Raw genomic sequence first — 70,467 nt, forward strand, 5'->3', positions numbered from 1 at the left:
CTCTGACATTGTGATACCAAAAACACAAGGACCCATTCATTTCCAAATGCCCCTGAGTGGTGCCAGTGCAGCCTGAGAGTGGGAACCCCAGATCCAGGTGCACTAGGCTGCTGGGGTGAATTTTTTGGCAGGCACAGAGGTAGAAAGGCAAACTGAGAAATGATCAAAGCACAAGGGAAGACCAGAAGGTCTGGACCATCCTCGCGCTGAGGCCCTGGGAAAGGCAGCAGGGTCTGGGGCTTGGCTCCACAAGGTGAACTGAAGTGGTACCCCACCCCCACTCCAGGGCAGTGGCCTCCTCCCCTGTCTGCTGAGAGCAGGCTGCCACCTTCATTTGTGGTGGGGAGTGGCCATGGCTTGCAAAGCTTTCATCTTTATGACTTCAAAGAACAGCCTCAAAAAAATGCCCAAGGCATAATTTTCCAGGATCCAGGAAACTGAATGACTCACCTGTGCTGGCACCAGCCTAGGGGCCTGGCTTGCCTCTCCAGACTCGAACCGCACCTACCAGGCCTCACCTGGCCACCAGCTCGTGGCAGGCACTTTTTTTTTTTTTTTTTTTTTGAGACGGTCTTGCTCTGTCACCCAGGCTGGAGTCCAGTGGTGCAATCATGGCTCTTTGCAACTTCAGCCTCCTGTGCTCAAGTGATTCTCTGGCCTCAGCCTCCTTAGTAACTGGCACTACAAACCCAGCTATATTTTTGTTTTGTTTTGTTTGTAGAAACAGGGTTCCATTATGCTGCCCAGGCTGGTCTTGAACTCCTGGGCTCAAGCAATCCTCCTTCCTTGGCCTCCTGAGTAGCTGAGACTACAGGCGTGAGCCACTGCACCCAGCTAGCAAGCTTTTTGTTTTGAGATGGAGTCTCGCTCTGTCACCCAGGCTGGAGTGCAGTGGCACGATCTCAGCTCACTACAACCTCTGCCTCCCAGGTTCAAGCGATTCTCCTGCCTCAGCCTCCCAAGTAGCTGGGACTACAGGTGCATGCCGCCATGCCCGGCTAATTTTTGTATTTTTAGTAGAGACGGGGTTTCACCATGTTGGCCAGGCTGGTCTCGAACTCCTGACCTCAGGTGATCCTAGCAAGCATTTTTTAAAGAGCCTGTTATCAGAGCTTGTCCCTGACTTTGTTGGGAAGGCCATTTAGAGAGCTATAAATAGATGGTAATTTAATTTCAAGGGAATCTTCTCCCTGTAAAATTTTTTATAGTATTTTATTGAGAAATAATTTACACACAGTAAAATGCAGAAATCTCAAATGTGCAACTTGATAATTTTTACATATGTATACACTCACTTGCCTTATAAAGTTTTAAAGGACCTAAAAAGAAATGTTAATTAAAATACACACAGAGACCAGCTGGAATCACTAAAATCAAAAAGAATGACAACACCAAAAGTCAGCAGGCAGGCAGAGCAACTGGAACGCCCATACATTTCTGATAGGAGTGCACTTTGGAAAATAGTCTGGAGGTTTCTTATCAACTTAAACATACACCTATCCTATGACCTAGCCATTCCACTCCTAGGTATTTGCCCAAGAGAAAAGAAAATATATGTATATAAACGTGGTGCCCAAATGTTCATAGCAGCTTTATTTGTAATAGCCAAAAATTGGAAACGACCCAGATATCCAGCAAAAGATGAAGGGATAAATCAATTGTAGTGTATCCGTACAGTGCAATGCTTCTCAGCAACAAGAGGGGACAAACAAAATGCATGCAACCTGGATGAATCTCAAAGTCATCAGGCTCAATAAAAGAAGCCAGAGTACATGCTGCATGATTCCATTTACATAGAATTCTAGAAAATGCAAACGACAGAAAATGATCAGTGGCTGCTTGGGAATGGGGGACAGGGAGAGGCAGCAAGGATCAGAAGGGGGTACAAGGAAACTTTGGGAATGATGGGTATGTTCATTATTTTGATGATGGTGATGGTTTCACAGTTGTATGCATATGTTAAAACGTATCCAATTGTATACTTTTCTTTTTCTTTTTTTTTTTTTTTTTTTTGAGATGGAGTCTCGCTCTTGTCACCCAGGCTGGAGTGCACTGGCGCGATCTCGGCTCACTGCAACCTCCTCTTCCCAGGTTCAAGTGACTCTGGTGCCTCAGCCACCCGAGTAGCTGGGAATACAGATCTGCGCCACAGGCCCGGCTAATTTTTTTGTATTTTTAGTAGAGAGAGGGTTTCACCATGTTGGCCAGGCTGGTCTCGAACTCCTGATCTCAGGTTATCCGCCCACCTCAGCCTCCCAAAGTGCTGGGATTAGAGATGTGAGCCACTGTGCCCGGCTCCAATTGTATACTTTAAATATGTGCAGTTTATTTTATATCCAGTATACCTGGATAAGGCTGGAGTTTTTTTGTTTGTTGGTTTGTTTTTTGAGACAGAGTCTCACTCTGTCGCCCAGGCTGGAGTGCAGTGGCACAATCTCGGCTCACTGAAACCTCCACCTCCCGGGTTCAAGCGATTCTCCTGCCTCAGTCTCCCAAGTAGCTAGGACTACAGGCGCCCGCCACCACATCCAGCTAATTTTGTATTTTCAGTAGAGACAAGGTTTCGCCATGTTGGCCTGGCTGGTCTCGAACTCCTGACCTCAAGTGATCTGCCCGCCTTGGCCTCCCAAAGTCCTGGGATCACAGCCGTGAGCCACCGCTCCCGGCCAATAAGGCTATTTTTTAAAAAGAGATATGTGTTCTACTGTATAAAAAGTACACCTCCATTTTTGAGGTGCTGGAATCCTTCACCAACCTCCTCAAAAAAAACAAAATCCAAACACATACAACAAATACAGTTTCCAAAATTCCTCTTATCATCCCATCTTTGGGATAAAAATCCTACTTTAAGCCCAAGGCAGTGATATAACTGTGGCCACCACACTGCAGCAGTGACAGGAAGGCAAGTCTACACAGCTGAGCCCAGACCTGCCTTCCTGTGATGTGGCCCCGGCTCTCACTTACATCACAGGCTAAGAACACGTTAAAACCAAGCAATTATTCCCAGAGTTAAGCACAAATAATGCATACGTTTCCACCTTTTCTTCTCTCTGCCTCTTCCTGTTCCTCTCCTTTTGGGTGACTATTCATGGCAGGAACTCCAAACCAGCAACCGAAATACTGCACTGTGACAACTTCATCTCTTAATTACAGTAAACATTTACATAATGCTTAGGCCCAGCCAGTGAAGAAAGATTCGTTAATGCAGAAACATGCCCTTTAACCATCTCGTTTTATTACACAAACCCCCCGGGACCTGAGCAGCCCAAGATTTGCAAAAGATGATGGAGAAATTGGCTGAGATATTAAGCCCCTTTCCAGGTGCAATTAAAAGTGGGACCAAGACACTCCTGTTCTCACAGATATATAGTAATTTTTTTTTTCATTCTGAATTCGCATTGTAAGGATTCCAAGTGCCTGGTTGCCCATCAGATTTCTGACATTCACTGGAGATGGGGCTGTGTTTTTATTCTCATCTCTACCTCTCCATTTCTGAATTGACAACCCTGCAAGTTTTGCTGTGTAGTCTAATATTTCCACAGCTGCCCAAGCATGGGGCCTATGAAATAAGCCTGAGTGGCAAAGATTCCCATGAACAATCTGAACATTCTCCTTGCTTGAAGCCTTCAATTCCTTAACACAGACTCTCTCTGAAGGGACCAACTGTATTCAGAATCCCTGGAGCAACACCCAGCTAGCCTGAGGAGGGACAGCCCAGGCCGGGCTTAGAGCAGGTGAGGAGGTGCTGGCATGCCACAGTGGGCTCCCCACTTTCAGGAGGATCTAGACCAGTGTACAAGGAAGGTCACTGGAGGAGGAAGCAGAGCAACAGTGGACTCTGAGAAAAGTCAAACCTTAGCTGTCTCCTAGGCTCCCCAACTTCCTCCCCATCCCCAGCCTCTCCCTGGCTGTGTGGCCTTTCAAAAGTGACCCCTCCCCGCGTCTCTGTGCCTCAGTTGCCTCATCTGTAAAGGAGCAATAATGGTACCCACTTTGCCAGGATGTTGTGCGGCTCTAGTGAGATGGTTCTATATACAGCCTGCAGCCAGGGCTAGCGGGTCAGCACCACGCCGGGCTCGCTGGCTGCTCAGAGGTGCCATTAGTATTTTCTGACTATCACCGGTATTATTGCCGTACATCTTAAACCTTAGGCAGCAAAAAGGATCCCGCATGTCACCTTCCTAGCAATGAACTGATAGTCAAGTGCTCTTGCATCCCCCTTGAGAAACCCTTGAGGCTTAAAAGATGGGGCCTACAGCAAATCAGCTTGAGAAGGCCATCTCCAGGGTCCCCACCCAGGTTGGCAAGAAAGACTCCTGGGCTGAGGCTGTGGTGGAAGAGGTGGCTCTGAGCAGCGGGCAGCTAGGGGTGGGTATGGCCGTCCAGTGGGAGAGTGGCTAAATGGAAGAGGGATGGAAAGGGAGGAGAAAAGGCTGAAGACAAGGCCACCCAGGAACCTAGAGAGAAGTTCAGGATCCGTGAACTTGCCGTGAGCCCAGCTACCCAGCAGTCCGAGGCAGAAGGCTCAGTTGAGGCCAGGAGTTCAAGACCAGCCTGGACAACATAGTGAGCCCCTCAGTCTCTGCAAAGAATTTTTTTTAATTTAGCCAGCCTTGGTGGCTCATGCCTATAGTCCCAACTATTCAGGAGGCTGAGGTGGGGAGATTGCTTGAGCGCAGGAGGTCGGGGCTGCAGTAAGCTATGATCATGCCACTGCACTCCAGCCTGGGCAACAGAACAAAATCCTGCCTCTTAAAAAAAAAAAATTAAAGAAAATAAGACCACAAAAGAGCAAGAGTGGCTGAGCAGCAACACCCAAGGACAATCCTGGGGAGAGGCATGAGCCCTGGAGTGGGCTTTGACTCAGGCACAGACACGTGCAATAGGAGATGCCCTCCCCTATGATAACTTTCAGTTCGGTAATTTATTGCATAGACATTTATAAAGCACTTTGGCTGTGCCAGGCACTGTTTTAGTGCTTACAAATCCTCATAACTCGGCCAGGCGCAGTGGCTCACACCTGTAATCCTAGCACTTTGGGAGGCCGAGGCAGGCAGATCACTTGAGATCAGGAGTTTGAGACCAGCCTGGGCAACATGGTGAAACCCCATCTCTACTAAAAATACAAAAATTAACCAGGCGTGGTGGCGCACGCCTGTGATCCCAGCTACTCGGGAGGCTGAGGCACGAGAATCGCTTGAATCCAGGAGACAGAGGTTGCAGTGAGCCAAGATTTCACCACTGCACTTCAGCCTGGGCAACAAAGCGAGACTCTATCTCCAAAAAAAAAAGAAAAGAAAGAAAAAGAAAAAATCCTCATAACTTTTTGAGACAGATACCGTTATTATTCCCATTTTACAGATGCAGCAGCTGAGGCTCAAAGAGGTTCATGAACTTGTCCAAGATTGCAGAGCTAGGAGGTGGCAGAGTTGAAATTCGAACCCAGAGAGTGTGGCTCCAAAGCCACACACTCTAAACTGTAACAAATAACAAGGTAGAGGCCCAGCCAGCCTCAGCTGGGACTGGAAGGATTGGATAGGATGGGTTGGGGAGGAGAGAGAAGCAAAGGGCTCTGCAGGTGGGAGGAAGAATGTGAACAAAGACTTAAGGCAGAAATGAGGGCTACTGCCAGGAAGAAAAGGGCTAGGGTGGAAAAGAATTTGTGTCATTGGCTGGGGGATGGGAAAAGAGGATGTCATAGATATTTTTGACTACAAGTTACAGAAAACCTCCACTCAAACTGGCTTAAACCAGTGGCTTTAGAACTCTTTTGCCATGACCCACAGTAAGGAATACAGTTTCCACTTTGGCTCTGAACGCACTAGACAAAAGTTTCACAAAGCACTACTACATGTGACACACTCTGATATTTTCCATTCTGTTCTTCCCTATTCTAGCTCAATTTTTCCATTGGTGATTGTGAGCCATTTAATTGATTTCACAGCCCACTAATCAGTTCTGATCCACAATTGGAAAAGTATTGGCTTAAATACTAAGGAAATTGATGTCAGTAACATGGAGTGCAGAGGTGGGCTGGCTCCAGGTAGAGGGCATTGAGCAGCTCAATGATGTCAACGAGGACCTGGTTGTCCCCATTTGCCCACTCAGCTGGCTTCCTGTCAGCCTCACGCTAAGACTGGTTTCTCTTAGTATGGTTGTGAGGTGCTCACAGCCATCCCAGAGGACACATCTAGGCAGACACAAGTCCAGAGGAAGAAAAGGGTAGGCTGGCCAGGCACGGTGGCTCACGCCTGTAATCTCAGCACATTGGGAGGCCGAGGTGGGTGGATCGATTGAGCTTAGGAGTTTGAGGCCAGTCTGGGCAACATAGTGAGACCCCCATCTCTACATAAAAAAAAAAAAATTAACTGGGCATGGTGGCACGTACCTGTAGTCCCAGCTACTCAGGAGGCTGAGGTGGGAGGATTGCTTGAGCCCAGGAGGTTGCAGTGAGCCAAGATCATGCCACTGTACTCCAGCCTGGGTGACAGAGCAAGACCCTGTCTCAAAAGAAGAAAAGAAAAGAAAAGAAAAAAAAAAAGGTAGACTAGACTCTGAGTATCTCCCTTCAGAGTGAATCAATATTTCCCAAAAGCCTCCACCCAGTAGATCCCCCACCTCATTGGTCAGGTCTGAGCCACAAGTACATTTCCAACCCAGTCCCCAGCAAAAGAAATAGACTGAGCATGCAGAGGAGTGATAGGTGTCAAAGAGTCAGTCACCATGCCCTCCACAAGCCCACAAGGGCATGCTCTCATTATAGATGACCTCCAAGAAATGCAACTCATGGGGTTTTCAGCAGATGTGACTGACAGGGTTAAATGTGGCAACAGACAGGGATCCACAATGGCTGCTCTGAGATAATGCTGGACTGTGGGTGCGGAAGGCATGCTGGGTATCCACCAACATTGAGCAGGGCTGTGAACCACGAATGGGCAGAGATCAACTTCCCCCAGGGCCACCCTGACCGATACATGGAGGCTGGCTCTTGTAGGGCAGCCTGGGACAGTGTGCATGTTGGCACACAGTCCCAGTCCTACCTGCAGAGAACATCCAGTTGAGGCAAGAGAGCCAAGTGTCAGTTTGTGGGCAATTGAGAGCAGAGAGCTGTCCAGAGGGATCAGGCCTGGAAAAGTAGGGTGGGAAGAACTAGGTTAAGTTTGAAGGGGGGCTCAATCTCAAGAAGGAACATGGAAGATGTCTTAGCTTTCTGTTGCTATAACAGAATACCTGACACTGAGTAATTTATAATGAACAGAAATTTACTTCTCACAGTTCTGGAGGCTGGAAAGTCCAAAATCAAGGCACCGGCATCTGACGAGGGCTTTCTTTCTGTGTCTTCACAGAGTGGAAGAGCAGAAAAGAGAGGAACCTACTCCTGCAAGCCCTTTTTATAACAACATAATCCATTCGTGAGAATGGAGCCCTCATGACTTACACACGTCTCATTAGGACCCACATCCCAACACTATTGCATTGGCCATTACGTTTCAACATGACTTTTGGAGGGGACAAAAATATTCAAACCATAGCAGAATAAGTTTTTTGGAGTGTTCCCCCAGAGGAATACGTTAAGACAAGGATTCCAGTGCAAATAGTGCATACATGTTTCAGTTATCTATTGCTGGGCAATGAACCACCCCAACACTTGGTGGCTTAAAACAAACAACCATTATTTGCTCACAATTTTACAACTTGAGCATCAGCTAGGGCAGCTCAAGTGGGGCTGGAAGAATTGTTTTCTAAAGAGCTAGCAAGTTGGTGCAGGCTGTTGCCTGGCAGCTTGACAGCGGCTATGCAGGCCTCTCCATGCGGTTGCCTGGACTCCCCCAACAGCACAGTGACTGGGTTCCAAGGCAGATGAAGTGGAAGCCACCATGCCTCTAAAGGTCTAGGCCTAGAACCAGCACAGCATCATGTTGCCACGTGCTATTGCTCAAAACCATCCCAGGCCCAGCCCAGATTCAAAGGAATGGAGAAAGACACTTTGTTAGTTTGCTAGGGCTGCCTTAGTAAAGTGCCACACAGACTGAGTGGCTTATTTTTTTTTTTTTTTTGACAGTGTCTTGCTCTGTCGTACAGGCTGGAGTGTAGTGGTGTGATCTCGGCTCACTGCAACCTCCGACTCCTGGGCTCAAACGATTCTCCGCCTCAGCCTCCCGAGTAGCTGGGATTACAGGCGCCCGCCATCATGCCCGGCTAATTTTTGTATTTTTAGTAGAGACGGGGTTTCACCATGTTGGCCAGGCTGGTCTCGAACTCCTGACCTCAAGTGATCCACCCACCTTAGCCTCCCAAAGTGTTGGGATTACAGGCATAAGCCACCACGCCTGGCTAATACTGAGTGACTTTAAACAATAGAAATTCATTCTTTCACAGTTCTGAAGGCCAGAAGTCTGAATCCAAGAGGTCAACAGGGTTGGTTCCTCCATGGGGGTTCTGAGGAAGAATCTGTCCCAGGCTTCTTTCCTGGCTTCTGTGGTTGCCAGCAATCCTTGGCATTCCTCGGTTTCAGCAGCATCACCTCATCTCCACCTCTGCAGTCACGTGGTATGTCTGTGCATCTGTCTCTGCCTCTTTGCATGGCCTTCTTCTCTCTTTGTGTTTGTGTGTCTCTGTGCCCACATTTCCTCTTCTAACAAGTACATTCGTCATTAGATTCAGGGCTGCTCGCCCTAATCCAGTATGACCTCATCTTAACTTGATTACATCTGCAAACAGCCTGTTTCCAAACGAAGTCATATTTACAGGTACTGGGGATTGAGACCTCAACATATCTTTTTGTGGGACACAATTCAATCCATAACAACACCCTATCTCTTAGTAGGGGGGATGACAAAGAATTTGCAACCATCGCTATTCCACCCCAATCAGAATGATCCCAGGAAAGGAAGCAAGGAAGCCAGCAGAGAAGGGAAGGAAGCCAAGAAAGCTTATGTAATCAAGGCAGCTGTTACTGTGGGCAACTGGGGCTCAATCCTACCAGGGATCTCTGGGAGACGGCGTAGAACACGCCTCAAAGTTTCCCCAACAGAAGGATGAGGCAGCTGGAGTATTTATCTGCTGATCCCCCCGTCACGGCTGCATTTCTGGCCTGCCCTGCGTGCTGAAAGAGTGCACAGCCAGCAAAACTCCCTCAGGCCGAGGCATGGGTGTTTGAGGCTACAGGCAGGCGGGTGGGGCACCAAAAGTGTCTGCTACAAAGAGCAGGTCAAGACAAGCCACCAGGAGGAGCAGAGATGTCCCCTGGCAAAATTCCAATCCCACAGGTTGAACCACTAGCGAGGGTTGCAGGGTACATGGGGCTACAGAAATGAACCCTAGGGGCCACCCCACAACCATGTAGCTAGGGAACCAAGGCAACCAAGCTCCAGGATGAGGCTTAAGGGAGCAGCTTCCCAGCCTGGGAAGACAGAGCGGGGCAGTGGGGAGCTGGGTCTGCCACAACCACATCCCCTACTGTGGGGGCTAAAGTCCAAGACTGGAGCATGGCTGGGCCTCGGCGTTCACCCTAGCAGCTTTTCCTGCCCAAAACAGTTATTCTGACCCAAGTCTCAGGAAAAAAGAGGAGGCGGGAGGCCACAGAGAAGCAGGCTGAATGTTTTTCGCTCTCTGTTTGTCACCTCCCCTTGCTCACCCCACAAACCCTCGCAGGCTCTCATGGCCTGCAAAGCCGCCTGCAGAAATCACAGCCATGAGTTTCTCATGAATGATTTTAAGTGATTCTTGCTCTGTCCATGGAGGGAAATCACTTATTGAAAATCCAGCAAAAGCCTGGCCAACTGAGGGCTGCTCTGACAGCATGGCCACTGGCGTTCAAACCACAAGGGGTCCTGGGAGAGAAAGGGGATCCTTGGGCCAAGGCAGGCATGAGCCCGAGGCCATACCCTCAGAAAATCAGGCCACTGTGCCCCCACTCTGTGCCTCGCACGCATGGTCTCATTTAATCCTTCCAACCCGTCATTCGCTGGCTCAGTCATTCGTTATGCAACGAATAATCACCCAGCACTTGCTGTATGTCACTCGCTGTTGTGGGCCCTGGGAAACTGTGGTGAACAAAACAGATTTAAAAAAAAAAAAATCCCTGCAGTCAAGAGCTTACATTTTTGTGGGAAAGAAAGGTAGCAAACAAATAAGCCAAACATGTAGTTTTATGGTAGTGAGTGGGAAGGAGAAAAGGAGACAGGGAATATAGGAGCTGGGGTTTGGGGAAAGGATGCAGTTTTCAAAAGCGTGACCAGGGACTTACTTGCTGAGAAGTTGACACTTCAACAAAGACCTTGAGCAGTGCAGGAAGGAGCCCTGCAGACAATACAGAAAGAGCAGGCCAGGGAACCGCATAACAGCAGAGGGAATAGCCAGTGCAAAGGCCCTGAGGGAGGAGTGAGCTCAGTGTATTCCAGGAACGGCAAAGCAGCCCATGTGGCTGAAAGGGAGGAAGGGAGGGGAGGTGAGTGGCCTTGAGCTCAGAGAAGGGAGGGGGCAGGAACCAGACCAGCCAGGGCCTTCCTAACACCCTTGACTTTCACTCATATAACACAGGAAGGCTCTGGAGAATTGTGTGCCAAAAGGGACAGGATCTGACTCGGGTTTCAGGGGATACCTCTGGCTGTTGTTTCCAGAACAGACTGTAAGGGGTGAGGACAAAAGGGAGGACCTCAGTGACCAGTCATTCTCCATATCCAGATTCTCAGAACCACGAATGTAGTCATAAATATGATTTTAGCAAGAAGTGTTTTTAACTTCACTACTAGCATTCTACAAAACCTACCTTCATTATTCTCATTTCAAAGATAAAGTAACAGGCCAGTTGGTGGGTACTTTGACCAGGAAAGCTCTAGTATGAATTTCCCATGAGGCCAAGGAATATGAAAACCCAAATTTCTGACTTTTTTTTTCTTGTTGCTTCCTCCTTCCTTCAGGTAAAACACACACACACACATAAACACACACACACACACACACACACACACACACACTTGTTTCATCCCCTGGTCTTTGAGTTCATGCCCAATTCCTTCTGGTCTTTTCCTTGGGAGGCAAAGTGGCATGAACCCAAGCTGAGGAATCAGATGGGCTGGGCTGAACCCCAGCTCTGCCACCCACCCATGGGCAGGGCAGTTTACAGAAACACAAATCTGGGCTTTACCTCCTCCTGTTGTAGGGTCCTTTCCCCTCCATGGCCCTAGGCAGTAGCCAAGCCTCCGTGTTCCCCTGCCTTTGGGCTTTATGGGCAGGGCCGCATCTGATGTTCTCAGGCACTCAGGAGCCAACCCTCCCTCCCAGGCTTTTGTTTTCAACTGAAACCAAAGCATCAAAAGGATTATATGAGATCAGCCATTCCCAGAGCCTGTTTTGTATACCGATGGAGGTACACGGACCCATGTGTGTCTATGTGTTTGTGTATATATATATATATATATATATATATATATATGTTTGTGTGGCGGGCGACCTTGCTGGGGATAGACCTTTTTTTTTTTTTTTTTTTTTTTTTTGAGATGGAGTCTGGCTCTGTCACCCAGGCTGGAGTGCAGTGGTGCAATCTCCGCTCACTGCAATCTCCGCCTCCCGGGTTCAAGCAATTCTCGTGCCTCAGCCTCCCGAGTAGCTGGGATCACAGGTATGCACCACCATGCCCAGCTAATTTTTGTATTTTTAGTAGAGAAAGGTTTTCACCATGTTGGTCAGGCTGGTCTCGAACTCTTGACCTCACGTGATCCACCTGCCGTGGCCTCCCAAAGTGCTGGGATTATAGGCGTGAGCCACCACTCCTGGCGGACTCGTATTTTTTAATAATTATAGTTATGTATTTTGATGTGCTAGGAGGAACAAATGGCACAGCTAACCCATAACTTCACGAATATTACTGCTCAGGAAGAGGCTAAAGTATTTAGGGTTCTTCCTTTTTAAGAGAAAAAGACGATTATAAAAAGTATTATGTTAATAATAACATATGTGATACAGATACAGCAAATATCATGGAGGAGGTAAAGAAGAACCCATGGTAGGTTGTCTCAGGAGAAAGGGAGGAGATGAAGGGGAGGGCTTTCCACCTAGTTTTCTGAAAGGATTTTTAAAAATCTCCTTTTTAGGCTGGGCGCCCTGGCTCATGCCTGTAATCCCAGTACTTTGGGAGGTGGGCAGATCACGAGGTCAGGAGATCAAGACCATCCTGGCTAACACGGTGAAACCCCATCTCTACTAAAAATACAAAAAAAAAAATTAGCCGGGTGTGGTGGCGGGCGCCTGTAGTCCCAGCTACTTGGGAGGCTGAGGCAGGAGAATGGCGTGAACCTGGGAGGCAGAGCTTGCAGTGAGCCAAGATTGCACCACTGCACTCCAGCCTGGGCAACAGTGCAAGACTCCGTCTCAAAAAAAAAAAATCTCGTTTTCAGGCCAGGCACAGTGGCTCACGCCTGTAATCCCAGCACTTTGAGAGGCTGAGACAGGAGGATCACTTGAACCCAGGAATTCGAGACCAGCCTAAGCAACATAACAAGACCTTCATCTCTACAAAAAATTTAAAAATTAGCCAGGTGTAATACACACGCCTGTGTTCCCAGCTACTCAGGAGGCTGAGGTGGGAGAATCGTTTGGGCCTGGGCGTTCGAGGCTACAGTGAGCCGTGATCATGTCACTGCATTCCAGCCTGGGTGACAGAGTGGGACCCCGTCTGGAAAAAAAAAAAAAAAGAGGCCTGGCATGGTGGCTTACTCCTGTAATCCCAGAACTTTGGGAAGCCAAGGCCCGGGGATAACCTGAGGTCAGGAGTTCGAGATCAGCCTGGACAACATAGTGAATCCCCGTCTCTACTAAAAATACAAAAATTAGCCAGGCATGGTGGCGGGGGCCTGTAATCCCAGTTACTCGGGAGGCTGAGGCATGAGCATCACTTGAACCCAGGATGCGGAGGTTGCATTGAGCCAAGATGGCACCACTGCACTCCAGCCTGGGGGATAGAGTAAGACTCTGTCTCAAAAAAAAAAAAAAAAAAAGATCCTTTTAATATAATGGAAGAACAAGCACACTGTTCTAGAACATTAGCAAATATAGACCATCAAAAATGTTAAAATAAAAATATCACACTGTCACCTCCCAGGTATCCCCACCATCAACACTTTAGTGTACAGCTATCTTTCTTGTCTACTGCTGTATAACAAATTACTACAAACTTAGTGCTTAAAACACCACCTATTTATTACCAGTCCTGTAGGTCAGAAGTCTGGGTGGTTTTCTGCAATGGGTCTCAGAAGGCCAAAGTCAAGGTGTCAGCCAAGCTGGGCTTTCATCTGGAGAGGCCTGGGGAAACCCCACTGCCAAGCTCATTCAGGCTATTGCCAGAATTCAGCTCCTCATGGCTGCAGGATGGGAGTCCTCATTTCCCTGCTGGCTGCTGACCAAGTACTGCTCTCTGCTTTTAGAGGCCACTTTCAGGTTCTTGCACATCTTCAAGCCAGAACCAGCACTTCTAATCCTAATGCTCCAAATCTCTCTGACTTCTCCTTCTGTCTTTCTGGTTTTTTGTTTGTTTGTTTGTTTTGTTTTGTTTTTGTTTTTGTTTTTTAAGACGGGGTCTCACTATGTTGCCCAGGCTGGTCTCAACTCCCAGGCTCAAGTGATCCTCTCACCTTGGCCCCCACAAAAGCTCCAGGATTCCAAGCCTGAGCCACTGTTCCCAACCAATCTTCCTGTTCTGCTACCAGCCAGAGAATATTCTCTGCTTTTAAAGGGCCCCTGTGATTAGATCAGGCCCATCTGTATAATCATGCCACTGAACATAACGCAGTCACAGGAGTGAAATCTCATCACATTCACAGGTTCTGGGGATTAGGGTGTGGAATCTTTAGGGGCCATTTTTTGGAATTCCGCCTTCTACAATATCTTTCCAGATCTTTCTCTGTGCAAATATATTTATAAGTACATATATGTATTACAGATACAATAAGTAACGTGTTTTTTTCCAGTCAGTGATCTCCACTGGCACCCTCTCACCTCTAAGAGGAATGTGTGAATTGAACCATACAAGCTGTGGGCTCAGGAGCCATGGCAAAGATCCCCATCATTGAGCCCAACAGGGAAGCAAGCATGGTGGCTAAATGCCCCAGCTCTATGCTCCTTGGGTGGGTCAGCTTTCTGCTGACTTCCACAAGTCCCAGCTAGACTGGGCTCCACTTGGCAACAGTAATAACTTGCCTGATAACCCTCTGATATGGTTTGGCTATGTCCTCACCCAAATCTCATCTTGAATTGTAGTTCCCATAATCTACACGTGTCATGGGAGGGACCCAGCGGGAGGTAATTAAATCATGAGGGCAGTTACCCTCATGCTGTTCTCATGATAGTGAGTGAGTTCTCACAAGATCTGATGGTTTCATAAGGGGCTTTTCCCACCCTTCCCTCTCATTCTTCTCCTTCCTGCCACCATGTTAAGAAGGACATGTTTGCTTCCCCTTCCACCGTAATTGTAAGTCTGCTGAGGCCTCCCCAGCCCTGTGGAACTGTGAGTCAATTAAACCTCTTTCCTTTATAAATTACCCAGTCTCGGGCAGTTCTTTATAGCAGCGTGAGAACAGACTAATACACCCTCCTTTATGGGTTTACTTCCTTTTCTTTCCCTTCCTTTTCCCTGGTCATTTCTTTGTCCCCCCCATTGGTGCATCTTGAGGCCACCACCCAAATAAATGACTTGCACTCACATTCTTATGTCAGAGACTCCTTCCTGGACCTAAGCTAAGATAGAAGGGTGCAAGAGATTGGAGTTGGCATGAGATTGCTTCAATGTTTTACATTTTTTTATGCTGGCATGTATTCATTTATTATTAATGCAATTAGAAATCAATTTTAAATAATAAATGTTGTAAGAGGAGAAACTACAGCTGGAGGACAGAAGCCACTGAAAGAGACCACACTCTGCATCCTCCATTCCCTATCCTCTTGCACTGACTGAGACCCCACAGACCCACTGAATCCCACACCTGCCTCCACACACCCTTGAACATGACAATAGCAGGTCATCATTTCAAGAGGAGCCGACATTTGTGGAGCAGATACTGTGCAAAATGCACTGTGCATGTTATCTGTTTTACATACTTGGGGCACATGCATTTATCTCCCTTCTCCCTCCCAAGATCCCTATAATAGGATGGTGTAGGAACAAAAAAAGTATAAAGCCACAATAAGGAAGGGGAGGTGTCAGCAGATGAGAGATTTCAACGTGTTTCTGGAAGACAGAGAGCAGAAGGAAGGGTGGTGACAGGTGACACAGAGCAGGGAGAGCCACAGCTGGAACCTTCCCAGGCAGGGAGATATGAGGAAGAGGCTCCCGGCTAAGATCTGGGGGGTCCCTGAGGGCAGGAGTGTGCAGTGTGGCTGGAAACTGGACTGACCAGGGGCCTTCAGCTGAATTGGCTGGTTACCCTACCACTGTCTCCATCTGCCTGGAAGAGGGGGACAGAGAGAAGAACCAGGAGCAAGCTTCTTGGTTTCTTGTTTTGGTTTGGTTTGGTTTGGTTTGGTTTTGTGATGGTGTCTCACTCTGTCGCCCAGGCTGGAGTGCAGTTGCTCAATCTCGGCTCACTGCAACCTCCACCTCCCGGGTTCAAGTGATTTTCCTGCCTCAGCCTCCCAAGTAGCTGAGATTACAGGCGTGCGCCACTACACCCTGGCTGATTTTGTGTGTGTGTGTGTGTGTGTGTGTGTGTGTGTGTGTATTTTTAGCAGAGACAGGGTTTCACCATGTTGCCCAGGCTGGTCTCAAACTCCTGACCTCAAGTGATCCGCCTGCCTCGGCCTCCCAAAGTGCTGGGATTACAGGCGTGAGCCACCGTGCCCGGCCACTTCTTGCTTTCTTAGTCAACCACTGGAGTCTATGCTTACACTTCCTGACAACCGCAACAAGAAAAATGGGAAAGACCCTTTTCTGAAGAACTGGAACACATTTTTCAAGAACTGGAGCCGCTTGTGTGTTTATTAGTGCCTTGAAAGAAAGCTCCCCAACAATCCATCATTGGGGGGACCCCAGCTCACCCACCAGCGCTTCCCACCCCGTGCACATGACCCTTACAGTCCACGTTCCTCTTGCTCCACAGGAAGTAGCAGCCACCATGGTTGCTCATCTAAAGAAAGCCTGCAACATAAAAGAGAAAGACAAAGGTGAACAACAGAAAAATTGATCCTGGAAGAAACAGAGATAATTTAAAGCACAGAGGAGAACTGTTTAAAAAAGAAGAAAGCTTTACATAGTACCCTCAGAGAGATTTGTGAGGCTACTGCATCCATAAAACAAGAAGACGGTGCTAACAATTAGAAAGAAAGCAAGAGCCCTTGGAAATTAAAAACATGGAGACAGAGTGAATGATATCGATTGAAGGCCTGACAGAAAAAAAAAAAAAACCAAGAGACCCTTCAAGAGCATAGAGCATAAAGAAAGAGACAGAAAATGTAAGAGAAAAGATAAGAGACATAGAGAATCATTCTGGGAGGTCCAACATGTGACTAATAATAGGATTTTCTGAAAGAAAGAATATAGATGGCAGAGGGAAAGAGCCTGCAGACGGTACTGGGCAGGCTCTGTGGGGCTGGGTGTGACCCCTGTGCTTTGTAAGCCAGGGTGCTTTTATGTTTTTTTGTATTCTGTGTCGGTTTCCCTTTTGTCCTCTCCCTCCTTCCCTATTTAGTGGTCTCAGCTGAGCGAGGAGGAGCCAATGAGGGAATAGTGCGTCCATGCAGGGGACCCAGCGTTGTGGTATCAGAGGACCTGAAAATGAGGGTCCCCTAGGGGAAGGGGACTCTGGGGGGGCACAAGGTCAGAACTGTTCACTTCTCATCCTGCTGAGAGATTATCTTTCCCAAGCTAGGTCCTAGAGGCCCTAGGTTTTGTCTAAAAAAGGAAAGCCTGGGTTTTCCCTTACAAGCTATCTTGTGGGTAGGGAAGCCAACTTCTTCTACACATCTTCTATCCAGAGGGCACTAAGGTCAGTAGATGGACCTAATAGGAATTGATTGGAGCAGAAATTATTTTAAAAAAACCTTTTTAACCACGTTTTTGATACTGGAATGGGATGTCTGCCGAAGGACTGAGCCCTCTGTCACTGAAGGTATTTAGGCAGAACTCATACAAACATCCGTCAGGAAAACTGTAAAAGGACTTGGAACCCTAAAATAAACAAATTCACAGACAGAAAGTAGAATAGAGGTTACCAGGGACTGGGGCAAGGGAGAACGAGGAGTTTTTGTTTAATAGGTATAGAGTTTCTGTTTGAGATAAGGAAAAGTTCTGGAAATAGTGGTGATAGCTACACAGCATTGTCAACAGACGTAATGTCACTGAAATGTACACCCAAAGACGGTTAAGACCGTCAGTTTTGTGTTATGTATATTTTACCCCAATTTTCAAAATAAAAAACAAAAAGAGGCCGGGCTCACACTATAATCCCAGCATTTTGGGAGGCCAAGGTGGGTGAATCACGAGGTCAGGAATTCGAGACCAGCCTGGACAACATGGTGAAACCCCATCTCTACTAAAAACACAAAAAATTAGCTGGGCACAATGGCGGGCACCTGTAATCCCAGCTACTCGGGAGGCTGAGGCAGGAGAATCATTTGAACCCAGGAGGCAGAGGTTGCACTGAGCCGAGATCGTGCCACTGCACTCCAGCCAGGGCGCCAGAGCAAGACTCCATCTCGAAAAAAAAAAAAAAGAAAAGAAAGGAATTGGAGCTCACATACACTGCTGGTGGGGATGAAAAATAGTACAACCACTGTGGAAAACAGTCTGGCAGTTTCTCAGTGAGTTAAACATAGAGTTGCCATATGACCCAACAATTGCACTCCTAGGTATAGACACAAGAGAAATGAAAACATACATCCTGGCTGGGCACAGTGGCTCACGCCTGTAATCCCAGCACTTTGGGTGGCTGAGGCAGGGGGATCACCTGAGGTCAGGAGTTCAAGATCACCCTGGCCAACATAGCAAAACCCCGTCTCTACTAAAAATACAAAACTTAGCCAAGCACGGTGGCAGGCACCTGTAATCCCAGCTACTGGGGAGGCTGAGGCAGAAGAATTGCTTGAAACGGGGAGGCGGAGGTTGCAGTGAGATGAGATCGTGCCACTACACTCCAGCCCAGGCGATATACATTCACACAAAACGTTTATACAAATGCTCATAGCAGCATTATCCACAATAGCCAAAAAGTGAAAACAACCCAAATATCCACTAATAGATCAATGGGTAAACAAAATGTGGTGCATCCATACAATGGAATATGATTCAGCCATAAAAAGGAATGAAGTACTGATGCACACTACAGCATGGATGGACCTTGGAAACACTGCTGAGCTAAAGAAGCCAGATAAAAAATGCCATAATTGCATGATTCCATTTATATGAAATGTCCAAAATAGATCAATCCATACAGATAGAAAGTAGAATAAAGGTTGCCTAGGGCTGGGGGTTTGGGGGCAAATTAAGAGTGACTGTTAATTTGTATCTTTTGGGGTGATAAAATGTGGTGATGGGTGCAGTGGCAAGTGCCTGTAGTCCCAGCTGTGTGGGAGAATCACTTGAGCCTAGGGGTTCAAGACCTGCCTGGGTAACATAGCAAGACCCTGTCTCTACAAAAAGAAAAATAAAATATTAGTTGGACATGGTCCCAGCTGCTCGGGAAGCTGAGGTGGGAAGATCACTTGAGTTGAGGCTACAGTGAGCCATGACTGTGCCTCTGCACTCTAGCCTGGGCAACACAATGAGACCCCATCTCAAAAAAAAAAAAATGGTGATGGTTGCAAAATTCTGAATGTACTAAAGAAAACCACTGAATTGTACACTTTAAAGGATGAATTATATGGTATGTGAATTATATCTCAGTAAAACTGTTTTGGGTTTGTTTGTTTTTTGACAGGGTTGTCTCCCAGGCTGGAGTGCAGGGGTGCCATCTCAGCTCACTGCAACCTTCAACCTTCACCTCCTGGGCTCAAGCAATCCTCCCACCTCAGTCTCCCAAGTAGCTGGGACTACAGGCACATGCCACCACACCAAGCTAATTTTTTTATTTTTAGTGGAGACAAGGTTTCACCATTTTGGCCAGGCTGGTCTCGAACTCCAACCTCAGGTGATCCTCCTGCCTCAGCCTCCCAAAGTGCTGATATTACATGTGTGTAATGCCGAGTTTAAAAAACAAAGGGCGGGGGGAATAGGAGCTTCCTACCAAGATGGAGGTGGGGGCAAATGTGACGTCTTTCCATTCCAAGGCTCCTGGATGGATCTCTCATGTCTCTCCCTCCTTCGGGTTCCAGACTCCTGGAGAGCTTTCTCAGCAGCACCCCATACCTTCCCTGCCATGGTGCCTGCTAGCAGCCAGGTTGGAAGCTTCAGCCACACCAACAAGGTACAACCTGCATCACATCATCAGCCTGGCCCCCCGGGTTGGTTTGTTTTTCCAGGGCATAAATGTATTTTATGGAGAAATAAAATGCACAATAATAAAAAGGGGGAGGGGAGTGTTTCCACAGGCCCACATTTTATCCAAAGGGGCTGTGATTTGGCATCCCTGGCTCGAATATGAAATTATTACACAAGAATTGACTCTCGGTGTCTCCGATGCTCCCTGGGATGATTGCTTCTATAACTTATGGAGACAGCTGAGCGTTTGTATTCAAGTGATCACATAAATTAATATCCATATGTGGAAATGGTGTGCTGGGAGCTGGCCTGGTTTAAGAATGCATTCCTTGTAATGATCCTTGCACCTGAAGAAAAATGCCCATCCAGGGGCCCCGAGCGTAGGTCTGGAATACTCTCGTCATGGCTCAGAAGGTTTGAAGTAAAATAAGGCATGCAAAATGTTACCCCTTTAAAGTTGTGAAGAACTGGGTGCTGTTTTCGGCCATGATGTCATCAGAGGGAATGAAGGGAACTGCTTTACTTAAATAAATACATAAATACGCATGTGCCTTAAAATGTAATGTTTCGCTCCTCAGGGATGAGTTTAGCCCAAAGTTCTAATTATACGTATGGCAGCAAAGGCCTCCCAGTCTTCATGCTTGCCAAAAGCTTTTATTTTGCTACGTGACAGAAGACAACATTATTCCTTTCTCCTTAGGAGATTGCCAACACCATGCCAAAGGATCGACAGGGGTGGCAGCAGCACCAGCAGGAACTGCTGAAGGCCTTTGTGTGGGCCAGGCAGGGGACCGGGAGGTAGAAAACCCAGGCCCTACCCTTAGATCACGTAGGTGAGGCCGCAAGCCACAGCCAGGCAAGGCTGCGCAAGCTGGGGCCCAGGGATCCATGGAGGCATGGTACCTGGCACAGACCCAAAAATATTTACTGAATGAAAACACAAAAGAAAAGGAACGGAGTCATCCGAGGCTCCTTCCACCCTCACTTGCTCACTCATTCATTCATTCACTTATTCATTCAGTAAACATTTCTCGGGCTCTTACTGTGTGTCGGCAAAACCCTAAACAATCCTGACTCGAGATAAAGGGGTGTGAGCCAACAGAGCCCTCTCACATGGCCAATGTTTAATTCCACCCAATTCATTCTGGGGCCTTCCAATGCTGGGTAGATTTATAGCCTTTTCAGGTGATGGATGACGAACATGTGCTCAATAGAAAAGGATGGCTATGGGTGGCCCCTACAGATCTGGCCACTTCTTCCTATTCTTCCCCAGACAAGTCTACCTCTGTCCAGGGCAGCCAATCAGCCTCAAATGGGACTTGGCTAAATTTAAAAATAAACTGTTGCTGGGCACAAGGACTCATGCCTATAATCCCAACACTTTGGGAAGCTGAGGATGGAGAATCACTTGAGCCCAGGAGTTCGAGACCAGCCTGAGTAACATAGCAAGACTCCATCTCTAGAAAAAAATGAAAAATGAGCCAGACATGGTGATGCGTGCCTGTGGTCCTAGCTACTCAGAAGGCTGAGGCAGGAGGATCACTTGAGCCCAAGAGATCCAGGCTGCAGTGAGCTGTGATCTGCCCCACTGCACTCCAGCCTGGGTGACAGAGCAAGACCCTATCTCTAAATAAATAAATAAAAAGTGTTTGAAGGCTTCCTTTTTGTATCAAGAGCTGGACAAACCTGGGATAGTGGGACTTCTTCATTCACACACACACACACACACACACACACACACACACACACAACCTTGGTTCTCCCATATCCATCTCTTCACCCCATCCACCTCCATCTCACAAACTTTCACTTTGCCTTTGCAAGGAGGACAGCAGACTTCTGAGAAACCTTAAGAAAGACTCTTCTAAGGTTTCAAGGCCATGGACTTTTCCCTCAGCAGCAGTAATGTGCTGGTAAATATTAAACAACCGAATCTCCCGGGGGTGGGGGGGAAAACCCCGATTGTAGCATTTGCTGATTTCTGTGGTGTAAATACTCCCACCAGGGCCAATTCCAAGCTACCAACATCACATCACTGACTGCAGGGGTTGGGAAGAGACATGTGTCATCAGCTCTCATCGTCTGGCAAGTGCCAGCTCCCACTTGAGAGCTTCAGAAACAAGCCTGGCATTTCCCAGATGCAGCACGAAAGCAAAGGGGAGTGAGGGAGCGTGCTCGTCGGTGGTCAGAGGGCCAGGTCTCTCTTTCCCTGGGACTCTGAGATGCAGTACGGTCATCTCAGGGGCTGCCTTGCTCCCCCCTGGAATCTGTTCCCATGAGAAAGAGAAAGGAAAACCTGCGATCACTCCAGCAGAACCTCAGCTACTCCCCCCAGTTTAGACAAGATTCCTGGCTTCTCTCTTCTTGCTCTCGAAGGACCCAAATGGTAAACACCTGGGAGAGAAGACTCCACACTCCAGAAAGTGAATTGTGATTTCCTTTAAAAGCCTATGCATTCCCACAGTGCAATATTTCATAATAAGAAAATGGGAATCAAAATTCTTCCCCACTAAGAAGGAACAGTGGAATGAGAGACGGAGAAGTCACTGAGGTGGAAAAATTGATTTGCAATATCCACAGCAGATTCGGCGGCTTTAACAGCACCTGGATAAACCCAGCACTTCTGCCAAAGCCTGGATGTTTTTAGAGCAGTGTGCAGCTTCACTACGAGCGATTTGCATCCAAGCCATAAAGGATATGTGGCGGGTTCCAATGCCAGCCTCCAGCTCCTCTTCATTGCGGAACTGCTGATAATCTTTACCGGGCCCCTCTTCCTTTTGCAATTCCTTATGTGGTCCCAAGCAGGTTGGGACCACCCCTCTGGCTTCCAGCCCTCATAACTGGAACCTTGGTTTTTGCTCATGCACTCTGGCAGACTGTATGGTTGCTCAGCAAACTTTACTTCCCTATCCCCACTCCAACCCCTCCGTGGAAGAAGTATACTTCCCAGCCCCATAGATGTTAGATTCAGTTCTATGACTTAATTTGGCCAATGGAATACAAGTAAATGTGATCCGGCTGTGCACAGTGGCTCATGTCTGTAATCCCAGCACTTTGGGAGGCTGAAGTGGGAGGATGGCTTGAGCTCAGAAGTTTGAGACCAGCCTGGCCAACGTGGCAAAACCCCGTCTCTACAAACAATACAAAAATTAGCCGGGCATGGTGGTTCACACCTATAGTCTCAGCTACTTGGGAGACTGAAGTGGGAGAATCACTTGAGCCTGGGGGGGCGGAGGTTGCAGTGAGCCAAGATTGTGCCACTGCACTCCAGCCTGGGCGACAGAAGTAGACCCTGTCTGGGGAAAAAAAAAAAACAGTAAATGTGATCCAATTAGAGGTTTTTGATGTGCTTGTTTTGTTGGGCCTGGCCTCCTACACTCTCACGGTCTGCCATGAGAAGAACATTCCCCCGAGGTACTGCTGCTACTTGAACCTGGGACCGACCCTGGAATGAGAGATGGATGGTGCTAACCTAAATCCAACCCAAAGCCTGAAGGAGAGAAGCCACAGCCATCCGTGAGTGAGAAATGAGTGTCTGTGGTAAGCCACGGGGATTTGAGGTCATTTGTTATGCAGCTGGTTTGCAGTGATAGTTATTACATCCACTCCAGGTTATGTTTCTTTTTTTTTCTTTTTTTTTTTCTTTTTTTTGAGACGGAGTCTCGCTCTGTCCCACAGGCTGGAGTGCAGTGGCATGATCTCGGCTCACTGCAAGCTCCGCCTCCCAGGTTCACACCATTCTCCTGCCTCAGCCTCCCGAGTAGCTGGGACTACAGGCGCCCGCCACCACGCCCAGCTAAATTTTTTTTGTATTTTTTAGTAGAGACGGGGTTTCACCATGTTAGTCAGGATGGTCTCGATCTCCTGACCTCGTGATCCGCTCGCCTCAGCCTCCCAAAGTGCTGGGATTACAGGCTTGAGCCACCGCGCCCGGCCTAGGTTATGTTTAAATATAGAGGCTTTACCAACTTGTTTCTGCAGAAGACTTGGCCACTCACCAACATGGTGTTGGAGACCTTGCAAATCAACTTCCAAATATACCAGTACTTCAAGGATGTATGCATGCCTTTGGCTACAGCAATTACACACATATATGCTTGCCTGAATTAGCAATGGTGTTTGGTTTATGCTTTATCTCTGACAATGAATCATTTGTTAAGTACCTACTGTATACCAAACACTATGTGTCATGTACCTGGACCCTATAATCAAGAACTCACAGCTACAGTTGGGAACTCGAGTTCATAAAAAGGAGAATATTTTAAGGCCCAAGTGAATGATACAGAATGCTGAGAATTCAACAGGGGAAAAAAATCACTTTTAGGATTAGGGAGAGTGGTGGGCACCAAGAAAGTTTTCACAGAAAAGGAAGAAATTGAGATAACCCTTAAAGAAAGAGTTGGTCTCAGATGTAGGCTCAGGGCCAACATTCCAGGCAATGAGTCCAGGTGTGCTCATGTAAGATTTAAGGGGTGATTCATGGAACAGACCAGTTAAGGAAATGGTAAACTGAGCCAATTCACAGAGGTTTTCAATGTCAAAAGACTCACAACTCTGTTCTGTGGGCAAGAAGAACTATTAGCAATTTTCGAGCATGACAAAGCAGTCCTCTTATACTTTGGTTTAATCTGGTGGTAACGTGTAAAATGTGGAAGGTAGAGCAGACCTGGACATCAGGAGACCAGATGGCAGCCTCAGACAATAAGGCCTAAACACAAAGTAGAGACAATGGAGAAAGCTATGCTTATAAAATCAGAATAGGCCAGGCATGGTGGCTCACACCTGTAATCCCAACACTTTGAAAGGTTAAGGTGGGAGGATCGCTTGAGCCCAGGAGTTTGAGATCAGCCTGGGCAACATAGGGAGACTTCGTCTCTACAAACAATTTAAAATTAACCAGGCATGGTGGTATGCACCTGTAGTCCCAACAACTCAGGAGGCTGAGGTGGGAAGATCACTTCAGCTCAGGAACTCGAGGTTACAGTGAACTCTGATTGCATCACTGCACTCCAGCCTGGGCAACAGAGTGAGACACTGTCTTAAAAAAAAAAAAAGATCAGCATATATTAGAGTCAAAAAATCTTCTAAAACAAGTACTCACAAATATTCATTTTACAAATGAAGAAACAGAGGCCCATAGAGGTGAAGTCACTTTCCCAAGACCACATAATGAGTTAAAGCTGAACTGGGAACAGAGTCCAGGAATATCAGTTAAGAATGCTAGGGCCTGGGCACAGTAACTCATGCCTGTAATCCCAGCACTTTGGGAGGCCGAGGCGGGCAGATCACTTGAGCTCAGGAGTTCGAGACCAGCTGGGCAACATGGCAAAACCCCATCTCTACAAAAAAAATACAAAAATTAGCTGGGCGTGGTGACAGGCGCCTGTAATCCCAGCTACTCAGGAGGCTGAGGCTGGAGAATCTCTTGAACCCTGGAAGTGGAGGTTGCAGTGAGCCGAGAGGCAGCCACTGCACTCTGGCCTGGGCAACAGAGTGAGACCCTATCTCAAAAAAAATCTTCTGGCCAGGTGCAGCGGCTCACACCTGTAATCCCAGCACTTTGAGAGGCATTGGCAGGCAGATCACTTGAGTTCAAGAGTGCAAGACCAGCCTGGCCAACATGGTGAAACCCCATCTCTACTAAAGAATACAAAAATTAGCCGGGCGTGGTCGTGGGTACCTGTAATCCCAGTTACTCAAGAGGCTGAGGCAGGAGAATCACTTGAACCTGGGATGCAGAGACTGCAGTGGGCCAAGATGGCACCACTGCACTCCAGCCTGGGCAACGGAGCAAGACTCCGTCTCAAAAAAAAAAAAAAAAAAGTCTTCTCCATTGAAGGTTTTGCCTTATTTGGGAAGGGAACCCCTTCCCAAAAATCTCTGCTTACCTCTAATTGACCAGCACTGAATCACATGGCTACCACTAGCTCTAAAGGAGCCTGGGGACTTGAGAATTTCACTTATGTAGCCTCTGTGGTAGAGGATGAGAAGGCAGAAGGGAGCTGGAATGGGTGTAAGACTAACTAGAGTATTTGCCTGATGCCAGCTCTCTTATCTCCTGGTCCAAGACTTGTCGTATTTTACATCGTGACAGGGCTGGCTGCAGTGGGGTAAGAAGGAGAGGGGGACCACACACGTTTATCTAGACCAGAGCCAGGGAAGATGGCCACCTTTTTCCCAGATGTTGATAACACCTCTCTGGGGACATTAGGAACTGCTCAAAAGAAGGGAGACAAGCTGCTAATGTATGGTGGACAAGGAGAAAGAAGCAATGTAATTTACCCCACAACAAACTAACGATTACCAGGCATTTACTACTATGTGGTAAGCATTGTATTCAGACCCAGATCTGGGTAAAATATAGAAGATCAAATTAAGAGAAATGGCCGGGCATGGTGGCTCATGCGTGTAATCCCAGCACTTTGGGAGGCCAAGGCGAGCGGATTGCTTGAGGTCAGGAGTTCGAGACCAGCCTGGCCAACATGGAGAAACTCCATCTCTACTAAAAATGCAAAAATTAGTCTGGCGTGATGGCAGACGCCTGTAATCCCAGCTACTCGGGAGGTTGAGGCAAGAGAATCGCTTGAACCCAGGAGGCAGAGGCTGCAGTGAGCTGAGATGGCGCCACTGCACTCCAGCCTGGCAACAGAGCGAGACTCCGCCTCAAAAAAAAAAAAAAAAAAAAAGATCAAATTAAGATAATGGATAGAAGTCAAGAAAATGTCCTTGGAAAGAGGGCAAGAAAACAAAACAGAAAACCAAAAGAAGAGAACTTAATCCTAGGAGAACAGCTTAGGAAAGGGTTTGAAAGCAAAGCATGAAATCCTGAACAGGCTCCACCAGAAATAAAAGCAAACATTCTCCTTGGCACCAACTAGGATAAAAGATGCCCCAGCACACCAGGCTCACTTCTGGGTGGGTCCTTCAGAAAGATGTAAAAAGACCAGAAAAACAACTAAAATAATGACAAAGCTTCTTGAGCTATGCCCTGTGGTAGAGGGAGAGGTCTGGGTTTCCATCCAGGTTCCATGCCTCTTAGATCTAATTTCTCCAAATCTCTACATTTCTCCGAGATGGCAGGTAAATCAAGACTCTGTCAGCTGCAAGCGATAGAAAACTTAAGTCAAAGTGATGTAAGTAAAGAAAGGGAATTTATTGGCACAAGTAACTGAAATATCCTGGGACAGGGCTAGCTTCAGGTTCAACTGGATCCAGGGGCTCAAACAATGAAGAATCTGTTGCCGGGCTCTACTCTGTCTTTGCTGGCTCCATTCTCAGGCCGCCAGTCATCCCAGGCTTATAGCCTATCTTTTTGGTAACCCCAATAGAAAGTGCAACTCTTTTTTCCACTAGAAACAGCAAGTTCTGGCCAGGCGCGGTGGCTCATGCCTGTAATCCCAGCACTTTGGGAGGCCGAGGCAGGTGGATTACTTGAGGTCAGGAGTTCGAGACCAGCCTGGCCAACATGGTGAAACCCCGTCTCTACTAAAAATACAAAAAATTAGCCGGGCGTGGTGGTAGGCGCCTGTAATCCCAGCTACTCAGGAGGCTGAGGCAGGAGAATCACTTGAACCAGGGAGGCAGAGGTTGCAATGAGCCAAGATCACGCCATTGCACTCCAGCCTGGGCAACAAGAGTGAAAGTCCATCTCAAAAAAAAAAAAAGAAAAGAAAAGAAAAGAAAAGAAAAGAAAGAAAGAAAGAAAGAAAGAAAGAAAGAAAGAAAGAAAGAAAGAAAGAAAGAAAGAAAGAAAGAAATAGCAAGTTCTGAAATTGTCTCTCTGGGACCCACTTGGGGTCCACACCCACCTCTGAACCAACTGTTGTGGCCCAGGGTGGGGTGAGGGAGCAGGTTCAAATGCTCTATTCATCCCTCTTCTACAGCCAGGAGATGGAGTTGGTCCCCTCCCCACAAAGCACAGGGACTGAGAGTCACAGAGCAGTGGCTCCCCCAAAGTGTGGGTTCTGAATCTAGAAGGGGGGCCAAATGTTAAACAAGCAAAGCCAAGGCTGTCTACCACAGAGGAGTTGCCAAAAAAGCCATAAGTACCAAAACCTCCCCAGTCCATCAAAAGCTGCCATTCGCCTCTACCCAGCTACATCCAGTTTTGGGGATTAGAACCCTAGCTACATCTGGCCTTATCAAAGAGAATACCAGAATGTCTAAGCTGAAAAGACCCTTGCAAATCATCGCCCTCCGCACCCCTCAGCTCACCAGGGTGCAGAGAGGGGAGGAGGCCTGCCTAAGTGTGCAGGAATAGCTCAGCTGCAGAACAGGACAAGAACAGACCTACAAAATTGCAGCCAAGCGTTCTTTAACTTCCTCCTGCAGCCTCCTAGGGAATGGTGCATAAAGGACTAAACAAAACCCCAGAGAATGTCACCAGAAATGGGAACAGGTTCTGGCCAGCCTACTGTGATAGCTCAGTGAAGAATTTCTTTGGGGAAAACAAAATCCTCTTGGACTGAAGGAGGCCGGGGCTGCACAAAAGGCTGGGATGTCCGGGGCCCTTCCGGCCTGGATCAGGAACAGTGTGGCTAGGGACCTAGCATTTTTCTACGACAGGCTGATCTGGGTGGAGGAGGTCCAGAGCTGAAAGACCCCCTCATGGACATCATAAAACATACACCAATGAGAAAGAGCTGGCTGAAGCAGCTCAGAAAACCACACACCTTCTTCCTGAGAACAGCAGTCCTGGTATCTGATCAGTAGTACCTCAAAGGCCTACCACTCTGACCTGCTCCCTGCAATGACATCTGCTTCCCACCTGCCCCCAGGGAGGCCACACGTCCCCTTCATGTTTTCACCAAGAGGGAAAAGATGGTCTCTCACCTGGCTTCCCTTTGATCTTTCCCTTCCTGGCCAACATCCAGGCCTGGCAGTAGCATTTCTCAGAAACCTGGGGACAAGTTTATCTGAGCACCAGATCCATGTCAGGGGGGATGTTTTCACGGAGATGTGTTGCAATGTTCTTTATTACATGCTTTTTCTCTCCTTGCCTTTTTTTAACAAGACTCCAGTGGGAACACCAAATGGCCTCAGACCCTAAGGAATTTGAAAGGATTATCATGATTACTTAAGCAGGGGTTTTCTGAAACTCCCAGCCAAGTGGGAAAGAGAATGAAACTTCTAAAGTTATATCCCTTCAGCGATTGGTTAGATAAGTGTGGGGCCTGAGCAAACAGACAAACCAGGAGCAGCATTTCTCCAATTAACTCTTTCAAGGCCTAGAAAACACACACTGGAAGCCTTTGAAAGTCCCTCGGGGCACTGGTACTCTATAATTTACCAAGACAAGCCTTCATTCCTTAAATAAAAGTTCATGAACCGATCCTTTCTTCATCTGTTTTTATGCCTGCCCGATCCCCCAAAGCGCTACAACTCCATCCATCCCAAGCCATCTCATTCTTCCAAGCAGAAAGCAGTCCCTGAGGGAGGAAGGCAGCTGCTGCAGGGCTGGCCAGAGACTGTCCAAGAAGTCTCAGATCTCGTGGCCATGAGAGGAATCCCATCTGCAAGTCACCCTAGTAGCGGAACCAGATGGAAGGCCTGGCCTGGTGGCAATTCTGGTCTGGCCTCCCAAGATGGCATCACAGGCCTCCCCTGGGTCTGAGAAGCACCTGTGAGAAAGCCTCAAGGCACATACAGCGACAGGAGCCTTTGCTGCAGAAAGAAAACTGCAGGAGACAAATCTCCCTAGTTCCAGAGATATCATCCCGGATCAACATGACAAAGGTGGAGGTGGTTGCTGGCTTGTGCCCAGGCACGCAGGCATAGATAGGGCAGGGAGCCCCAATGTCAGAGCATAAGAGCAGGGAATCTCTGCTTTCAAATTCCCATCGAGTTTGCAAAAAAGGAAGAAAATATCCCACAAAAAGTGACGCAAATTTGTGTAAACCCAAGGATTCAGGATCCAGAGTCCTGGCCTGTCTGTATCTGGGGGAACCCAGGTTAGCTCACGGGACAGGTTTTATCTTAATGAGGGCAGACCCAACCCCTGCAGCTTGGGTTTGGGCAACTAAAGAGAAATGGGTAAAAGACAATAATATAATAACTGTATAAAAAGAGGTGCTTTTGAATTCTGGAAACAACCCCTACAAAGTACGAAGGGCATCAAGACAGGTTGGAGCAATAACTTTTCCAAGAATTGACGACCCCCCCACCCCGAGTCTTGCCAATCCTGGACCCAGGAAAGAGGATGGGGCGGGAGGGGTCTTAATCTGCCGCTCTACAGGCTTCCTGCATAGGCAACCACCCAAAGTCAGTCCCAGCCCGCGCGCAGGGCTCCCTCCTACCCTACAACAGCCCCGAGGGGCCTCAAGTCCCACTGCCTGGAACCCCACAAGCCACCCCCGCCCCCGCGCCATTTCCAGTCCTCTGGGCGAGGGGGGTCAATGTCGTTCAAGTAATTTCTCTGCGAACACAAGATGGCAGCCTTAAATAAATGCAACCCTGCGCAGCTTTTAATCTTACACATCATTAAATTCCTAATTTACACATTATGTTTTCGTGGGCCAACCCATAACTCATTAGTGTTGAACTCACGAGGTATAAAGACCAACGCACGACGGGCGCCGGGGCGCCGTCACCTGCCTGGGTTAACAGTTCCTGCCGCGGGGGCAGGGAGAAAGGCGCTAGAGGGGCGCGGGGTGCCGGCGGGGCCGAGCCCGGGGCGCGGGCGAGCCCTGGGTGCCAGGCCCTGCGCCGCACGCCACTCTCGCAGCGCTGCCGCCGGGAAAGTGCCGGCGCTGGCTCTCCCTCCCCTCCCGGGAATAGCGGGCGCAGGCACGCACATCCACACACATCCACACACACACACACACCGCACACTCACACACCCGGGTGGCCGCGCGGGGCTCCGAGCCGCGCAGGCCTCCTTGGCAGACATCTTCCTGTGGGAGGATTTCAAACGAGCCGTGAAAGCCAGAAACTACACGGGTTACAAACTCCGGAATCCCTGGCCGGCCTCGGCCTCCCTCCCCACCTCCGGCCCGGCCCCCTCCGTTCGGCCCGTGGCCAGGAGCCCCACCAAAGGACAAAGCTCACACGCCGAAAGCGCGGGGAGATCCGGGGGCGCAGAGACTGCCCCGACGGCCCTTCTACCTTCTGACCCTGGGACCCACGGCCAAGTGCCGCGCAGCCGAGGTCGGCCTTGCTGATCTGTGGTGGCCCAGGGCGACCCGAAGCGCACCGGCTTCAGGGTGCGCCCTGGCCAGGGCGTGGGGTGGAGGGTCACATAAGCCACCTGGCATCCGAGGGTGGCCGCCTCGCCCCCTCAACGCCGCTCTCCAGGGAAGGAGGCGGCGGGGTCACCAGGGCGCAGCTGACAGCCCCAGGCCCCGGCCAGGGCGCACCCTAAAGAAGAGGGAGGCTGCTGCCTGAACTGGCCTGGGGGCAGAGGGAAGTGGGCCCCGCGCTGTGGAAGGCCCCAGGCTGGAGCGCCGGGGACAGCTGTCCAAGCGGCGAGGGCTAGGAGTGGCCTCGCCTAGCGCTGAGCCGGCCAGGCCCTGGAGGTGCTCCGCGCCTTCTCGGCCAAAAGCCAGCTCCGCGCCGCTGGCGGAGTGGGAGGGAGGCGGCCAGGCGAGCGCCCCGCCTTCGTCGCCCGCGGTCACAGGGGCAATTACACTCCTCGCTGCAGACGGTTACCAGCTCGCCCGCGCATCCCTCTCTCGGCTCCCCTCTCCTCCCCTCTCCTCTCCTCCCCTCCCCTCCTCCGCGGAACTGCTGGCTCCATATTAGCGAGGGTGCCCTGGCAGCGCGACCGAGGCCAACTACCCCTGGGGACCCTCCCGAGGCTCCCCGCACCCTGCACACCCTCAAGATCGCCAAGGCGAGCCCACCGCACCCCACAGCGCGTCCCAAGGGCACCACAGCCGAGGAAGCGACTTTTGCGGTAGCGAAAGGGTGGCAGTACCCAGCTCCACGCGCTGCAAGACTCTAGCAGCCGCGCTTCACCCCAAAACTCTGCCCCTAGCCAGCACAGCTCCCCTAGCGCCCCAAATCCCAGGTGTGCCTGTTTCCCTGGAGTCCCGCCGGCGTGCTTTGCTATTCGCAGCTCGACGCCTAGACCTCCTGACTGCAACCTCCGAGGCCTTTGCGCTCCCAGGCGTCCTTTGCTGCAAGCAAACAGGCCCCCAACCGCCCCCTATGGTTTGTACTCTTCTGGAAGGTGTCTTTGGCGCTGTGAATGCAAACTCAGGCTTTGGATTAAGGGCTTCATTTTCAACTAACTGTGTGATTTGAGGCCAGTTTCTTAACCTCAGTTTCTTTATCTACAAAATGGGAGGGATATTCGTATAAGTGTGGCTACGAGGTTTAAAGAAGATATAGTTATATGTCAAATGCTTAGCACAAAGTCCTGGTGGTTAGCATTATTATTACCATATGGCCAGAACTGTGAGGACATTAAAAGTGAAGTAGGCTTTTTCCCACCAGGGGTAAGCCTCGCGGAGTCCTAGGACACATCCCACAAACCGAGGTGAACCTAAGCCACCGGCTACGTCTGAAGGGAGGACAGACGAGACGAGGGGCAGCCAACTGAGCGAATCACTCTGCCTTCCGCCTTTGCAAATGAATAGGGCTCTGTCTACAGCTTCCGCCATTCCTACGCCAGATCTGCAACGCCTAAGGCTTAAACTTGGCGCGGCGGTAAATTTAGCCCGAAGGCAGCGGCTCCTAAGGGGCGGGGATGTCTCCTTGGAAGAAGGAAAGGGAACAGGGTAAGAAAATGGAGTTGCCTCTAGGAAGAAGAATCAGGCAGAGGAAACATTCAGGGCCGCTGGCGGACCACTGACAAAAAGAAATCGGACGCAAAAGAAACCTCCCCAGAAGAAACTGGGCCACCGTGGGAGCCGTGCGAGACAGACTTCCCATCTGGGAAGGGCTGCCTACGGGTAATTGGGTTTGCTCGAGTTGCCTCTATAATTAATAAGTGATTTGACTTGGAGATTGGAAATAGTCATGAAAGGAAGCCGCGGGCGTAGGGGTGTGAGGCCCAGGAGCCTCCATCCGAAATCCAAAGACCGCGGAGGAGGACGGTTTAAGGAACAGGACGAATGTGATAATATTGGCATCTAACCTTCTAGTGTTTGAGTAATTCGTTGCTTAGCTACTTTGGATAGGCCATTATTTTGCAAACTGGAAACATTTGCAAGTGGTGATATTTTGCTCTTGCCTGACGCAGGGGCTGCAAACCTACGCCGGCTCTGCTGAACTCTTCGAAATATATATGCATAAATTGTTCCTAATGAGACCATCTGTTTTTTATGGCCCCTCTGGAAGCAGGAGGAACCCGAAGCCTGCTCCGTCTTGCAGAAATCTGTGGCCAGGCAGGCCTGGGAAATAAATAGGGGAGATTAGAACGGTGTGCGTGATTTAACAATACGCAGAACGGCAAGTTCGGTGGTCGAGATGTGTGCCTCGATTCCCAGGGGTGCGGGTCATTTAGGGTGACTCCAGACATGGGGGTTCCTCCTAGGAGGCCCAGGGACTTTGCGGAGTTCCACGGCACACACGAACCTCGTTTTTCCATATCTGGAACATCGCCAGAGCCACAACGCGAAACCACGAGCCTGTAGCTGCTCTGGGGACCCAAAACAAGCACCCAGGTTGTAGGTGGTCCCCGACGTCGCCCACTATCTAGGGCCTCCTTCTACGGTGGTGAAGGGAGCTGAACCTGGGCCACAGAGGCAGAGAACGAGCATCACTCCACCCCATACCCGGGTCAGAGCACAGAGCTCATTCCGGGCCTATCCCAAAGACTGAGCTGCTCCGCGAGCGTCTGGCAGGCCCAGCGCCCCGGCCTGAGACCGCACTGAGGGTGGCAGGGCAAACACTTTTCACATTACCGCGTGGCTGTTAATTGGGGCAGTGCAAAAGACGCCGCGACTACCCCTTTGCGGCGGCGGGGGAGGGGGGAGCGGGTCAGGAGTGGGCAGTGGGGGCTGCTTATAATAGAAGGACTGCCCTGGGGAGCCTCAGATATCGGTAACCCCCATGATTAATTCATAACTCTCCACTGCGCCTGGCACCGTCTCGGGTCTTTAATCGGTTCTGAATGTCAGCGAGGCTTCCCCGACAGCCTGAGCACTGCTTTTTCAATGTGTTGAAAGTCGCTGCGCGCACACCAGGAGACAAAGTTGCCATCTGCTCCGGGGACCAAGGCAACTGGGCGCTGGGAGGGGCCTTCCTCCCGCGGCTCCCGCTGCCCCGGGCGGCCTCCTCTTCCCGGCCTGCCCCAAAGCCAACACTGTCACCCGGAACGTCCCCGCCCCCCGCCCCGGGTGCATGCATGGTGGAAACTCCGGCTTGCAGCGAAACAGAGCGCTGCGCGCGGGCGCGCAGGGAGCCTCGCGGTCACCCAGACCGAGACCTATGCTAATGAGATTATAGGCCCGGGTTGTTTGTGTGCGCGGACGTCAAAGGGGGGGCGCAGATAAAGTGTGGAAACCGGGATGACTTGGAGGGGGGAGGGGCAGGAAGCCCCAGGAGAACAAAGCTCCTGGCCGTCGGCCTCCAAAGAGTCGCAGAAGTGACCGCCACTGGCTCGTGCACAGGCGGAAGCGGGGGAGGGCGGGGGACGCCAGGCCTAAAGCGCCTCGTGGGTTTAGAGAACTCAGAGAGGGCACCGGGTGGGGGTGGGAAGAAGACTCAACCCGTAGCTAAATGTTTGGCCTTTGGCTATTTTTTAAGGAAACGAATCTCAGGGAGGTCGGGGCGCGGGGGATGGGGGCATCATCGCGCCTCGGAGATGGGAAGCGAGTTCCCCTCCGCTTTCTGGGAAAAGCCTTGTCTCCCTTCTTTCCCCTCCCCCCATCCTGCTGAGGGTTTGCGTTGACCCATCTCTCCGCTCGGGACCGGCAGGAGGACGGAGCCGCAGGGGCTGACCGCGGCCCAGAGGCTGCCCAGGGGTCGCGCTGCTGCCGGCCTGCGCTTCCGCACTCCCGGGTTCGGTGCGTCGCCTCTCGCGGCAGCGCCTCGCTTCTTCCAGACTGTAATTCCACACTCCCGCAAGCGCTGGGGCTGCGGAATCGTTTGAGGGAGTTGGAACTGCATCAGATGAGCACGCCGGGAGGTGAGATCGGGTAGGAAATAGCCGAAACTTTGAGTTGTGCGCCACCCCACCGCCCCCAACACACACACACAGGCACACACACACACACACACACACACACACACACATTTACCCTCCCCCTTCCCAGCCGCAACCTCCGCCACCCTCTCGATTCTTCAAGGTTTGCAGCCCAGTCCTGTCATATGGTTTTGTTTCTGTGCTGCTGTTTTTTTTCAGACACGAAAATTGGACACGTGGAGAATTAGCCCTGCTGGAGAAGCGCTGGGTGCAGACTCAAACAATGGTTTCCAGCGCCGAAGCTGAGGCATCACCTTCCCCACCTCCACCCTCAAATGGCAGCTGCCTCTATATACAGCGGGCACACCCCTTCACTACCCACCCCCTCCCCCAAAGCCTGGTTAGGGACCTATGTGGGCTGCACGCTCTGGAGCCCCTTGCCCGGACACAAACCCTAGGTGGGCCTGGGCTGCCCGCTGAGTAGCTCATTGCGCCTGGGATCCCCTGGGATTTAGAAGTATAGGGCTCTCTATTTTTCCCTAGGAAGGTCCTGTCTCAAAGATGCCACCCCCAAAAATTAATGTGTAAAAACCCAACCAAGCTCCAGTCTCTGTGTCCTTTGGCAAATCTATCTTTCCTAGGGCATACTTTCCTAAGCTGCTGGGACCTTGCCCCCCATCTGATGAGCCATACGCAGGTGGTCTGGCCTCTTCAGAGCAGCTTCCTTTAGTTATTGTCTTCTCCAGAGGCCCCATCCTCCACGGCAGCCCTAATCTTAGCCCCCCAGCCTCTCTGAGCCCCCATCCCACCCCCACACTGCGCTGAGCTGGCAGCAGCCACAGCTCCCCCAGGCAGTTCCTCTCTCACTGCGCGGCCTGTGCATCTCGCTGGGGCACACACTCCGCACAGAAGCTCCCTCGCCTCCTGGAGCTGGTTTCCTCTTACAGGCTCCCCTTAGAGCTGCTGGTGCTGTGACAACGCCTGCATCTCTGTGTCTCCCTGCAGCGCTGCGAGCTGTGAATCTGCCTTCTCTTCCCTTCCTGCAAAGGTCAAGCTGCCTCCTTCTCTCGCAGGGCCGCAGTTCAGTTCTGGCCTGCAGAGCTTCTACACTGCAACTTGAATATGGGAATGGGGTGGGCATCGTGCAAGGGAGCAGTCACACTCAAGCCAGGAGGCAGGGACAAAAGGGTGTGCGATTCAGGGAGGGAAACACTGAGGACAACCCTCAGAAAGCAGTGCAGGATTTGCAGCTAAAGACTCAAAAGAGGGAGAGAAAACGAGGAAAAGGCTGTTACTAGGTCGTGAGTCCTGAAGTGTAGGCCTTTCTCCTCCCACCCCGTGGGTTGCCCTAGGGGAAGGCCAGAAGAGGCCTCAGGTGTCTGCACTGTGTCCTGTGCAGTTCCTAGGGCCATGCACTTCCGGTGAGGCTGCACTTTACTCCAAGCAGGAGTCAGAAGCATGGAATTCAGTGGCCGCAGGAGCTCAAGTCGGCTGCAGCCCTTTCAAAGAGGGACCCCGAAGAGGCCTTTCTGCCACCCCAGCCCCAGAGAGGCTATGAGGCTCTACAAGCAGCAGAGAGAATGATACGGAGAAAAATGAGAGGAAACGCTATTAAACTTGCTTCCTCTAAAGAGCGCTACCCACCGTTTTCTCTGAACTGTACCTAAAAAGTCAGGAGAGAACTCGTTAACTTTTGTTTGGTTTAACATTGCCAGCTTCAAGTCAACCGTAGGCCCCCCGAAGGTTTTGTAAAATATTTAATCTAGCTCAGACAATTTCCTGCAGTCCCTAACCAGACCACCCCACTTACTGAGCCGCTGCCAAAAAGGATGCTTGACTGCAGACTGGCAACCAGAGGCCTTCCAGTCGCCTGGCTGGCCTTGACCTCCACTCGAGGCGCCAGGAAAGACCCTTCCCGGAATCCCGAGAGACCAAGACCTGGGTAATCCTGGAGGTCTAAACCCGTGAGGAAGCCCAAGAAATGGAGTTAAAGACCCTTTTCGCACAACCGATTGTTGTCTGTGTGACCTTCTGCGGCCCTTGCCCTCTCTGAACCCTCTAAAATGGGCATGAGGATGTCTCACCTTCCTCTGGGTGTTATGCATTTTGAAGCGTGGGCACTATGGGAGAGGCTGACGCTCTGTGTTCCCCAGCGCCCTCCACTCCCACCCCTTCACTGTTTTCTTCGACATTATCTCCCTAGAGAACACAGCAAGCAGGAGCGGGATCCTTCGACTCGGCTGACTCTCAACTCCTTCCAAACGTGAGGCTGACGGGGAGAACTCCTGCTCTGCCCAGTTTCCATTCCCGCCTCCAGAATAACGAGCCGAAAACATGTGTACTGTAAATAAAGCCTGTCTAAATAAAGCACTCGGGTAAAGGCTACCGAGAAAACACTCCGCATCGCTCTGTGCTCAGAGCGTGAGTCAGCTTCCCAGCCCCGGGGGAACAATGGGGACCTTGCCAAGGGTCCCCTTCTGTCGACCCCTGACGGCCCCCAGGCCCGTTTGGGTGGCGGGAGTGCCGGCACCCTGGGACCTTCGGGCCCGAGGTTCGGGAGGGCTAAGGGCGCTCCAGGCGACCAGGGTTGGGGTCCAGCCCCAGGATTAGCGCGGCCAGGAATCCCTCTGCCCGCAGCTGCCGCGGAGGGGTTGAGGGTTAAACAGACACCGGGCAGAGGAGCGAGCCTGCCGGCTGCGGCCGGCGCGGCGCGGCGCGGGGAGAGGACGGGAGGGAAGAGGGCGCACGCTACCTAGCCTCCCGACGAGAAGACGTCTCCTCCCCACGTCAGGCCGGGCTCTCGCCCACTCGGCTGGCCGCCTCTGCTCCCTGGCCTCTCAAGTCTCAGCGGAAAGAAACGTAGCGGCTGCCAAAAGCACCCCACTCCTTTTATTGTCCCCATAAGCCTATACACGTACACTAGCCACCCCCCCAACACACACACACAACACGCACACGTGTGCGGGAGACTCGAGGATGCCCTGCCTCCATCGCTCACAGAGTGAGTACCAAGGCCGAGCGAAACGGCACCCCTTTGGTGGAAGACACAGTGTTGGGACCAGTGGTGGCCTCCGCGCTACGTCTTCTATCGCAACCTCTGGGTTTCCTTTGCAGAACTGCATACCCCAGAGCAGAGGCCATGTGGAGACCTGCGGCTTGGTCCCGACTGGTGCAGTGGCCTCTGCTCTGGTGTGGGCTGGCGGTTTCCCCGCGCCCGGTGACCTTAAGGGGGTTTCCGGAGTCGCGCAGCCAGCCCTTCCTCCCAGCTTCTCCGGCCAAGGCCGCTCTCGGCCGCCCAGCCTGGTCGGGCTCGGCTAGTCGGCTCCTCGCCCCGGGCAGGAGTGCGGTTGGTGAAAGCACTCGGGGCCTCACCCACGCTCTGTGCACACGCGCCCCGCCGGGGCGGGAGCCGGAGCCGCGCTCCAACAGCCCGAAATTGCCAAATGGTCGCTGGGCAGGGTTGGGGATAGACTTTGGGAACCGGGTTTGAGCTGGAGAAGACGAGGAAAACGAGTGAAACGGGAGAGGCGGGGTGGGGTGACGGCTCATAAATCATCCAGCCCCACCCTCGGGCCTCAGTGCAGAGGCGCCCTAGCCCCACGAGGAAGAGGAGGTTCACCCAGCCACTCCTGGCCGACCTCTGAGCTCTCCGGGAGCCAGCGCCCCACCCTAGGCTCAGGCCGCGCTAGGACCAGCTCCCGGCCCAGATCGTAAACCACCCGCCGGAATCGGCGGAAAGCCGCCCTTGGACACAGCGCGCATCCGCCCAAGGGGAAGTTTATTTATAGCTTGTAAACGTAAAGGAAACCAGACCGCGCTACCTCGCCGCGCTCCGGCTGCTTCGCTCCCCACCTGCCCACCAGGAGGGCGCGACGGGTGGAGGGAGGTGGGGTTTGGTTCTGTGCCCCCCCTCCCCCGCTCCCGCTCCGCTGCCAGGGGAGAACAGGGTCCTAAGAGGCTGGCAAGCCTTACATTCCTCTCGGGACGCCTATCCAGTGCCATGAAAGCCGGAGGGGGCGGAGGACAGGGCCCGGGCACCGGAGTGGTTAGGGTGGGGGTGGCCGAGCTGGCCCACTTGGCACGGAAGGGCAGGCAGGCCAGGCGACGCGGCGCGAGATTCCACAGCTCCCGCTCCGGACCGGGGGAAATCCTGGAGTGCCAGAGAGCCCGGGGAGGGGGCGCTCCGGGAGCCTCTCCTTGAAAGGCGGGATGCTTTCCCCGTTCCTCCCGCGCACGTGTCCTCAGCAGAGCAGGCAAGCGCTGCGCGCCTGGGGCTGCGATCCTCGGGTGACAGCGACTGAGAGCGCGCCCTCTCCACCCCCACCCCCGCCGTCGCCGCCTCTCCTGGGGAGCTCCAGTCTCCAGGGTGCGCTCGGGGCAGGCCCCAAGAGCCAGAGAAACGGAAAAGTGCCGGGGAGGCGATTAGGAAGAGAAGACATTAAAAAGCCCAGCCCTGAAAGACAGGCAGCCGAGCTGAAAAAGACGCCTGCGAACCCCCACCCCGCCGCCCCTCGCCTACTGCGCCCAGACGGCCCCTCCTTGTCCCGGCTGAGCGCACCCACCCCCGGCCTCGGCCGGGGCGAATTCGTGTGTGTGTGTGTGTGTGTGTGTGTGTGTGTGTGTGTGTGCGCGCGCGCGCGCGCGCTCGAGTGCCGGGAGGGCAGTTGCGAAACGGGCTCTTGGCTGCAGCGCGGCATAATGGAGGTGGCTGGAACAATGCGCGCTTTGTGCGCGCGGGGAGTTGTTTTCCACCCGCCTCGCCCCCCTTGCTCGGGCCGTATGGCACTTTAATCTCCGCCACGACTCGGCACAAATGCACTTGTGTCCTGCGGGTCACTGGGGGCCGTGCGGCTGGAGCCGCCCCCACCCCGACCCCCGCGGAACCCACCGCCGGCTGCCCCATCTTCCTTCCTGAGCACCCCCCACCACCACCTCAATTCCCGGCGTGGGCCGGTGAGCTGGCGTGGAAGCTTCCGGGCCCGCCGGCCACTTTTATTTTCCGTGAAGACGGCCCCTCCCCCGCTCCACGAGCGCGCGCGCGCACACACACACACACACACACACACACGCCGCCCGCAGGCCCCACACTCACCGCCCTCTCTCGCCTAGCCTCTCCTCGGCCCGCCTCCGCCCCCGCCCCCGCCCCCGCCCCGCGCTCCGGACTCCTGCGAACAATAGTAAATGTCAACAGATTCCGCGCGGCGAGTGTCTGACTCGGCCGAGATAAGGGTGCGCGGTTGGCCCCGCGCTCCTCGTCGCCGCGGGGGGAGCCCACCCTGACCCCGGCTGGAAGGAACCGGCTGTGACTAAACCCGTGCCGGGAGAGGGGGGCGGGAGGGCAGGGCACCAGTCCCAGCTCGGTGGGGCAGCCTCGCCAGGAGACCAGGCCCTGCCCCGCCCCCACCCCACTTAACCCGTTGCCGATGGGGGAACCTATGGGCACCGTAAAAGCCGCGGGGTCGACGTGGCGGTCGGGCCTGCTTTTGGCCCACAGCTGCAATCTCCAGAGGATATCGGCAAAACGCTGATCCACGTGAGGACTCGCAGTTTTCGACCTACTGGGAGCCAGCACCTGAAGCAAAGGATTCGAGTCCTGATGTCCGGAGACTCATTAAAATATTTTCCTAAGCGCGCACACACTCGCAGGTCCTCCTCCTTGGTCGTCGGTAACCCACCACCCAACCGAATTAAAATTCGCAAATTGATTCCCACGCGTTGGTATTAATGGGTTGTTCCTCTTAAATTGTTGCCAACTTTGCTAATGGATTATTATTTAAATGATTTCTTTTTCATAAAGTACGTGTTGTTTTATAGATGCGTATTTACTTAAAGAAATCAACTGCATGTATTAACATATTAAAGAGAGAATAAAGCATCGGGGCCGGTGTAATGTACTGTTCAGCCTTACTTTGGGTGCTCTCGAAGATAGGAAAATCTTATTTGTTTAATAATAAGTCACTCATGAATATGCAAATGGCATCGGTGCAGTACCTCACTTCTGTCACTATTAATGAGTTGCAAATTAATGTGACAACAAAAGGAAAATCTATTTAGTGGAGGAACTCAGGTTCCTACCTGGGGAGATCACAAGCAAGCCTGGAACTTGAGTCTCCAGGCAGGAGAGGACTGGGGATGGACACGTACCTCCTCACGTAGTGTTTTCCTGGAGCCTCCACTATTGTTTGGTTTCAGGGACCTGCTTTGTCAGGAACCCCTTAAAATTCCTGCTCCAGACCAGAGGAAGAAAGGCTGCTCCAGGGTAATTAGGGCCAAGTGTGATTAATGGAAATCAACCCACAGTTTGAAGTAAAGCAGTTGGCCAAGCAGATTTTGGGGGGTCTCCTCCCCCGAGCTTAAAGATTCCCCAAAGCCTTTTTGACCTCTGTTGCTTTGGACAGGGTTGAGGACGTAAATAGCGAATTAGCCCTCACAGGCCTGATCACAGGTATTAAGACAGCACCCTATGCACTTGAATTTTACGAGGTGACTTTGCTGATGGGAGATTTAAGAGCAGATCAGCTCATTTTCCTGCCGACCTACTTCCCAGAGGTTACAGACTGAAGTCTGGTTGTCTTCCATTTGAGCCTTCATTCTTTTCTGGCCTACACACCAGAGCCTATTTTTATTTCATCGATGATGCTGAAGAGAGTGTTTCTAATTCAGTTAAGTTTGGAAACATCGCTGAGAAAAAATAAATGTTGAGCTGTCCAGAACTGTGAACGAATAGTTCAGGTGCCTGGATAGCATTTCAAAGAAGCTGTTTGACTAGGGAACCTTCTGGAAAGATGCACGTATTCGATATCTAACCTGGTTAATGGTTACATGGTTTTATACATATGTAAAAATTCATCAGGCTGAGCATTTAAGATCTGTGCACTTCACTATGTCTAATCTATGACTATGTAAAGCCACCCCAAAGCTTAGTGGTCTAAAACAACAATAATTTATTTTGCTCAAAAATCTGCAATCTGGGCAGGGCTTGGCAGGACAACTCACCTGTGCTCCATGCTGTCAGCTGGGGCAGCTCAACTGGAACTCCACTTTCAAGATAGCTCACACACATTGTTGTTGCTGGCTGTGGTTCTCCACGTGGGCCTCTCCACAGGGTGGCTTGGGCTTCCTTACAGCATGGTGGCTGTGTACCAAGCATCCCAAGAGAGAGGAAATGAAAGCTGTCAGTTACTTAAGGCCTGAGCCTGGAAGCAGATTTTTGGGGGGATTTCCCCCACCCAGCTTAGGTATTCCCCAAAGTTTTTTTGGCCTCTGTTGCTTTGGACAGGGTTTTGGACTATAAATCCGGAATTAGTCCTAACATGCCTGATCACATGCACTAAGACAACACCCTATGCACCCTATGCACCCTATGGCAGTACCATATCTGCCAAGTTCTTCTTTTCTTCCTTTCTTTTTTTTTTTTTTTTTTTGAGGCAGAGTCTCGCTTTGTTGCCCAGGCTGGAGTGCAGTGGCGCAATCCGGGCTCACTGCAACCTCTACTTCCCAGGTTCAAATGATTCTCCTGTCTCAGCCTCCTGCATAACTGGGATTATAGGTGCACGTCACCATGCCTGGCTAATTTTTATATTTTTAGTAGAGATGGGGTTTCACCACATTGGCCAGGCTGGTCTCAAACTCCCGACCTCAGGTGATCCGCCTGCCTCAGCTCCCAAAGTGCTCAGATTACAGGCGTAAGCCGCCTTGCTTGGTTTTTTTGTTTGGTTTTTTGTTTTTTTGTGTTTTGTTTTTTTTTGCCAATCTCACTCTGTCACTCAGGCTGGAGTGCAGTGGCAAAATGGTGGCTCACTTACAGCCTCAACCTCCCAGGCTCAAGCAATCCTCCCACCTCAGGCTCCTGCGTAGCTAGGACTATAGGCGTGTGTGACTGCGCCCAGCTATTTTTTAAAATTTTTTTTGTAGCGATAGAGTCTCAGTATGTTGCCCAGGCTGGTCTTGAACTCCTGGCCTCAAGTGATCCTCCTGCTTTGGTCTCCCAAAGTGCTGGGATCAGGCATGAGCCACTGTACCCAGCCTACATCTGCCATATTCTATTGCACAAGTAGTCACAGAGCCCAAACTCAAGGAGGAGAGGACATAGAACCCTCCCTCCCGCTTCTCAATATAAAGTGTATCAGAGATTTGGGGGGGGGGGCTATTGTTTTTAAAACTACTATATATCTCATTTTAAAAGAAAATAGAATATGTGACATCAGCCGGGCATGGTGCTCACACCTGTAATCTCAGCATTTTGGGAGGTTGAGGCAGGCGGATCCCTTGAGACCAGGAGTTAGAGACCAGCCCGGGCCACATCTCGAAAACCCATCTCTACAAAAAAAAACAAACAAAAAATTAGCCGGGCATGGTGGTGCCTGCATATACTCCCAGCTTCTCAGGAGCTGAGGTGGGAGGATCCTTTGAGCCCAAGAGGTTAAGGCAGTGAGCCATGATGGCACCACTGCATTCCAGCACCTGGACGACAGAGAAAGAGCCTGCCTCAAAACAAACAAACAAAAAAGAATATGTGACTTCATTTGTTGCTTCATGTCCCAGCCCACTTTGACTTTCTTCCACATCTCTTTTCTCCCAGTCATCAATGGGTTGCTATCCCACTAAATTCATGTGGGTGTGTATAGAAAAAGACCATTTACATTTGAGTTTTAAGTTGTTATTAATTTATCAAAGTTCCAAATTTTAAAATCTAGACTTTTACAAGCCTTAAAATTTAGTTTATTTTATTATTATTTATGTATTTATTTATTTGAGATAGGAGTTGCACTCTGCTGCCCAGACCAGAGTGCAGTGGTACAATCACAGCTCACTGCAGCCTCCACCACCCAGGCTTAGGTGATCCTCCCCCCTCAGCCTCACAGGTAGGTGGGACTACAGGCTTGCACCACCATGTCCGGCGAATTTTTGTACTTTTTGTAGAGACAGGGTTTTTTAGAGACAGAGCCATGTTGCCCAGGCTGGTCTGGAATGCCTGGGGTCAAGCAATCCACTCGCCTCGAACTCCCAAAGTGTTGGGGTTATAGACATGAGCCACCAGGCCTGGCCAAATTCAATTTATTAACTTTGTTATTTTTACATAAAATTAGAGCAGTCATTTTTCAGGATGGCTTTCTTTTTGTTTTTGGAGACAGGGCCTTGCTCTGTCACCCAGGCTGGAGTGCATTGGCACAGTCATAGTTCACTGCAGCCTCGAACTCTTGGGATCAAGCAGTAACATTTACAAATCAAGTAAATTAAATACTTAAATATTCTGAATATCTAGTTGTCTTAAATAATGCAACTCTGCTATCCAAGTCAAATTGCAATTCATTTTACCTTAAAATCACAAATTTTATACAATTTTATGCTGGAACCATAAGGATAATGTATCAAAGTCTTTTTTTTTTTTTTTTTGAGATGGAGTCTCACTCTGTTGCCCAGGCTGGAGTGCAGTGGCACACTCTCGGCTCACTGCAAGCTCCACCTCCCGTGTTCACACCATTCTCCTGCCTCAGCCTCCCGAGTAGCTGGGACTACAGGCGCCCGCCACCACGCCCGGCTAATTTTTTATATTTTCAGTAGAGACGGGGTTTCATCCTGTTAGCCAGGACGGTCTTGATCTCCTGACCTCGTGATCCACCCGCCTCGGCCTCCCAAAGTGCTGGGATTACAGGCGTGAGCCACCTCGCCCAGCCCTCAAAGTGTTTAATACACCCAAATTGTCGTAAACACTGGAAATTAAATCACAGACATAGCTTGTTCCTGAACTTAACACCAAAATATCACTACAGTATATTTGATTCATTTCATCTTCTCCATATTCAATTCTCAACCTTCCCAAGGTTAAAAGGACACCCTCTGAAGAATGTGTTTTGCCATCTCAAGGGAGTTGAGGTTACTTGATGTAAGGAAAAATTTAAGGCTTTGGAATAAGCAAAAGAGATTACCGGCTATTTTTTCAATGGAATGCTTCGTGGGGGTAGAGGGGTAGATTGTCTGAGCCTACAGGGATATAAGTCTTTGTCTTTGACTAGGCTATTTTACGACTCTGGAAGTGTAGATAACTAATAGCAATGTGAATACTTCTTGCCTCTAGACAAGCAAATAACTTCTATCTAGGGAGCGGAGAATCCCCACCCCCACCCCAAAAGCCAGTTTTGCATCCATATGCAAATTTATTTCAATATTCTTGATGTATAAATATGTCTTCTTTGAATTCATCTTTGAATTAGTTGTACTATCTTACCCATTCCCTCATTTAGTTAATGAATTAAACAAAATCTTTGACATGTGCTCATTTATATTTGTATGAAAGTCATGCTTTTGCCTTTTTGGTGAAAATTATCAGCCGGGAACAGTGGCTCATGCCTGTAGTTCCAGATACTCTGGAGGCTGAGGTGAGAGGATTGCTTGAGCCTGGGAGGCAAAAGGTGCAGTGATCACACCACTATACTCCAGCCTGGGTGACAACATGAGACTCTGTCTGAAAAAAAAAAAAAAGAAAAGAAAAAAAAGAAAATTATCCTTTAACATTGGTCAGGCAGGAGGCGGTGTCTCATGCCTGTAATCCCAGCACTTTGGGAGGCCGAGGCAGGTGGATCACCTGAGGTCAGGAGTTCAAGACCAGCCTGGCCAACATGGTGAAACCCAGTCTCTATTAAAAATACAACAATTAGCCAGGCATGGTGGCGGGCACCTGTAATCCCAGCCAGCAGCTACTCATGAGGCTGAGGCAGCAGAATCTCTTGAACCCAGGAGGCAGAGGTTGCAGGTTGAGATCGTGCCACTGCACTCCAGCCTGGGCAAAAGAGCAAGACTCCGTCCCAAAAAAAAAAAAAAAAAAAAAAATTGGTCAATAGGTTATCATTCCATATAGATAATATTTATAGCCAGCTATAAATTACAAGCCAAGATGCAGGATATGGGACCTGTAAATATTCAAGGAGGCTATTCCTATACCCCAGACAGATCAACAGAGCCCTTTTTATCCTGTTTATAGTTGCTATGACAATTGAAGATCCAAGGCCATATCCTTCAGGTGGAACATTTTGCTCAAGCTCAGGTGCCCAGTTCAAGGTAGTTCTTTGTTTTTTCTTTTTTTGGAAACAAGATCTCACTTCAACACCCAGGCTGGAGTGCAGTGCCACAATCACAGCTCACTGCAGCCTCAACTTCCTGGACTCAGGTTATCCTCCCACCTCAGCCTCCCAAGTAGCTGGGACCACAGACATGCACCACCACGCCTGGCTGATTTTTTGTATTTTTGTAGACACGAGGTTTCACCATGTTGCCTAAGCTGGTATCAAACTCCTAGGCTCAAGCAATCCACCCGCCTTGGCCTCCTAAAGTGTGGGATTATAGGCATGAGCCACCAAGCCTGGCCCAAGGTAAATTTTTACCTGATTCATTCTAACCTCTTCTCTCTCTCAGCTCTGTCATCTAATGGGTGGAAAGAAAATATGTAGCTACTACCCATATTGTTGCAACACTTTTTTTTTAGAGACAAGGTCTTGGTCTCTTACCCAGGCTGGAGTGCAGTGGTGTGATCACAGCTCACTGCATCCTCAATCTCCTCGGCTCAAGCGATTCTCATGCCTCAGCTCCTGAGTAGGTGGAACTACAGACGAGTGCCACCACATCTAGCTAAATTTTTTTTAAATTTTTTGTAGAGATGGGGTCTCACTATATTGCCTAGGCTGGTCTTGAACTCCTGGGCTCAAGCAATCTTCCCACCTCGGACTCCCAAAGTGCTGGGATTGCAGGCATGAGCCACCACACCTAGCCTAGCTGTCGCAACTCTTGATTGGATTCTAGTAACCTATTTACCACCTGTAGTGGTTTTTAAATATGTCCACAAGTTATTTGATACTCCTCCCTTCAAAAGGTGGAGCCTAATTTTCCTCCCCTGAGTTGTGGGCTGTACTTAGTGACTTACTTCTAATGAATAGAATGTGACACAAGTGATTGTACGTGACATCCATTATTAGAATATAAAAGGCATTGTGGCTTCCTCCTTGCTATCTGAGGGAAGCCAGCTGCTGTGTCATAGAGACATTTAAGTAGCCCTATGGAGTGAGTAATGTGTCAAAGAATTAAGGCCTTCTGGCAACAGCTATGTGAGTGAACCATCTTGGAAGCAGATCCTGCAGCCTCAGTCGAACCTTCAGATGACTGTAGCCCTAGCCAACATCTCAACTACAACCTCATGAAAGTCTGAGCTAGTACCATTTAGTACTAGCTCCTGAATTCCTGACCAACAAGAACTCTGAGATAATGAATATTTGCTGTTTCAAGCCACTGAATTTTGGGGTGACTTGTTACACAGCAATAAAAAATGATAATAATACAGAAGTCAATCTTGCATTTGGGCATAGCTCTAAACCAAATAACACTAAACACAGTTCTGTTTTGCTCAGGGGATTGGCTATCCCTTTTCCCACCTCCAAAGCAAGACATTCACCTATTTTTCTCAACCTTGAGAACCATTTTCTAAAAGCCATTAGGAATAACCTAAATTACATTGCTAGGAGCAAGAGAAAAGCATGAACATATACAGCAAAATAAAGTTTCCGGCAATAACAGTGATGGTAAACTTGCAGAAAGAGTAAAACAGTTTTAAATAGTTCTTTTGATCACTTTGCAGTTGAAAGTCAGAGCTTTGTAAGAATTCATTAGCATTTTAACTTAAAGAAAGGAACCATCCTTGTGGGTAGAGTCAAAACGAAACCAAACACACATTCATACCTTATAAGAAGCCGCCAAAGGTGTGAAGAGCAAAACTAGGATGATTAAGTTCTGCAGGAGTAAATCTCCCATAGGCATGCCCTGAAGAGTTACTTAAAGATAAAATAACTTCCTTTCTATCTGCATTGGTATTTTTCGACAACTGAAATGATAAAACATTTAGAGTGTGACCTAAATGACTCAGGTTCCTTCCTGTCCCAAGAGCAGGGACATTGCATTCTAGCTAAGACATTGTATTCTAGCTAAAGGAGTAGGTAGACCATCCCATATTCAAATTACTTAGTCCCACTCTTTCTGTGAGCTCAGATGGAAAAAGGGAAATCGTGTGTGTGTGTGTGTGTGTGTGTGTGTGTGTGTGAGTTACTTCCACAAAGGATTTGAGTAAATATATAACAAAAATGTAATAAATGGATAGAAAAGTATACATAGTAAAAATCCAGAATCAGGGTGAATTTAACCAGGAGTAGAAGGATGAGACAATACGAAGGCCAGAAGAGGAATACTTTTTTCCTAGCGATTTGTCAGCATTCAGTATTCATTTTTATTTGATTTTTTTTTTTTTTTTTTAAGACGGAGTCTTGCTCTTGTTGCTCAGGCTGGAGTGCAATGGCACAATCTCGGCTCACTGCAACCTCCGCCTCCCCAGTTCAAGCGATTCTCCTGCCTCAGCCTCCAGAGTAGCTGGGATTACAGGCGCCCGCCACTGCGCCTAGCTAATTTTTTTATTTTTAGTAGAGACAGGGTTTCACTGTGTTGGCCAGGCTGGTCTCGAACTCCTGACCTCAGGCGATCCACCCGCCTCAGCCTCCCAAAGTGCTGGGATTATAGGCGTGAGCCACCACCCCTGGCCTTCATTTATTTGAACACTATTAAGCAGCTACTACAAACTAGAAACCAAAAATAACAAAAAACATACAAGGCACAGCCCATTGTTAAAGATGCTTGCTGGGCGCAGTGGCTCATACCTGTAATCTCAGCACTTTAGGAGGCTGAGGCTGGTAGATGGCTTGAGCTCAGGAGTTTGAGACCAGCCTGGCCAACATGGTGAAAACCCCATCCCTGCAAAAAATACATACAGATTAGCCAGGTATGGTGGTGCATGCCTGTAGTCCCAGCTACTTGGGAGACTGAGGTGGGAGGATCACTTGAGCCAGGGAGGTCGAGGCTGCAGTGAGCTATGATCATACCACTGCACTCTAGCCTGGACAACCTGGTGAAACCCCATCTCCACACAAAAATACAAAAGTTAGCCAGGCGTGGTAGTGCATGCCTGTAGTCCCGGCTACTCAGGAGGCTGAGGCAGAAGGATTGCTTGAGCCCAGGAGGTCAAGGCTGCAGTGAGCCGTGATTGTGCCACTGCTCTTCAGCCTGGGCAAGAGAGTGAGACCCTGTCTTAAGTTAAATAAATAAATAAGTAAGTCTTTGTAGGTTAGTCGGTATATGTGCCACCAGAATTGTATATACCTGTATAGCATCACACCTGACAGCAATTAACTTAAGCATAGCTTAAGCACTCTTAGACTGAAGGGTCATGGTCTAAGAAGAATGTGTGTTTGGAGCTCCAAACTAAGGAATCTGGGAGTGGTCATCCCTGAGATTTATTCCTTATCCGTGAAGGACATCTGAACCCCCAGTCTATCCCTTGGAATGCAGGCTGTACAGCAGATCGAGGCCCTTTGTTTGGGGTTGGATGGAGGTTGCTAGGTGGAGGGTGCTAGGTGGCGGGTGCTAAGTGAAAATGCCATATAAACGGCATGCTTGTTACAAATTGAAGCAGTTGTCCTGTCCAGCCCGCCGTCACTGGACCACTCCTCTATGTAAGTCCTTATCAATAAGCCCTATGTCTCGTTTGTTAGCTGAGTCTCTTCTTCAGCCTCTAGGGCATGGAGCCATCCCTATTGGAGTCAACAGGTGTCCAGCACGCACGACAACATGTTCATCAACAAACATGTTCACCAAAAAGCTGCACTATGGGTAATGGCCTCAAGCTGGCTTTTATCCCAGTGCCCACCCATAGCAGAACGCGAGAAGAAACTGCGGTGTCCACACAATGAGATATTACACAGCAGCAATGAGAATAAACAATCTACAGCTACACATAACAACCCAGAGGGATCTCATAAACATAATATTGAGTGGAAGAAGCCAGATAGAAAAACGCACAGTGGCGGGGGACTGTGGCTCACGCCTGTAATCTCAGCACTTTTGGAGGCCAAGGCGGGCAGATCACCTGAGGTCAGGAGTTCAAGACCAGCTTGGCCAACATGGCAAAACTCCATGTCTACTAAAAATACAAAAAAATTAGCTGGGCGTCATGGCAGGCACCTGTAGTTCCAGCTACTCGGGAGGCTGAGGCACAAGAATCGCTTGAAGCCAGGAGGCAGAGGTTGCAGTGAGCCGAGATCGCAACACTGAACTCCAGCCTGGACGACAGAGTGAGACCTTTTCTCAAAAATAAATAAATAAAATACAAAAGGGCACAGACTGCATGATTCCATGCAGATAAAGTGTGAAACCAGGCCAGACTAACCTATGTAGTTAGAAGTCAGGAAAATAATTACCCTTTGTGGGGAGGGGTGTAGTGATGGGAGACAGCCCAAGGAGCACCTCTGGGAGACTGGGAATGTTCTGTTCCTTCATTTGGGGGTGGTTTATGTACAATTGCAAGTCTCTTTATGAAAGTCTGTTGAGCCATACACCTTTTTCACCTTTTCCTTAATTTTTGTTGTTGTTGTTGTTGTTAAGAGAGACCAGGTCTCACTATGTTGCCCAGGCTGACCTTGAACCCCTGAACTCAAGCAATCCACCTGCCTCGGCCTCCCAAATTACTGGGATTACCGGTGTGAGCCACCAAGCCCAGCCTGAGCCATATACTTAGAATACTTGCAGTTTTATGTACGTTTGCAGTACTTCAATAAAATGTGTAAAAAAAAAAAAAAAAAAGAAAAGTCCACCCTTCAATAGAGTGGGTGGGCCAATGAGGAAGGAGTGGTTAAGGTGGAGAGCGGGGAAAAGCTTCCTGGAGGCAGTGAGGCAAGCTTTGTCTTCACAGATAAGTCCACGTTAGCCTTGGAGGTGGATGAGGGAAGGTGTTCAGAGAGAGGGGAAGCCCAAAAGCAAAACCAGAGAGGCCAGAACAGTCTGAGCCCCAGGGAACTGTAAGGGAAGAGTTGCAAACTAACAGTGGCCAGGACAGAGGGGCCAGCCTTTGGCAAGCACTGTCAGAGAAGCTGCTCCTTCCACATGCTCACCAGTGTCCGCTAGAGAGTCAGAGCTGGAGGGGACAGAGTGACATTTGTACTCTCAAAAGCTCCCTCAATGGCCTGTCGTGGTGGCTCATGCCTATAATCCCAGCACTTTGGGAATCTGAGCCAGGCGGATCACTTGAGGTCAGGAGATTGAGACCAGCCTGGCCAACATGGTAAAACCCCATCTCTACTAAATATATAAAAATTGGCCAGGCATGGTGGCATGCACCTGTAATCCCAGCTACTCAGAAGGCTGAGGCAGGAGAATTGCTTGAATCTGGGAGGCAGAGGTTGTGGTGAGCCTAGAATGCACCACTGCACTCCAGCCTGGGCGACAGAGCAACACTCCGTCTCAAAAAAAAAAAAAAAAAAAAAGCCAAGCCCAAGCAGTGGGGTGGGTGGCGGGTAGCACTGGGCAGGACTGAAGGCTTAGAGAACCTCCCAAAGTGAGGTCCAGGCCAGAAGCAGGGGGGCGTGGCCTGCTGGGTGGTGGAGCTGGAGAGGAGCAGAGAACACGAAGGAACTCAAAGAGGAGATTTAGAAGTTTCCAAAGAATGTCAGGGAGCAAGGAGGAGCATGAAAGGTGGGGTATTTTTAAAGCTTCTAGTTACACATAAAAAATACGGTCAGTTCAGCTATCCATAAAGGCAGCTTCACTGAATTCTTAAGGACAGAATCAGTCATCAAAGGGATGCTCTGATTTCTCTCTAAAATAGGGCTTCTTAACTTGCGATCTGTAGATAGAATTTTGGGGACTTGTGAATTTGGGTGGGAAATATTGGTATTTTTCTTTTCATTAACCTTGAACTGCAATTCTGCATTTCCCTTGGTCATGCATGTAAGCCACAAATACAGTTGTTTTAGCAGCACCTATAACTGTCACCATTCGAAAGCACAGAATTTTCATATTCTATTACAGGTGATGCTGATATCTCAACATACAGATTGCACTCACCACTAATTCAAAATCATATTTATCAGGCCTGCCATTAGATCTTATTATTTAATTCACAATTGATCTTTGCACATCTATTAGTGTTGTGGGTATCTACGCCATGTAACAAATTACCCCCAAAACTTAGTGGCTGAAAACAGCAACAATCATTTCTTTAGCTCCTGAACCAGCAGTCTGGACAGGGCTTGGCAGGATGTTTCCTATCTGCTACAGGCAGTCAGAAGCCTCAGATGGGATGACCCAAATGACTGGAGGCTCCTTGGGCATCTCCACCAATCTGTCCCTCTAGGCAGTCTCCTGGCCTCTCTCTGTTGTCCCTTCAAATGAGCTCTCTGGCATGGTAGCCTCTGGGTAGACAGACTTCTTACATGATATCTTACAGTCCCCGAAAGAGTGCTCTGGCAAACAAGGAAGAAGCTGCAAGGCGTCTTCTGACCTAGCTTTGAAGTTCCAGAATGTCACTTCTGCCATTTTCTATTGGTCAAGTAAATCTTTTACTAAGGTCAGCCTAGATACAAGGGGAGGGGACACCTCCCCTCTCACCAACCTCTCTATGGGAGAAGTGTCAAAGAATTTGTGGCCACAATGATTGCATCACAAATATGTGGTTTTTCAGGGTTTTTTTTTTGTTTTGTTTTGTTTTTGGTTTTGTTTCTTTTTTTTTTTTTTTTTTTTTTGAGATGGAGTCTCGCCCTGTCACCCAGGCTGGAGTGCAGTGGTATGATCTCGGGTCACTGCAACCTCCGCCTCCCGGGTACAAGTGATTCTCCTGCCTCAGCCTCCCGAATAGCTGGGATTACAGGTGTGCGCCACCACACCTGGCTAATTTTTGTATTTTTAGTAGAGACGGGGTTTCGCCATGTTGGCCAGACTGGTCTCGAACTCCTGACCTCAGGTGATCCACCTGCCTTGGCCTCCCAAAGTGCTGGGATTACAGGCATAAGCCACTGTGCCCAGCTGTTTTTTTTAGTATTTCGATAACTGTATTTCAATATAATTGGCTTTTTTTGTAACCCTATTCTTTTATTCTATGCTTTTTTTTTTTTTTTTTTTGAGACAGAGCCTTGCTCTGTCTCCCAGGCTGGAGTGCAGCGGTGTGATCACTGCTCACTACAGCCTCCACCTCTCGAGCTCAAGTGATCCTCCTGCCTCAGGCTCCTGAGTAACTGTGACCATAGTTGCAGGCCACCATGCCTGGCTAATTTTTTAAAAAAACTATTCGTAGAGACGGTGTCTTTCCATGGTGCCCCGGCAGGTCTTGAACTCTTGGCTTCAAGCGATACTCCAGTCTCGACCTCCCAAAATGTTGGGATTATAAGTGTGAGCCACTGTGCCCAGCCCATATGATCTCATTTAAACCTCACAGCAATCCTATGGGGCAGGCATTATTCTTATTCTGGTTTACAGAGGAAGAAACTGATTTGAACCCAGATCCCAGTTGAAGGGTAGATCTGATAATTATTCTCTTTACTTTTATTTATTTTTTCCTACTACTCATTCTCAAGTTAACTTGTGATCTTCTCCTTGTGTGCATATGTCTGCTATATCAATTAGTACTAGGGTTGGTTATGTGACATAAAAGTCCTATAATAATAATTGCTTGACAAGAGTGATGCTGATTTCTTTCACTGAAAGATGTATAGGGCTGATATGGCACTCCATGTCAGGGACCTGGTCTTGTATTGCTCCAGCATCCTAGGCATGATGTGGCTGCCTGAGCTCCAGCCATCGTGCTCACATTCCCATCTGTAGGATGGAGAAAAAAGGTGTTACTGTTTCATTTCTGCTTCTTGCCACTTGCCCTCAAACCCAGTGTTTTCTGGGATCTTCTCCCTGTGCTATCGTGAAATATATATTTGGTGTTCTCCCATCTCTTGGCGTACAACTCCTAAAATACTTGGAATCTCCAAAGCGTTGGTATCTTTTTGTATGCTAATGAGATGACTGCTGTCTGGCAACCCCTATGTAGCTTTGGGATAGGGGCTGGTCACCAGAAAGACAAAGACAGGATTAGAGGGTTGGGACTTTCAGCCCCCAACCTCTGGGGAGGGGAGAGGGGTTGAAGATTGAGTTGACCACCAATGGCCAATGATTTAATCAATCACGCCTACATAACAAAGCCTCCATAAAAAGGCCAAAGGACAGGGTTTAGGGAGCTTCCAGATAGCTGCACACGTGGAGGTTCCTGGAGGGTGGTGCACCTAACCCCATGCCTCACCCTATGTGTCTCTTCATCTGTATTATTTGTAATATTCTCTATAATAAACTGGTAAACGTGTTTCTCTGAGTTCTGGGAGCCACTCTAGCAAATAAATTAATTGTACCCAAGGAGGGGGTCATGGAAATCGCAATGTACAGCCAGTAGGTAAAACAACCTGGAGCTTGCAATTGGCATCTGACATGGCAGTGGGGGCAGAGAGCAGTCTTGCGGACTGAGTCCTCGACCGGTGGGATCTGATGCTGTCTCTGGATAGGTAGGGTTGGAACTGAATTGGAGGACACCCAGCTGGTGTCCACTGCAGGGCTGATTGCTTGCTTGCTGGTGGGGACAAAGCCCCACACATCTGGTCACAGAATTCTTCTGTGTTGATTGTTACGGTGTGAGAGCAGAAGAAAAAGAGTCTGTTTTTTCCACTCACTCTCCCACTAGACGGTAAGCTCCAGGAAGTTGGGAACTGTGTTTGACATTGTACCCCAGGTCCCAATATGTTGCCTGACCCCTAGTAAGTGTTCAATAAGTAGTTCTGAAATAAAGTGAATATCAGGGTGCAAGCAGCTCTGTGATTTGTATTCTATTGACTGCCTCTGTCTCTTGCCTCCTGCGTCTGCTTACAAGGGCCCTTCTCCTAGGCTTTGCTTTTGAAATGCCACTGTCCTTCAAGACCCATATATTTTGTCACCTCTCTAGAATACATCTGCTGTGAGTTGAATTGTGTCTCCCCAGTATTCACATGTTGAAGTCCTCACCCCCAGTACATCAGAATGTGACCAAATTTGGAAATAGCAGGTTGCAGATGCAATGAGTTAAGAGGAGGTCATGCCAGAGTAAGGTGGCCCCTAATCCAATATGAATGGTGTCCTTATAAAGAGGGGGAATTTGGAGACATATGCACACAGAGAGAAGACCATATGAAGATGAGGGCAGGGCCGGACGCGGTATCTTACACCTGTAATCCCAGCACTTTGGGAGGCCGAAGCAGAAGAATCGCTTGAACCCGGGAGGCGGAGGTTGTAGTGAGGCAGAGATGGCGCCACTGCACTCCAGCCTGGGCAACAGAGTGAGACTCTGTCTCAAAAAAAAAAAAAAAGAAGAAGATGAGAGCAGAGATCAGCTTGATGTTTCCACAAGTCAAAGAACCCCAAAGACTGTCAGCAAGCCACCAGCAACGGGGTGAGAGGCACGAACAGATTTTCCCTCACAACCCCCAGAAGAAACTAACCCTAGCATCACCTTGATCTTAGACTTCCAGACTCCAGAACGGAGAGACAATAACTGAGACAATAACAAAGTATCATAAATATGGCACTTTGTTACAGCAGCCCTAGGAAACTAATATAAAATCACACACCAAGCCATTGAGAGTGCTGGGCTCTCCATTCCCCTGGGCCCTTTCTTTACAAGCAGGTGGCGAAATTAGCTTTGGACAGGGGCCTGTTTGACTTAGTCCTCTATGTAAGTTCCTGAGGAATGGGCATTGTGGGTCCTCCAGCGTGTAGCCATCTTTGCCTGATACCCTGCAATTCACAGATATTTGTGAATTTGGCAGAGTCACACAATTGTGCAGAGCCCCAGGACTTAGGCTGTGTTTGAGGTGGTAGTGTGACTTAACCATATTTTTCTTTCTTTTAATTAAAAAATAAAATCAGGCAGGGCACAGTGGCTCACGCCTGCAATCCCAGCTACTCTGTAGGCTGAGGAGGGAGGATTGCTTGAGGCCAGGAGGTCAAGGCTGCAGTGAGCCATAATCACACCACTACAGTCTAGACTGGGTGACAGAGCAAGACCCTATCTCAAAAAAAATAAAATAAATAAAAAAAATTAAAAATAGGTCGGGCACGGTGGCTCACACATGTAATCCCCGTCTCTGCTAAAAATACAAAAATTAGCTGGGCATGGTGCTGCGTGCCTGTAATCCCAGCTACTTGGGAAGCTGAGGCAGGAAAATCGCTTGAACCCAGGAGGCAGAGGTTGCAGTAAACTGAGATTGAGTAACTGCACTCCAGCCCGGGAGACAGAGCAAGACTCCATCTCAAAAAATAAAATAAAATAAAATAAAATAATAAATAAATAATAAAATCAACAGCCTCCAATGCAAAAGAAGTAGTGCCTTTTTAACTGTTTTAAAACCAAGCAATACAATCCGAAGAAATCTTTTTTTTTCTTTTCTTGTGGGGTGGGTGGGGGTGGGGTGATAGTACAGCTTTCAAGAAAGGTTTGTCTGCTTTGTGGATTTCCCGATTAAAATGACAGGAGCCTCGGCAACATAGTGAGATCCTATCTTTACAAAAAAATAATAATAATTTAAAAAATTAGGCGGGCATGGTAGCACATGCCTGTAGTCCCAGCTACTGGGGAGGCTGAGGTGGGAGGATTGCATGAGCCTGGAAGATCAAGGTTGCAGTGAGCTATGATCGCACCATTGAGCAGCAGCTTGGGCGAAAGAGTGAGACCCTGTCTTCAAAAAAAAAAAAAAAAAAAAAAGAGGAGAATAAGTAAACTTGGGGAAATGATGCAAGAGGACTGGAAAGGACGGATGTAGGTGTGAAAAGAGCAGCCCAAAATCCAGCTGGAGAAGAGAACGGAAACATTCTCGGTATTGGTGAGCTGGCGAATATAGCATACAGTTCCCAAGGTCAAAGGCACTGCTGCCTTGGGGTGGGGACCTCAATTCTGAAATGGCTGAGCCTCTTCTTTCCAGAAAGATGCTGGATAGTTTAATTAACTAGTTAGTAAACAAACAAACATAAATAAAAATGACGGCATTCCTGCTTTATGCTTCTCGGAGGGACCAGTGACTCTCCGTGATTTCTTTTTGCTGAGAGGGGAAGGGTACAATTCTGCACTTACTTTATTTATTTATTTATTATTACTATTTTTGAGACAGGGTCTTGCTTGCTCTGTCGCCCAGGCTGGAGTGCAGTGGTGCGATCTCAGCTCACTGCAACCCCCCACCTTCCCTGCTCAAGCAATCCTCCCACTTCAGCCTCCTGAGTAGCTGGGAATACAGGCACCACGCCCAGCTAATGTTTGCATTTTTTGGTAGAGATGGGGGCCTTGCCATGTTGTCCAGGCTGGTCTTGAATCACTCCTGACCTCAGGCGATCCACCCGCATCGGCCTTGGATTACAGGAGTGAGCCATCACACCCAGCCATTTCTGCACTTTTAACCAGGGCCGTCCCTGAGTCAGGCCTGGTACTAGGGCTGAGGGAATACAAAGAAAACTCTCTTCAGCCTGAAAGATCTTGCAATTTAGTGACAGACAATACAAATTCCTCCAGGTAGGTTGCCTGGGATACAAAGTGGCCAGTGTATAGAGCATATACAGAGAGTGGTGGAGGGCTGAGAGATGGGATTGTCTCCCTTCTTTAAACCGGTAATTAAGGAACCCGGGCCAAGTCTGCCCACATCTTTGAAGGAGGAGCCATTGTGTGCAGAGGGCTGAGGAGGCCTTGGTGGCTGTCCTCGGGGAACTTAGAACACACCAGGGCAGAAATGTAGTGCACCTGTACTGCTCCCGGACCTGAAAAGAAATCAGCCAAGACATCCCACCCCCGCCCCCGTTTCCAGAAACTTCATTTTAAGCATGGTGGCTTAAATTTCACTTGATTTTGTTTTATTTATTTTTAGAACTGCAGGGTTGGGAAGGGTTTCCAAAAGGGCTAAGAGGCCGGTTTGAGGGAGAAGGTGAGATTTGGAAAGTTTTGCGCAGAAGAGATGGTGGTGGCGGTGCCGCGGAGGAATTTGAAGGGGAAAAGGGCTGTCGGAGTTTGTATTTGAGACCACACAGCCTTGCTGCCCGGCCAAGAATGGCCTGGGTTTTGGCTCTTCTGGGGGCTTGGACCTGGGGGAGGAAGAGGAGGGCAGTTCTCAGGCAGGCGTCTGCCAAACCCGGGTTGGTTTGGAGGATGACGTGGAGCGCTTCAGACATGAATACGCTATGAGGGGAGCTGACAGCTGGGATTGGGGGACGTGTAAAGGGGTGTACGGACGTCTGACTGCGGATTTCAGGAAACAGGGAGTCTTGAGCCTGGGAACTGCAGAGTGTCACATGGGCCATAGGCAGGGAGAGGTTGGAGTTGGATAAAGGGGAGTAGGAGAAGACTAGGCCTAGTGTGTGGAAAATGGCGCTCTTCCGGTCTCCAGAGAGTTCCTCTCAGAACACGATAACTCTCCCCACCGTACCCAGACACCCCCACCAAGGCCAGGCTTATACACACCTCCCTCCCAACCACCCCTTCAGCCTACCTTGCAGTCTGACATTAGACAGGGGATACACGGTGAAACAGACAGAGCCAGGCCTAACCAGTAAAAATAGGTCCAATGGGCCTGGTACGGTAGCTCACACCTGTAATCCCAGCACTTTGGGAGGCCGAGGTGGGTGGATCACCTGAGATCAAAAGTTCGAGACCAGCCTGGCCAACATGGCGAAACCCCTTCTCTACTAAAATACAAAAATTAGCTGGGCATGGTGGTTGGTGCCTGTAATCCCAGCTACTCGGGAGGCTGAGGCAGGAGAATCACTTGCAGTGAATCAGGTTGCAGTGAGCCATTGCACACCAGCCTGGGTGACAAGAGCGAGACTCCGTCTCAAAACAAACAAACAAAAAACAGGCCCAATGGAAGTCTAGAAGCAAAGGCAAGAGGGCAGGGCTAGTGGTTGGAGATTTTGGTGGAGAACAGGGGTTTTGTACAGGGCAGGGACAGAGGAGAGGGGAAAGGCAGAGAAAGGAAGGAATCTGAGGGAAGGCAGAAGTTTCTAGAAGACCCAGGTGACAGATCTGTCAAGGACTAAAGGACCTAAGGCTAGACCACATTTTAGTCCAGAAAGTGGGGACTTTAGGGCACTCATGAGCTTTCAGGTCTAACCATGTGTCCTTGTTCTTTGTTCCTGGTTGCGGCTGTGTCTGATCTTTAGTCTACATGTTAGGTGTGGGAAATGACCCTGATGAGCCATAGAAAGTGTCAGGGTGGTGGTAGTGGGGTGAGTGTGGGAAAAGGATCCAGGACTCCTCTCTTTCACAAGTTGGTAGTTTATTTGTGTAAAAAAGAATGAAAAAAATTTAAATTAAAAACATTTTGGCTGGGTGCGGTGGCTCACACCTGTAATCCCAGCACTTTAGGAGGCGGAGGTGGACGGATCACCTGAGGTCGGGAGTTCAAGACCAGCCTGACCAACATGGAGAAACCCAGTCTCTACTAAAAATACAAAATTAGCCGGGCGTGGTGGCACATGCCTGTAATCCCAGCTACTCAGGAGGCTGAGGCAGGATAATTGCTTGAACCTGGGAGGCAGAGGTTGCGGTAAGCTGAGATCGTGCCATTGCACTCCAGCCTGGGCAACAAGAGTGAAATTCTGTCTCAAAAAAAAAAAATTAAGTTCATGTTCAACACTGGATTCACTTATTAATTTACCAGGTAATTAACCAAGACCTGACGCTCAATGAACTCACTGTACTGTTTCTCTAGGGAGCATTTTAGACAGGAGGCTCTTGAAATGGTCTCCTTTCCCCTACACAGGTGTGAATAATCTGGACCAAGGAAGAGCACATTTCTGTAAACTTTTATTCCATATTTTCATGAGTGAAAAACTCTCCACAGATTGACACGAACATTTAGAGTCTGGTGGGCCCCAGGCCTAACCCACTTTGGAGATGGTTTTGTTTGGCTTTCTCAGTGTTTGATAAGCGTTATGAATAATTGTGAGGGTTCACATCAAAGTTGACATTACTGGCTTCTCTTCTGAAAAGTCCAAAGACCTGGCAGCCCAGAGTGCCATTGCAGCAATGGGCTGGGGCAAAGCAGTGCCCGGTTCCTATAAACAGGGCACGTGCTGTTCAGTTCAGCAGTCTGTCTCCGCCATCCTCGGGGATAACCGTGAGACAGATGCAGGGGATCTGTTCGCTCAAGTTGCCTATTTACATGGCCCTGTGGTCTCTGCAGGGGTTTCAGTGGGGTACCCTGGTTTCTATGCACTGCCTGGGTTCCCCTCTGTAAATATTTGTGATGTATATGGGGAAAAGCAAGTGTAATGTTTTTAAAACACGAATGCAAATTCTCTGATATTCTTCCCACAAAAGGTGGGGTCTAATTCATCTCTTCTTTTTTTTTTTTTTTTTTTTTGAGACGGGGTTTTGCTCTTGTTGCCCAGGCTGGAGTGCAATGGCACGATCTCAGCTTACCGCAACCTCTGCCTCCCTGGTTCAAGCGATTCTCCTGCCTCAGCCTCCCGAGTAGCTGGGATTACAGGCATGTGCCACCACGCCCGGCTAATTTTGTATTTTTAGTAGAGATGGGGTTTGACCATGTGGGTCAGGCTGGTGTCGAACTCCCGACCTCAGGTGATCCACCCACCTCAGCCTCCCAAAGTGCTGGGATTACAGGTGTGAGCCACCGCATCCGGCCTCATCTCTCTTGATTATGGGCTGCCCTCAGTTATTGCCCTCTAACAAACAGGGGACAATGTGTGACCATCAAAAGTAGGTCATAAAAGGAAGTACAGCTGCGTGTGGTGACTCATGCCTGTAATCCTAGCTACTCAGGAGGCGAAGGCAGGAGGATCACTTGAGGCCAGGAGTTTGACACCAGCCTGGGCAAGATACTGAGACCCCCATCTCTTCTGAAAATTAAAAAATTAGCTAGGCATGGTGGCGTGGGCCTGTGTTCCCAGCTACTCGGCTATGGAAGGAGGATCACTTGAGGAAAGGAGTTTGAGGCTGTGGTAAGTCATGATTGAAGCACTGCACTGCAGCCTAGGCAACAGAGCGAGACCTCATCTCCAAAAATAAAAAATAAATCAAGGAAATGCAGCTTCCAAGTGGCCCCCTGTCTCTTCTATGGATGCTTATCCTTCCTGGAACCCAGCCACCAGGTAGGGAAGAGTCCTAGGCCACACGCAAAGTGAAAGTGTTCCAGCTGACAGCCCCAGCTGGAGTCCCAGCCCATACCCAGCTTCAGTCACCAGACATGAGTGAACGAATGTACCAGCCCCCAAAGGATTCCAGCTCCAGACCTTGAACCACCTCAGCTGACGCCAAGTGGAGCATAGGTGAGCTCTCCCAAGGGAGGCCTGTTCAAACTGCAGATTCACGAGCAAACTAAATGCTCTTGCTTTGAGACACGAAGTTCCTTTTAAAAATCTTTATTGAGATATAATTCACATACCATAAAATTCACTTATTTAAAATGTACAATTAAATGGTTTTAGTATATTCGGAGTTGTGCAGCCATCACCACAATCAACTGGAGAACATTTTCATGACTTCCCAAAAAGGGTCCAGAATCCTCCTTCCCTCCACCCTCTCCCCTGCCCCTGGGAACCATTAATCTACTTTCTGTTTCCATGGATTTGCCCATTTTGGAGATTTCATATAAATGGAATCACGTGATATGTGGTCCTTTCTCACTGGCTTCTTTCACTCAGCATGATGCTTTTAAGGTTCACCCATGTCGTAGCACAGATCAGAACTTCATTCCTTTTAGTGCCAAATAATATTCTTTGTATGTTTACACTGCATTTTCTTTTTAAGCTTTTTTTTATTGCCAGGCACAGTGGCTCACGCTTGTAATCCCAGCACTTTGGGAGGCTGAGGCGGGCTGATCACCTGAGGCTGGGAGTTCGAGACCAGCCTGACCAACATGGAGAAACTCCATGTCTACTAAAAATACAAAATTAGCTGTGCGTGGTGGCACATACCTGTAATCCCAGCTACTCTGGAAGGCTGAGGCAGGAGAATTGCTTGAACTCGGGAGGCAGAGATTGCGGTGAGCCGAGATCGCACCATTGCACTCCAGCCTGGGCAACAAGAGTGAAAACTCGGTCTCAAAAACAAGAAAAAGAAAAAGAAAAAAAAATCTATTATGTTATTTTATTCTTTTTTTTTTTTTTTTTTGAGATGGAGTCTTGCTCTGTCATCCAGAGTACAGTGGCACGATCTCGGCTCACTGCAGCCTCCACCTCCTGGGTTCAAGCCAAGCCATTCTCCTGCCTCAGCTTCCCAAGTAGCTGGGACTACAGGCGTGTGCCACCACACCCAGCTAATTTTTGTATTTTTTAGTAGAGACGGGGTTTCACTATATGTTAGCCAGGCTGGTCTTGAACTCCTGACCTCAGGTGATCTGCTCGCCTCAGCCTCCCAAAGTGCTGGGATTACAGGCGTGAGCCACCATGTCTGGCCATGTTATTTTATTCTTAGTTTATTTTTTGAGGCAGGGTTTCACTCCATCATCCAGGCTAGAGTGCAGTGACGTGATCACAGCTCACTGCAGCCTCGACCTCCTGGGCTCAAGTGATCCTTCAACTTCAGCCTCCTGAGTAGCTGGGACTAAAAGCTTGAGCCAACATGACTGGCCACATTTTTCTTATTTATTCATCAGTTGATGAACATTTGATTTGTATCTACTTTTGGCTCTTATGACTAATGCTGCTTTGAACATTCATGTACAAGTTTTGGTGTAGACATATGTTTTCATATCTCTTGAGTGTATACCTAGGAGTGGAATTGCTGGGTAATATGGAAAGTCTGTATTTAATATGTTGAATGTACTGCCAAACTGTTTTCCAAAGTGGCTGCTTCATTTTGGATTCCCACCACCAGCAATGTATGAGGTATCCAATTTCTCCATGTTCTCACCAACACTTGTTATTATGTGTCTTTTTTATTTATTAGAGCTGTCCTAATGGGTGTGAAGTGCTGCTTCATTGTGGTTTTGATTTACACTTCCCTAATGGCTAATGATGTTGAACATATTTTCTTGTGCTTATTGGCCATTTATCTATCTTCTTTGGAAAAATGTTTATTTAAATCATTTACCAAGTTTTTAATTGGTTGACTTAATTTGTCTTATTATTGGGTTGTAAGAGTTATGCACACACACACATACACATATATTTACAAATGGGGTCTCTCTGTGTTGCCCAGGCTGGTCTCAAACTTCTGGGCTCAAGCAATTCTCACATCTCGGCCTCCCAAAGTACCGGGATTACAGGCATGAGCCACCGCACCTAACCTAGAGTTTGTTTTGTTTTGTTTTGTTTTTGTTTTTGTTTTGAGATGAAGTCTTACTCTTGTCAGCCAGGCTGGAGTGCAATGGCGCAATCTTGGCTCACTGCAACGCCTGCCTCCCAGGTTCAAGTGATCCTCCTACCTCAGCCTCTCTAGTAGCTGGGATTACAGGTGCCCGCCATCACGCCCAGCTAATTTTGTATTTTTAGTAGAGACAGGGCTTCACCATGTTAGTCAGGCTGATCTCGAACACCCAATCTCAGGGGATCCGCCCACCTCAGCTTCTCAAAGTGCTGGGATTACAGGCGTGAGCCACCGCGCCCGGCCTAGAGTTATTTATATATTTTGGATACAAGTTCCTTACCGAGCACATGATTTACAAATATTTTTCTCCCATTCTGTGGGTTGTCTTTGTTTTTCTTTCTTTGTTTTTTAAGAAATGAGGGACCGGGAGCGGTGGCTCATACCTGTAATCCCAGCACTTTGGGAGGTTGAGGCAGGCGGATCACCTGAGGTTAGGAGTTTGAGACCAACCTGGCCAACATGGTGAAACCCTGTCTCTACTAAAAATACAAGAATTAGCCAGGCGTGGTGGCACATGCCTGTAATCCCAGCTACTCAAGAGCCTGAGGCAGGAGAATTGCTTGAACCCGGGAGGTGGAGGTTGCAGTGAGCCAAGATCACGCCAGTGCACTCCAGCCTGGGCGACAGAGAGAGACTCCGTCTCAAAAAAAAAGAAAAGAAAAGAAAAGAAGAGAAATGAAATCTCACCATGTTGCCCAGGCTGGACTGGGTTCAAGTGGTCCTCCCACCTCAGCCTCTTGACTAGCTAGAACTATAGGTACATACCACTGTGTCTGACTGACTTTCTCGATGATATCATTTAAAGCATAAAAGTTGTTAACTTTAAGAAAGTCCAGTTTATTTTTCCTTTGGTTGCTTGTGCTTTTGGTGTTATGATGTCATATCTAAAAAGCCATTGCCTAATGGAAGATTTACTCCCGTTTTTTTTTTTTCTCAGAACTTTATAGTTTTAGTTCTTACACTTAGGTCATTGATCCATTTTGAGTTAATTTTTTTTTTTTTTTGATATGAAGTCTTGCTTTGTTGCCCAGGCTGGAGTGCAGTGGCACAATCTCGGCTCACTGCAACCTCTGTCTCCTGGGTTCAAGTGATTTTCCTGCCTCAGCCTCCCAAGTAGCTGGGATTACAAGTGCTCACCACTACACCTGGCTAATTTTTGGATTTTTAGTAGAGATGAGGTTTCACCCTGTTGGCCAGGCTAGTTTCAAATTCCTTTTTTTTTTTTTTAGACAGAGTCTCACTCTATTGCCCAGGCTAGAGTGCAATGGCACGATCTCAGCCCACTGAAACCTCTGCCTCCCGGGTTCAAGCGATTCTCCTGCCTCAGCCTTCTGAGTAGCTGGGATTACAGGCACGCACCACCATGCCCAGCTAATTTTTGTATTTTTAGTAGAGACGGGGTTTCACCATGTTGCCCAGGCTGGTCTTAAACTCCTGGCCTTGTGATCCACCCGCCTAAGCCTCTCAAAGTGCTGGGATTACAGGCATGAGCCACCACACCTGGCCCATTTTTAGTTAATTTTTGTAGACGGTGTGAGGTAGAGGCCCAACTTTGTTCTCTGTGTGTGGATCCAGTTCTCCCAGCATCGTTTGTGGAAAAGACTGTTCTTTCTCCATTAAATAATTTTTGTACCCTTGTCAAAAGTCAGTTGATTTTTGACAGTATTGTCAATAATCAGTGCTGTATAATTAGTTGATTATACAGTATGTGTGAAGGCTTATTTCTGAGCTGTCTATTTTATTCTAGTCTATTCTATTCCATTGGCCTATATGTCTGTCCTTATGCCAGTAAAAGCCATGAAGTTTTGAAATAACTCTTATGCAGCCATTGTAACTGGAATAGGGAGGCGTCAGGGATTAAGTAAGAGATGGGGAAGGAGAAAGGTGAATGAAAGGAGAGACAGGAACCTACCTATTATTTGCCTACATTTGTTTTTTGTTTTTTTGGGGTTTTTTTGTTGTTGTTGAGATGGGGTTTTGCTCTTCTTGCCCAGGCTGATTGTGCAATGGCATGATCTCGGCTCACTGCAACCTCCACCTCCCAAGTTCAAGCAATTTTCCTGCCTCAGCCTCCTGAGTAGCTGGAATCACAGATGCGTGCCACCACGCCTGGCTAATTCTTGCATTTTTAGTAGAGACGGGGTTTCGCCATGCTGGCCCAGCTGGTCTCAAACTCCTGAATGCAGGTGATCCTCCTGCCTCGGCCTCCCACAATGTCGGGATTACTGGTGTGAGCCACCGCATTCAGCCTATTTGCTTAAATTTGAATACTCTAAAAGTGCCAACCTTGCACAAGCATAAGCAACCATCACCCCAGGGGCTAGACCACGAGGACTGCTCACTTTTGGACAGCTGAAATCAAGTGGTGGAACAGAACAACTAGACCGACTTCCAAATGTTTGGGACTTGTCCTTCTCACTCCCACACTTTTAGTCTGAAGCCTTTAGTTGGGGACATTGTCAGGACTTGTATGGACCTTGCAAATTTAGCAGAGTTGGGGTTGGGGTGGTGGAAGCAGAAATAAGTTTTGGGTCAATCAGCCAGTCTCTCAGTTGTCTCCTAAGTGTGTTCAGGGTGAGGATCCCACTCCCTGGCAATATTAATCTGTAAAAGAAGGCCAGCCAGTTAAGGAATAATTGCAAACTCTTACAATATTCCTTCTAGGACTGCAGACATAGGATGTTTCTGGAGACCAGAAACGCTGTTTACTTCTGTTATTTTAAGTACCACTCAGGCTGCAGTGAAAAGAAACTTCCGGTACCAAAGTTCATATCTTGGCATTTTCTGCCTTTCCTTGTCCCCTCTCTTTCTCTCTCACTCCCTCCCTCTCCCTTCCTTCCTTCCTCTCCCCTCCTCTTTACGCAGCCTGGCCCCTCCTCCTTCTCCTTCTTTTAACCACTTCCTGCCCTCCACTGCCCACTCACCCAAATGTATCTACTGTCCTGGATTTGGTAGAGATCACTCCTCTTCTTGGTTTTATATCTTGACTAATTAGTCAGAAACCCATTAACAGTATAATGGTATTTTTGCCTATTTTAATATTTTATATAAATGTGTCACATTACATGCATTCTTCTGCAATTTGCCTTCTATTTTGGTCAATGTTATGTTTGTGACATTTATGTGTCTTGACTGGAGTAGCTGGGGTATGGCATCTTATTGTTTGACTACAAGGCAATTTATCCACTTGTCCTGCTCAAAGGCCACCTCCCCAGAGCAGCCTTCCCTGACCTGACCATTCATCCAAAGTAGACCTTTTACTGTCCTTTTCCTCTTCTTCTTCCTTTTCCTATTCCTCTTCTTCCTTTTAATAGAAACACACACTGAGGGCTGAGTACCATTTCTCACACCTGTAATCCCAGCACTTGGGGAGCCCAAGGAGGGCTGATTGCTTTAGCCCAGGAGTTCGAGACCAGCCTGAGCAACATGGCAAAACCCCGTCTCTACAAAAAATACAAAAATTAGCCGGGTGTGATGGTGCATGCCTGTTGTTCCAGCTACTCAGGAGGCTGAGGTGGGAGGATCACCTGAGCCTGGGAGGTGGAGGTTGCAGTGAGCTGAGATTGTGCCACTGTACTCCAGCCTGGGTGACAGAGTGAGACCCTGTCTCAAAAAAAAAAAAAAAAGAAAGAAAGAAAGAAAGACAGACAGACAGACAGACACACTGAGGGAAAACACCAGCTTCCAGTAGCACATCTAGCCCCTACTAACTCTGGCCCTAGCCCTCTTTTATTGGACATGTGGCAGAGAAAAAGTGTGTGCCTTTAGGTGGGACAAGAAGCAGATGCCAAGATGGGCTTAGACAGGTAAGAGATACATTGGGGGAGAAAGCAGGAAAAGGTGAGGAGGGCCTTCACACCGAGATGCAGGTCTGACTCCTGTGGAAGGAGAGGAGAAGGAAGGAGGGGTGTATAGGAAGATTCAAAGCCTGCAATGTAGCTCCAAGAAAAGTGGCCAGGCTGATGGTGAGTCCTCAAGCCAAAGATGCACATCCTGCCCGAATGAGCCCACCTCAGGGCCCCCGTGATGCCCACTGCATGGTGGGGAGGAGCCACAGGAAGTGAGGCCTCTTTGCGAGTGCGGTGGTGGCAGAGCAAGGACAGCAGGGCATTCTCACAGCCAGCCCTGCCACTCTAGCCAGCAGCTTCCTTCCTGCTGTCTGGCCACAGGTGCTTAACGAGGTTGAGACCTGGCTGATGAATCCACCCTCAGAAGTCCTTCCACTTATCTAAACCAAAGGGCTTTGGGAAAGACGATGACTTCAAAGTGAGGAGAAGAGAACCCCCCACACACACACACCAATCCACCCGAAACAGACCCAGATCCAAACCCTGAACTCTGAACCCAAGTTTTGCAGAGGAGAGGCTGCCAAACCTCTTGGGCCCTGTGTTTTTGACAGAATGTTATTACCTTTTAGAAAAAGGAGAAGAGTGACAAGGTAATAAATGTTTTAACCTGTCTTTGTTTCACCCTTCTCTGAGGAAACAGTAATGAGAGGTATTGAAAAAAGTGTGAGATGGAAATTATGATTTTTTTTCCCTCAACATTATTTCGAAAAATCCCAAACCTATATAAAAGGTGAAAGAATGGCCGGTCGCAGTGGCTCAAGCCTGCAATCCCAGCACTTTGAGATGCTGAGGCGGGTGGATTGCTTGAACTCAGGAGTTTCAGACCAGCCCGGGCAACATGGTGAAACCCCATCTCTACTAAAAATACAAAAGTTAGCTGGGCATGGTAGCACGTGCCTGCAGTCCCAGCTACTTTGGAGGCTGAGGTGGGAGGATTGCTTGAGCCCAAGAGGTTGAGGCTGCAGTGAGCTGAGATCATGCCACTGCACTTCAGTCTGGGCAACACAGTGAGACTCAAAAAAAAACAGTGAAAGAACGATTTAATATACCCTTTACCTGGATTCCCCAATTATTAATATTTTTCTATGCTGTTATCTGTGTAATAATAAACATATTAATATTTTTCTGTGCTTTTCTTTTCTGAACCTTTTGGAAGTCAATGACAGACATCCTAATTCATCCTTGAACACCCTAGCATACATATCTCAAGAGTATGGACATTCTCCTACATGACCACAATGCCATTATCGTTCCTAAGAAAATGAACATTTATTCAATAATATCCTTTAATTTATATTCTTTATTTCAATTTCCCCATTGGCTCTATAGTGACAGAAACCACATCTGTGGTTGCTTGGGGTCAGGGAGGTGTTGAAAGTAAACGGCACAGGGGAACTTTCTGGGGTGACAAATGTTAGATGCTTGATTGGGAGTGGTAGTTACATGGATGTAAAATTGCCGAAACTCAGAACTGGGTGTCTTTGGTTTGATATAAATTATATCTTAATAAGATTGATTTTTACCAATTTTACCAGTAGTCCCTAAAGTGTCTGATAAGGAATTTTTACCCCGATCTAGGATTCTATCAAGGTTCATGCATTGCATTTGATCGTCTTGTTCTCCTCAATCTTCCCTAATCTAGAACATTCCCTCTTGCTTGTTTTCATGACATGGATTGAAAAAAAAAAAGGCGGAGGTGGGCGTATTGCTTGAGGTCAGGAGTTTGAGACCAGCCTGACCGACATGATGAAACCCCTTCTCTACTAAAAATACAAAAATTAGCCAGGTGTGCTTGCTTGAACCCAGGAGGCAGAGGTTGCAATGAGCCGAGATTGTGCCACTGCACTCCAGCCTGAGTAAGAGAGAGAGACTTTGTCTCGGGGAAAAAAAAAAAAAAAGCCAAGCCAGTTGTCTTGTCTTCCAGAATGTCTGTTTCCTCATTATTGGATTCAAGTTATTTTTTTTTTTTCTCTCTTTTTTTGAGACAGGGTCTCACTCTGTGGCCCAGGCTGGAGTGCAGTAATTTGATCATGGTTCACTGCAGCCTTGATCTCCTGGGCACAAAAGATCCTCCCAGCTCAGCCTCCCCAGTAGCTGATACTATGGGCATGTGTCACCATGCCCGGCTAATTTTTTCTATTTTTAGTAGAGATGAGATATCGCCATGTTGCCCAGACTGGCACATTTTTGATAAGAACACTGTAGAGGTAATGCTGGGTCCTTCTTATCAGTGCCATATGGAGCTAGTCTGTCACAGTACTGGCTAGGCTCACTCACCTTGTATGTTCTCTGCTATAGACTCTGGGTCAAGCTTTTCTGCAGGCAGCCCCTGGTTCTTGACAGCAGGAAATGGCATTTAGAAACCAAGAACTTAGTGCTAGATGTGCTCATTGCTACTAGGGTGTCAACGTTTGTTAGGCCCTTTTAGTAGACAGAGCTTGGGAATCCACATTGTATTTGCTGAACTCTTGAATTGGCAATTCGTAGCCAACATCACAAGCTTCTTTCTCCCTTCTCCACATTTCATGTTTGTATATCCCTTCTCACAGAGTGGTTCCCATTACCATATTTATCATCTCATCTATCTCACAATGCATGTAAAAGGCTTTCAGAATTACAATACAATTACTAATTACAATTACAAATACAATACAGAATTACTACAAGAGATCTGCTGAGTAAAGTTCCAAGATATCTTTGCAATTATTTTTGTCCTTGGAATATATTTCACTAAGGATGTTCAAAACTTACTTTGGCAAATTCTTTTTCTGTGTGGTAATGTTATCAACGCGATATGGTTTCATTTGTTCCTGTTTACACTCAACTTCAATATTTGCCTTTATTCATCTATTTTTATTGAATTTGGTTTCTTGAATATTTAAACATTTACATGGTTCAAATGAAAACAACTATATCAATAGGAACACACAGAGAATTCTTGTGCCGTCCCTGACCCATCTCGCCTTTGCCACTGAGGTTTCTCCCTCTTTCCAGTTTTCCTGGTGAACAAACAAGTCATCACTAGATGGTAGAGATGAGAAAGGATACACATCTAGTTTGGAGAAATATGCAAACTGTGTGCAAGCAGAGGCAAGCTCCTTTCAGAATCCACTCCCCCCTTTTTAAGTACAGACCTTTTTTAAAAGGAGAATCTAAATATTTATCTAGTGTTTACTACCTGTTGGGCATTGTGCCAGGTGCTCAACATATATGGTCTCATTTAATCCTCACAACCCTGAAAGATACGTATTGTTTTGGGTTGAATTTTTTTGAGACAGGGTCTCACTCTGTCACCCAGGCTGGAGTCTAGTGGTGCAATCATGGCTCACGGTAGCCTCAACCTTCGAGGCTTAAGTAATCCTCCTGCCTCAGCCTCCCAAGTAGCTAGGACTACAGGTGTGTGCCACCATGCCTGGATAACTTTTAAAAGTTTTTTGTTTTTTGTTTTGTTTTGTTTTGAGACACAGTTTCGCTCTTATCACCCAGGGTGGAGTGCAATGGCATGATCTCAGCTCACTGCAACCTTCGCCTCCTGGGTTCAAGTGATTCTCCCACCTCAGCCTCCTGAATAGCTGGGATTACAGGCACCCACCACCACGCCAGGCTAATTTTTGTATGTAGAGATGGGGTTTCACAATGTTGGGCAGGCTGGTCTCGAACTCCTGACCTCAAGTGATCCGCCAGCCACAGCCTCCCAAAGTGCTGGGATTACAGGCGTGAGCCACCCTGCCCGGCCAACCTTTAAAGTTTTTATAGAGATGGGGTCTCCCCAGGTTGCCCAGGCTGAGATGCTCTCTTTCAAAAAATAACTTATTGTAGAAAATTTCAAACACACACAAAAATAGAGAGAAGTGCACAATTCAGAGACCTCCATGTACCCATTTCCTGCTTCAAAAATTACCTACTG

At 48.7% G+C, this 70,467-nt stretch overlaps 1 long non-coding RNA gene across 1 annotated transcript, besides 7 other annotated features; it reads left to right on the plus strand.

Moving 5' to 3' along the window:
* Window positions 28,875–29,397: an enhancer, noted in NCBI's record as "OCT4-NANOG hESC enhancer chrX:39863451-39863973 (GRCh37/hg19 assembly coordinates)". NCBI's record gives its function as "activates a minimal SCP1, AML or CMV promoter by ChIP-STARR-seq in naive H9 embryonic stem cells {active_cell/tissue: H9 hESC(naive)}" and the evidence as "EXISTENCE:reporter gene assay evidence [ECO:0000049][PMID:30033119]".
* Window positions 30,911–31,847: an enhancer, noted in NCBI's record as "H3K27ac-H3K4me1 hESC enhancer chrX:39865487-39866423 (GRCh37/hg19 assembly coordinates)". NCBI's record gives its function as "activates a minimal SCP1, AML or CMV promoter by ChIP-STARR-seq in naive H9 embryonic stem cells {active_cell/tissue: H9 hESC(naive)}" and the evidence as "EXISTENCE:reporter gene assay evidence [ECO:0000049][PMID:30033119]".
* Window positions 33,067–33,694: an enhancer, noted in NCBI's record as "H3K4me1 hESC enhancer chrX:39867643-39868270 (GRCh37/hg19 assembly coordinates)". NCBI's record gives its function as "activates a minimal SCP1, AML or CMV promoter by ChIP-STARR-seq in naive and primed H9 embryonic stem cells {active_cell/tissue: H9 hESC(naive and primed)}" and the evidence as "EXISTENCE:reporter gene assay evidence [ECO:0000049][PMID:30033119]".
* LINC03053 (long intergenic non-protein coding RNA 3053) lies at window positions 33,927–36,871 on the plus strand. The gene is made up of 2 exons (XR_007068218.1): window positions 33,927–34,478; window positions 34,695–36,871. It is a non-coding gene; the product is annotated as a long intergenic non-protein coding RNA 3053 (long non-coding RNA).
* Window positions 36,718–37,441: an enhancer, noted in NCBI's record as "H3K4me1 hESC enhancer chrX:39871294-39872017 (GRCh37/hg19 assembly coordinates)". NCBI's record gives its function as "activates a minimal SCP1, AML or CMV promoter by ChIP-STARR-seq in naive H9 embryonic stem cells {active_cell/tissue: H9 hESC(naive)}" and the evidence as "EXISTENCE:reporter gene assay evidence [ECO:0000049][PMID:30033119]".
* Window positions 37,173–37,222: a silencer, noted in NCBI's record as "silent region_20739". NCBI's record gives its function as "represses an Ori minimal core promoter by ATAC-STARR-seq in GM12878 lymphoblastoid cells {active_cell/tissue: GM12878}" and the evidence as "EXISTENCE:reporter gene assay evidence [ECO:0000049][PMID:35858748]".
* Window positions 38,433–38,522: a silencer, noted in NCBI's record as "silent region_20740". NCBI's record gives its function as "represses an Ori minimal core promoter by ATAC-STARR-seq in GM12878 lymphoblastoid cells {active_cell/tissue: GM12878}" and the evidence as "EXISTENCE:reporter gene assay evidence [ECO:0000049][PMID:35858748]".
* Window positions 39,179–39,678: an enhancer, noted in NCBI's record as "H3K27ac hESC enhancer chrX:39873755-39874254 (GRCh37/hg19 assembly coordinates)". NCBI's record gives its function as "activates a minimal SCP1, AML or CMV promoter by ChIP-STARR-seq in naive H9 embryonic stem cells {active_cell/tissue: H9 hESC(naive)}" and the evidence as "EXISTENCE:reporter gene assay evidence [ECO:0000049][PMID:30033119]".

The sequence above is a fragment of the Homo sapiens genome, chromosome X, assembly GCF_000001405.40.
Source record: "Homo sapiens chromosome X, GRCh38.p14 Primary Assembly".
NCBI lineage: Eukaryota > Metazoa > Chordata > Mammalia > Primates > Hominidae > Homo > Homo sapiens.